The sequence below is a fragment of the Gadus macrocephalus genome, chromosome 21 (assembly GCF_031168955.1).
Source record: "Gadus macrocephalus chromosome 21, ASM3116895v1".
Classification (NCBI taxonomy): domain Eukaryota; kingdom Metazoa; phylum Chordata; class Actinopteri; order Gadiformes; family Gadidae; genus Gadus; species Gadus macrocephalus.
Window position 1 is genome coordinate 18162109 of NC_082402.1, and position 60948 is coordinate 18223056.

General features: G+C 44.6%; 3 protein-coding genes across 5 annotated transcripts in view; 2 read left to right on the plus strand and 1 right to left on the minus strand.

Moving 5' to 3' along the window:
* znf512 (zinc finger protein 512) overlaps nucleotides 1–13746 on the plus strand; it is a 20283-nt gene extending 6537 nt beyond the window's left edge. For both annotated transcript variants that reach the window (XM_060042098.1, XM_060042099.1), the window contains 12 exons: nucleotides 1104–1684; nucleotides 2262–2351; nucleotides 2693–2815; nucleotides 4424–4548; nucleotides 4772–4858; nucleotides 4970–5068; nucleotides 5599–5766; nucleotides 8881–9081; nucleotides 9355–9456; nucleotides 9569–9631; nucleotides 10206–10304; nucleotides 10411–13746. In XM_060042098.1, the coding sequence (XP_059898081.1) occupies nucleotides 1104–1684; nucleotides 2262–2351; nucleotides 2693–2815; nucleotides 4424–4548; nucleotides 4772–4858; nucleotides 4970–5068; nucleotides 5599–5766; nucleotides 8881–9081; nucleotides 9355–9456; nucleotides 9569–9631; nucleotides 10206–10304; nucleotides 10411–11247 (2575 nt within the window). In that variant the 3' untranslated portion in view covers nucleotides 11248–13746. The remainder of the gene's footprint in view (nucleotides 1–1103; nucleotides 1685–2261; nucleotides 2352–2692; nucleotides 2816–4423; nucleotides 4549–4771; nucleotides 4859–4969; nucleotides 5069–5598; nucleotides 5767–8880; nucleotides 9082–9354; nucleotides 9457–9568; nucleotides 9632–10205; nucleotides 10305–10410) is intronic.
* Nucleotides 13747–17122: 3376 nt separating this feature from the next.
* On the plus strand, nucleotides 17123–38565 carry gtf3c2 (general transcription factor IIIC, polypeptide 2, beta). 2 transcript variants are annotated; one of them, XM_060042096.1, is made up of 22 exons: nucleotides 17123–17281; nucleotides 17597–17651; nucleotides 17903–17987; nucleotides 18142–18241; nucleotides 22903–23566; nucleotides 24659–24777; nucleotides 25202–25386; nucleotides 26552–26646; nucleotides 26767–26844; nucleotides 27056–27154; nucleotides 27603–27830; nucleotides 30524–30638; nucleotides 30848–30956; nucleotides 32619–32650; nucleotides 33126–33255; nucleotides 33928–34072; nucleotides 34680–34841; nucleotides 35077–35164; nucleotides 35807–35935; nucleotides 36601–36843; nucleotides 37279–37386; nucleotides 37496–38565. In XM_060042096.1, exons 3-22 carry the CDS (start codon nucleotides 17982–17984, stop codon nucleotides 37658–37660), a joined length of 3000 nt encoding a protein of 999 aa, XP_059898079.1. In that variant the 5' UTR covers nucleotides 17123–17281; nucleotides 17597–17651; nucleotides 17903–17981; the 3' UTR covers nucleotides 37661–38565. The 2 variants fall into 2 exon arrangements, with proteins under 2 accessions (XP_059898079.1, XP_059898080.1); XM_060042097.1 differs by lacking the exon at nucleotides 17903–17987.
* Nucleotides 38566–38756: 191 nt separating this feature from the next.
* slc30a2 (solute carrier family 30 member 2) lies at nucleotides 38757–60020 on the minus strand. The gene is made up of 8 exons (XM_060042112.1): nucleotides 59667–60020; nucleotides 54806–55011; nucleotides 45186–45332; nucleotides 44712–44865; nucleotides 43109–43328; nucleotides 41431–41536; nucleotides 40999–41133; nucleotides 38757–40359 (listed from the first exon to the last, which is right to left on the minus strand). The coding sequence occupies exons 1-8, from the start codon at nucleotides 59747–59749 to the stop codon at nucleotides 40214–40216; spliced, it is 1197 nt and encodes a 398-aa protein (XP_059898095.1). The 5' UTR covers nucleotides 59750–60020; the 3' UTR covers nucleotides 38757–40213.
* Nucleotides 60021–60948: the final 928 nt, after the last annotated feature.

Consider the following 60948-nt stretch of genomic DNA (forward strand, 5'->3'; position numbering starts at 1 on the left):
AATAAATAAAAAATTAATAAATAAAAATTAATTATTAAAATATAATTATCGCCTTTTTATCGGCTACTTGAGACGATCGACGATGGAATCCATCTATCGTCGATAGTCGATAGAATCGACTATCGGCCCATCCCAAATGTTCATGTGTACCCGTGTGTATGATGTGGCTCTTTGCAGTAACACAGTAAAAAATGTGGCTCTTAGTCTCTGACTGGTTGGCCACCCCTGGTCTAGTGTTAGTGTCTTAGCGTGGGTCTAGCGGTGTTAACAGCTGGACCGGGGAACACCTCTTCAACTGCATTAATTGGGCTTTTGGGTTTCCGTTAACACCATTAAACTTTTACTCAGTTTGACAAGATCAATAAGCATTTGGAACAATCCAGTTCTTGGGCCTCATTTATCAACCGTACTTTTTACAGATTTGTGCGTAAGGAGTGCTTACGAACACTGCCACACAAAGTATGGAATTGACCTAAATGTACTTATGCATAGGTATTTAAAATATAAGCACAGCTCTATAAGCACAGCACTGCCGATATTACAAGCAAAAAGTAAAATATTAAGAGTGCCAACATATGCATTATGCAATCAAAATCCACATATGTCCCGTGTTTCCTTTAAGTAGAAAAAAATATTAAATTACTCCTTAGTCTAATTTTATACAGACAAATTGGTGTCAAACCGTATAAAATAATTGTTTGAAATGTAGTGCAATGGCTTATCTTGCGTTATTGGAAGACTTGGAAACAATGCTCTCTTACCTTAACTCACTAACCCCACTGGAGTGACAGGCAGGCCCTTAACCTTACCTAAACTCACTAACCCCACTTTAATGACCAGTCCTTAACCTTACCTTAACCTTGCTCGCTCACTAACCACACTGTAGTGAAAGGCTGTTACAGATGGCATTACATACGTACATGATGTTAACGGTTGTTACGTTGCTTTTTACATGGATAGTTACAGGCTGTTCTGTAATGTTCTTACATGATGAGTACATTATGTTACAGGCTGTTGCATTACTTATTTCACACTGACTGGAGCTGTTCCAAGGACAGTGTAATGTAAAGGGCCACCCCTCCATGTTTCTCTCCACCGTCCAGGTTTGAGGACCCCCAGGGCGTCCCGGGGGGCCCACTGGAGTACCCCACCACCAGCTGCTCTGTGATGTCTTCAGGCCCCCTGGCCAACGGCTCGGACATGGGCTCTGTAGCCCAGCCCGCTGCCAGGCTGCCACCAAGGCTGGTAGCCAAGGACGCCTGGCCTACGGCCCTGGAGCCGGGCAGGATGAGGCCCCAGCCTCAGGCCCAGCCCTGGAACCCCAGTCGGGAGAGGCTCTCTGAGGCCCAGAGCTGGGCTGCGGGTCGAGAGCGGCCCCAGGAGCAGCTCTGGAGTTCCAGCAGAGACCGATCGGGACACCCGGGGCAAGACCAGAGCTGGATCCCAGGAAGAGAGCGAGGCCACACCGAACAGGCATGGGCCAGCGGGCGGGAGAGGGGCCCCGAACAGGCCTGGAGCTCTGGGAGGGACCGAGCCCAGGATCAGGCTTGGAACCCGGGGCGTGAGCCTGGACGGGACAGACCCCTCTCTGGGAACGGGCAGGCCTGGGGTGCTGGGCGCAGCCAGGACCAGGCCTGGGGCTCAGCCGCCAGGGACCGAGGAGAAGCACAAGTCTGGAGACCTGGTAGGCACACACATTGTCTATTAGAAATTGAATAAATATAGACGTGTGTGTGTGTGTGTGTGTGTGTGTGTGTGTGTGTGTGTGTGTGTGTGTGTGTGTGTGTGTGTGTGTGTGTGTGTGTGTGTGTGTGTGTGTGTGTGTGTGTGTGTGTGTGTGTGTGCTGTGTTTCCACTAATTTACACTTATTGAAAGTCAGCTTTAACCAGTATTTTATTCAGTTCATGTGTTACACCCACATCTCTGCTGGAAACAGTTTATTTTCCTTTCTTATTTTACTGTTGTAGAGCTAATGTGATACGCTTCTAAACACAGATTTTAATGTTAGTTCATGTTACAGCCTCTCAACAATGCATGACTGCGTAAATGAGAAGGCTTTTGACAATTTAACGATATATCCTGCTCCAAAGCTTTGCCGACATCAACATAAAGTATTTTTAAGACGTTGTTAAGATTACTTCAAAAGTGATTTTCGACTGTTAATGATTTGCTTGACTAGTGCTTGTATACACAAGTACACGTGTGCAGTGTGCGCTCAGAAAAAATACAATTAATCAACCATTTTGTGTACTTTTTCAAGACTTGCCTTTAAAGAAGAGCCAGAGAGTCGAAGTTGAGAGGAATCAGCCGGTAATCACCTATCAACAGGCCCCAGAAAACAAAACCTCTGGTAAGTAAGACTTTATATAGTATAAAAACACTTCTAGCAAGTTCCTTAAAAATATGCAAAGTTCTCTTGCATTGAAGGAAGCAGCTGAATCAATAAATTCATACACAAGTACACAAAGTATCGCAGTTTGCAGCATGCATCCACATGGAGCGCATTGAGTTTTACATATCTTCTAAAATTAACCAAAGTACCGCTGGTCCCCTTACCAACGTATCGACTGCATCCTTCTTCACTAGCAGGACCCGAATAGCTCAGTGTAGTGCAGGTCTGGGTATTAGTAAAAACAGGAACACTAATCTACTATGAGTCAACCTTTTGTCTCCCTGTGTGACGTGCTGTAGGTTCAGACTCGGTGGACGTAAGAGACCTCCAGAGCAACGCAGAGCACAACGCGGCCCGGCCCAGCGAGGAGCCCAGACCGCTGCTCCCCCCCTCCAGGAAGGAGCTCCCTTCCTACCCTCCAGGTGAAAGACACTGTGGCTCAGGAGGTAGAGCAAAGGTCATGGTAACCGCTAGGTTGTTAGTTCGATCCCCGGTGTCATGGTGTCTCTGAGTAAGACACCTCACCCTAACTGGCTGTCGCCTAATATTGTTGACTTCACTTCCGTCGTTGTGTGAATGTTAGGCATATTGTAAAGCGCTTTGAGTGGACACTGGTTAGAAAAGCGCTGTGTAAATGCTGTCCATTTACACAGGCCAGGGGAGGAGGACATGCTGCTGTTGATGGGACCTAGCTAAAACCTCATGGATTGCTTATGATGCACTGCCTCTCATAGCTACAGAATTATATCATACCAATCGTTTGGCACCCCTGTGTTCCAAACCAAAGACTGTAGAGGTAGGTTTTCAGCTTTGCTTTGAATAGCTCGACAGTCAGCTTCCCTGATAAAGGCTTCCCTGACTGAAGCTTTTCAAAAACAGTCCTCTCACTGCCATGCATTCACTGACAGACCTACACCGTGGTATGAATGGACCCGTTTCAATTGTTTAATACACATAATGAGAAATATTTATTAGATTGGTTACGAAGGATCTAAATATTTGTTTCGCAACTCACCATACGTTTCAATGGCACCAGGGTAAGACACCAATAAGTTATCTGATACCAATTTCGAATTAATCATGTTTAATTAATGATCTGACTGCAAATATAAAGTTTACTATCTAAGAAAGCACAAACTTAATTATTGGGACATCAGATTACTACATACCATGTAAAATGTTTTCATGGTAAAACCCATGTGTTTACAACCCATTACATGGGTTGTAAACAGCTGCCTCAAATTCAGTGTTGTGCCTGCTGCCAATAAAACTGCTGCAGTTACACCCATTATCAAAGAAAATTGTTCTGACCCCACATCTCTACTAAACTATCGCCCTATCTCCAACCTCCCCTTCATGGCCAAGATACTGGAAAGAGCGGTGGCCTCACAACTGTACACCTTTCACAACCACCACGATCTGCATGAGCCCTTTCAATCTGGCTTCTGCTCCTGTCACAGCACAGAGACTGCCCTTCTATGTGTAGTTAACAACCTCCTAATGTCTGCTGACTCTGGTTCACTTAACATTCTCATTCTTCTTGACCTTAGTGATACCATCAACTAAAATGTCTTAATCTCCATCTGTCTGCTATTGGTATTTCTGGAACAGCCCTCAAATATGGAAGAAAATTGGAAAACTAAGGAAATGGTGAATTCAGTGAGAATACTGCTGTTGGTAGCAAAAGCGTCCCTAATGCTGGGAGTAGACAACCATTGACAGTGATTATGTTTCATTCAATTTCTCAGATCAAACTGCTGTAATTTGCTACATTTTAGCCCAGCCCATTACAGCCAACTGTCCCAGAGGTAGCTGTTCTGTCTGTGTTCAGGGACTGTGCCTTCAGTGCTGGGAGTAGTTGACCATCGCTTGGTGCTGGGCGGACTCTCCCACTTGCGATGTCACCAAGTCTAAGGATAGGGCAGATTTGAAACGTGCTGCAATGACTGATCCCACTCACACCTGGTGGTAGAATAAGGGCCCTTAACAGTATCCCAGTTACTGAATCCTATTGTCTGTTGGATGGACAGGCAGCCAAGAGGAGCGCTGGCAACTGCATATCGTGGCCAAAGGAAGAGTGACCTGTCCCAAGTGCAAGAGTGTCAGCAGGAAGACCGTAGAGGGCTTGAAGAAACACATGGAGAACTGCCGCCTGGTGGGTATTGGTCAAAGCACCAATATATTGTCCATAGAATGTAAGCTTGTATACCACCAAGGGAGGGTCCCTTGGAGGTATAATGACTCTGGGAGTTTAGGTTAGCCTAACTGCTCATTCTACTAGTTAAGTATGAGCATATCAGCGGGTTATGGGATTTTCAGCAACTGGGTGTAAAGACAATTTAGTTGTAAAGAAGTAAACTCTTGTGTGACGTTTGCAGCAACCGTTCAGCTGTCCACACTGTGGGAAACAACTCAAGTCTTCAACTGGGATGAAGTACCACGTCATGGCCGACCATAGCAACTTGGTAAGAATATTCACACATGTTTCACCAACTTGTAAGACTATTCATTTGTGTTTAATTTCGTCAAGTCAGTTATTTGTTGCAAAATTTGGGCTGCATTTTCTCCCTCTCTAGCCCTCTCTGGACGATTCCCAAGGCTTGGACGAACGTGCTGTCAAAGAAAAACTGCGCAAAATTCTGAAGAGACTTGGAAAGTTAAAGTGTTCCCGCGAGGTAAGGCTGTGACAGTGCATCAAGCAAGTTTGCCATTTGATTTTTGAAAAATATGAAGTCATGCCGCATTAAGTTTAACTGGTATTGCAGGTAACTCACACACACCACCAGTTAAATAGGCTGGGAAAGGGCTGTTCAAAATCAACGCAACCAAGACATGCAATGGCATACAACTTTTTTAACCATATTCAACCAAGATGTTCATATATTTCACAATTCTTATCATAATTGAACTTTTAAGTGTTGTGGTTAATACGTTAAGGATGCAGACATTCATTCAGAGTTAACTTCAACAAAAAAGCATTTCTGTGTATTTCAACTTGTCTATGAGATCACATTTGTATAAATCTAAATATTAAGATAAAAAAAGATATGGCAATCTAAGATAATTTCCAACTGTAACTTCAGACTGTGACTAAGGTCAAGATAAGCGCGTGTGACATTTGTTTTGTTGAGTCCTTGTTATCACTCTTCAGTTCCATTTTTTGAGTATAATGGTGTCTGGTATCTTTTCCTCTTCTCTTTGATAGGGCTGCACTTCAGGCTTCACTAGCATCATGGGCTATGTGTACCACATGAAGAAGTGTGGTAAGCAGGAGTCTGAGCTGGAGAAGATGCTGCTCAACTGCTCTCACTGCGGGAAGGCCTACAAGTCAAAGGCCGGTCTGGAGTACCACCTCAAGTCAGAGCATGCCCCCGTAAGTCTCACATTGGACGTGTACTAGGGCTGCTTGATAATGGGAAAAATCATAATCATGATTATTTTGGTCAATATTGAAATCACGATTATTCAAACAATTATTTTTGAGTTTGAAAACATGTTGTATTAATTCAGCATGTCTCTCCCAAAAGAAACTTTGGAACAGAGAACTTTGAAATTTCGCCTAACAAAAATGCACAAAATGGTCAAATAGAAAATGTTCCTATCTAAAATAATAGAGATATGTATCCAGCTGTTCTGCCCTTTGTATGAAACATCATAAAAAAATAATAATTAATTATGTTAATTTTGTGATAGTTTTACGCTAAAATCAAAATCGCGATCAAAATTCGATTAATCACCCAGCCCTAACATGTACCAGTCTTATGTTTTACAAGTCTTATGTTAGACCAGTCTAATGTTGGACATGTACCAGTCTTATTTTGGTCATATATCTGTCTTATGTTGGACATGTACTAGTCTGATGTTTGACGACCAGTCTTTTGTTGTATCAGTCTTACGTTGGACATTTACCAGTCTTATGTTGTACCAGTCTTATGATGGACACAAAACAGTCTTATGATGGAAATATACCAGTCTTATGTTGGGCATGTACCAGTCTTATGTTGTACCAGTCTTATGTTGTACTAGCCTTAGTTTGGACATGTACAAGTCTTACGTTGGACCAGTCTTATGATGGACATGTTCCCGTCTTATGTTGGACATTTATTACTCTTGTGTTAGATATACACTAGTCTTATGTTGGACATGTGCTTTTTGAAAGGACCTGTCACCTTACGCAGTGCACTGTTACGTCATTTTTTAACAACAGATATTTAATAGTTAAAGGAAAGTGGAGAAAATGATTAACTAAAGAGAATACTAACGATATACTTGATCAAAGATTTACCTTGTGACAAAGACATATTTTTTTATGTTTCCCTATCACATTGTAATTTGTCCTCTCGCTTAAAGGGACACTGTGTAGGAATTACTCCCATCTAGTCGTCAAATTATATATTGCATTCAAACAAATAGTGCTCGCTTTTACAAATGGAAGTCGCAACCTGGTTGCAACTACGGTAGGCAGTATATGCCAAGAAGCTTTGACAACATGGCATCCAATACTACCTCATCAAGTTTTCTTTCGGTGATGAGGTACGTTATTTCAAACAAACTTCAAACTCTATTGAATCATTAGTGTGAGCATGTAATGAGTAATTATTACTCCTTGAGCAAGATAGTGAATTGTGTTGCCATGTTTATATTGTCTTTATTGGTAACTTTACTATGTCGTAGTCTAACCTATAGCATCAGTTAACAACTTGACACACAACAAACACACATTTTTTACTAGTGCTTAGATTGCTCTTCAACGCATGAACTATGTGTAATAATTAATTAATTAATAGTAATTAATTAGTAGTCAAACATTCATTGTCAGAGATCATCACCATTAGGGGATTCAATGGTAGGGTGAGGAAGAGGACAGAGAGGCAGTGGATTGGTTGGAGGTAGTAGCTAGTAGGCATGAAATGCAACCCTTATTCAATCAAACATAGCCTATGCTGCTATCCACCAATGAGACTGTTTAGGCTTTAACTTGTTCTAACATGTTATACCGTTATGCTGCCTGTATAATGAATTACACAACCAAGCAATGAGAAATGCATGTAATTCAGACAGTATCATTGATTTACTTGTCGCGAGAACTTCAGCGTCCCTTTGAAAAACGTAATAGTTCATTAGCTCTTTAAACCTTTGTAACTTTTCCGGTCTTTTGGCGACGAGGATTCCTTCTCCTGTGGCGTGGCATCAGTATGATCTTGCATTATGAATGAAAGTGCAGCGCAGGCTTTCAAGTTCGCCGTGGCAGTGACAAGTGTGTCTCGCTGAGCTCCTTCTACGTTCGGTTTCAGTCACACTTGCTTTGAGCGAAAATGCGTTTAGCCTGTTAGTACCACCTAGTGCTTTATGTCCCTCTCGACCTTTATAGTTTTTCATAGTCCGGAATAACATGGATGCCTCCTTAGGACTTATCCGTTCAAGTCCGATTATTGGCAGAGGTGATTTTACAGCAATGAGGACATATTTATGAATGAAGACCTTGATTTTAGCTAATGCATTACTTAAAATGCTACAGTGTCCCTTTTAAGCATCATAATTTTTCAATCGAAGACAGTGATTCTGCCCATATTTTATTATTAAGGTCAAACTGATCCAGTGGTTCATTCCCCCAAGAGGATGAAATGCATGTCCGTCCACAGTGCCACACTCTTAAAGGTCACTGTCTGTGGGGACCCCAAACTGTTTTTAGGTGGCCTGCTTCAACAGTTTGATATTTGATACCCGTGTGAGCACCGCCCCCCCCTCCAATAGATGCCCCCAATAGATAGACTCATGTTTACACACATCCCTGCTTCTCGTGATGATATTGTCCTTCTCATTAATGTGTCGCCCTCCATTTTCACATTAGTTATTTAATTTGAAATAACGTCTAATGTTATTATACCCCCATCTCGACACGGTCCCGATGATCAGCCATTGAATGATCCAGCTCTTCTGTAATCCAGCTCAAAGCTATGGGCACAACGATCCCATGATCAATAACAATTCTGGATAAATATTGATCATACAGGGTTGGCTAGCTATTAGTTATATGACACTTAACAACCATCAAAATGTTATAGTCTGCAGGTACGTCAGGCGCTGATATGCATCCCCAAGTTCACTCAACTGCATGGGTCTACAAAAATATCAAGACAATGCAATTGCTTATTGAAAAATAAAGGGCGACACGTTGATTAGAACAACAATATCAGTCATGTGTGTGTCATACAGATTAAATATCTAAATACTGCAGGTGCACCTAGAAATTTGGTTAGGTGTGGAAAATCTGCTCAGAAGTGTTAAAAAATTATATTCCCCTTTAGATCTCAAACAGAACTAGTATAAATACGTCTGTCCCCCTCCCTGGACTAGGTCTCTAAGCAGTATGAATACGGTCTGTCCTCCACCCTGGACCAGGTCTCTCAGCAGTATGAATACGGTCTGTCCTCCACCCTGGACCAGGTCTCTCAGCAGTATGAATACGGTCTGTCCTCCTCCCTAGGTGCCCCAGCAGCAGGAGGAGGAAGAGGAGGCCCTTAAAGCCCAGAGCGAGGCCGACCCAGAGCTCACGGCCAGCGGCCGGGTGCAGCGGGCCTCGGCCCAGGTGGCCAACTTCCACCTGGCCGAGATCGCCCACAACGACCTGCCCAAAGACTGGCCCAAGAGGAAGTTCCAGTCGGACCTCGTGCCAGACGACAAAAAGGCAAGAGATGTTGTTGTTCTGTACATTTTCTTCAGTGTAGGTGAAGCATAGCTTTTCTTCATGGTCTGTAACAGAGACTTGGTCATAGAGAACAAACAAGGACAAGAACCAACCCTATAACACTTAGTGAGTTGATGACATTATTGATCATAGATCATTGAGAAAGAGAGAGATTCCCTCTCACTATCAGTTTTTCTTCTTTCTACAAGTAGACCTAAAAGATGAACACTTCTTGATGACATAATCTCTAAATTATGTCTCTCCTCTGACTAGCTGAAGTACGCCCGTCCAGGTCTGCCTGCCTTCAGCCAGGAGGTCCTCAGGAAGTGGAAGAACGAGGTGAAGCTGCAGAGGAAGGTCCAGTGCCCCAACCAGGTCCTCATTATTGATATCACAGTCACATGATGTGGAAATGTTTCAGTTCATGATCAGATGCTCTATGAAGATGATATTGTAAAGGTTGATCTCTTGGATTCTTCCCATGCAGGGCTGTGGCTGCACCTACACCAGTGTCTCTGGCCTGAAGGCCCACCTGGGACTCTGCACTAAGGTAGGAACACATTGATCTCCAACACAAGAGCCCACACAAAACTGGGCACAAACTCTCTCTGCTCAGCATATATAGAATATACACAACTATAATATGTTTTAAAATCCATGGTTAGATGTTCCCTCTCACATGTATTTAAGCTGGCAAGTTATAACAGCCCTTAATAAAGGCAAGCTGTGGTTTTGTAGAGAGACTACTGTGTTTGTACTGAGTCCCTACTCTGGTGACGATCAAGTCTCTACTCTGTTGACGACTGAGTCTCTACTCTGGTGACGACTGAGTCTCTACTGAGTCTACTCAGTAGGGGGCAACTATTGTGTCTACTGGTGACTACTGAGTTTCTACTCTGGGGGCGACTGAGTTGTTCTCTTCTCTGGGGGAGACTGAGTCTCTACACTGGGGTGACAGAGTCTCTACTCTAGTGGCTACTAGGTTTCTACTCTGGGGCTACTGAGTCTACTCTGGTGGCGACTGACAGAGTCTCTACTCTGAAACAACTGAGTCTCTTCTCTGGGGGCAACTGAGTCTCTACTCAAGTGGCTGCTGAGTGGTTCCTCTTCTGCTCTTCCTACAGGGTGACTTTGAGGCGGGGAAATACCGTTGTTTGATCTGCGGCAAGGAGTTCAATTCCGAGAGTGGAGTCAAGTATCACATCAACTCTGTTCATTCACAGGTAAAGACGGCAGTCCTCTTATTCTTCTCTAGATGTAACATGCACACACGGTTAGGTCTTAACTGCGTTGGTCTGACTGGTCACTCCCCTGCTGTTGCTTGAACAGGAATGGTTTGTGACGAACAAGAAAGCATCAAAGAAGTTTGAAAAGTACCTTCGGAGTCGGCCCAAGGAGATGGTGCATGGAGTGGACCAGCACATCATCGAGCAGTACCACCAGCATCACATGAACCACCACCACCTCCACCACCACCACCTGCAGCACCACCAGCAGCAGCAGCACCATCAACACCACCAGCACGATCAGCAGCTCCAGCAGATCCAGCACCAACCCTTACAGCAGCCTCTGCAGCCCCTGCATCACCTGCAGCACCAGGCCCACCTCCTGCACGCGTTGGAGCACCAGCAGCACCACCACCACAGCCACAGTGTTCCCCAGATGGAGCCGCAGCTCAGCCAGGAGGTGCAGCAGCAGCAGCAGCAGCCACCGCCACCACTCCTCCACTACACCCCGCTGGAGCCGCCCGCGGGCTCCATGTGGGTGGAGGTGGAGCGGAGGGAGGTGGTGGCCGGGGGCGGGCCGGGGGCAGAGCTGACCCAGGTGGAGATGGTGAGTGTAGACAAACCCCGGCCGATGGACGGAGGAGCGGGGAGCGGGGGCTCAGAGTGCAAGCGGAGAGAGAAGGCGGAGCGGGGCAAGGCGGAGAGCAGGAGGAAGGATTGCTTCGCTTACGGAGGAGGAGGAGGAGGGGGGGGGGGGGGAGTGGCTGTGGGCGGGAGCAGCAGCAGTAGTAGCAGCAGCAGCAGCAATACGGGCAGCTCGTCCAGCGAATCAGAGCTGGAGCAGCAGGAGAGGCAGAGACAGATCGACCAGTGGAACCTGAAGAGGCCTGGGAACATGGAGGTCCACCACGAGGCTGCTAAACGCCAGAGGAACACCTAAAGAACTGTACCTTATTGTACAACAAGAGGTCAAATAATGGTCTTACTTATATGTGAAATGTCTTGCCATTGTCTTATTTCAACTGTAACTCTGATCAAGCTATTTCATATATGACCTGTTTCTCATCTTGGAATTTTGTTGTTTTTTAATTTGAAAACAACAGGAGACATACACAAGAGGGTAGCTTGCCATGAGACCGGGCTTTGGACACCGCAAAGTATCTACAGGAAGTACCGTAGCTTACGGTTAAACCTAATTGAATGTCGCCGTGTGTGTATTGCACCAGTTGGCATGAACCAAAAATTCCGTTATCATGGCCTCGTGCACAGGGCATTCAGAGATGGGCCATTCGTCGCGCACCACCGGAAATTTTGTAGGTCGAAAAAGCAGACTGCGCCAACTGCCTTCCTGTTGTGGTGATACGGTGACCAATAATGCCACGGTCATGCATGTATGATCCGAGCACTTCACCAACAGCTATATATTTAGCTTTCGTTTGAAACTAAACAACTTGGACTTTTTACTTTTTTACTCATACCAGATCATAATTTAACCCTGAGATACTCTAGTATCACAATGAGTAAAACATATCGATAGTCCTCCTCTATAGCTAATCCCCTCCTTCTTACTCCTCTCATGTTGTCATCACTTCTTACTCCTCATGTTGTCATCACTTCTTACTCCTCATGTTGTCATCACTTCTTACTCCTCATGTTGTCATCACTTCTTACTCCTCATGTTGTCATCACTTCTTACTCCTCATGTTGTCATCACTTCTTACTCCTCATGTTGTCATCACTTCTTACTCCTCATGTTGTCATCACTTTTTACTCCTCATGTTGTCATCACTTCTTACTCCTCATGTTGTCATCACTTATTACTCCTCATGTTATCATCACTTCTTACTCCTCATGTTTTCATCACTTCTTACTCCTCATGTTGTCATCACTTTTTACTCCTCATGTTGTCATCACTTCTTACTCCTCATGTTATCATCACTTCTTACTCCTCATGTTGTCATCACTTCTTACTCCTCATGTTGTCATCACTTCTTACTCCTCATGTTGTCATTGCTCCAGTGGTGACCTGAGGAGGAGTTAAAGGGTTCCATGCATGGCAGCATGCAGCACCTTCACTCTATTCTGCCCACACAAAGATTTGAAGAGGTCTCCTACCCTGGCACTGAGGTTGATCCTCAAGAAAGAATGAGTGACATGCCAACACGCATTAAAGAAGGAGCAGTTGAGAAAGGGACTCCTGTCTATATGTGCCGTCCTGACAGGAGGACTCCCTTGGACTAAACTCCACGTGTATTTAACCAATAGCATGTCATGTTTTATGTACTCTGCATTTTCTATATTTGATATAGTGGCGTACGCTCCTGGATGGTTGTCTGCTGTATGTTTGTGCCGCTTTATTTTCAAAATGTGTTCTATGTACAGTTCGGATGGACGAAGAAGCAATTATCCTTTGTTAAATTTGTTACCATGTTTGTTCAGTTCATTTATTGATGTTTTGTTCTTTATCTCGTGTTGATATAATCCCTGTTAGTGCTCTTCCATGTAATCATCTTTAGACTAAATATTAGAGACATTTATATACTTTTTGAGTTGTATGTTAATTAGCCCATTGATCAAATGATGATCCCTGTAAATCAGTTCTAATGATATATATGTTGAGAATAGGTACTAATCTGTGTTCAAGTGCATTTCAAAGTCCTTCCCTCAGATGGCGTATGTGGCATCTGTATCAAGTTCAGCTTGGACTACTGTCCAGTTACCATACATAGAACCACTGACTGAAAAGATAACATTTCTGTTGAGGCCAAGACCAAAAGTGATAACATCATAAATGCACTTCCAACTGAGTGGCACAAAGAAAAGCCCTTGCTTCTTGACTAAAAGAGATCTCAAGACGCATCTTTGAGGCAAACTTCAAAATCAGATTTTTTTTCTATTTCCAGTGCAAGGCAAAAATGACAAATATTTAAGGCATTTGTTGGAATCTAATATTCTGGGAAGGATAATTAAATATATATTGGCGATATGAAAATTATTTTAGGTGTGTCCTATATTTTACTTACTGTAATTCTGATATCTCGTATCTCTTTTACTCCCTTATCTAAAGGGTGCTACGTGTTGAAATATTAAGGTCTCAAAAGTACTGTAGTACCATTCCAACTCATAGCACACACTAATAGAGCCGTACCTCTGATTTCTAAGGTCTAAAAAAAGATTAGACTTCAAGTACATGTTAAGTCTAGGCCAGGTAAAGTGAATAGCTACATTTGTAAAGTTAACATTTTTAGTATCACCACGTTCTCTATTTTGTTGGGCATAGTTTGTATTCCATGGAAAAAGGCGTTGTCTCTCAGCCTGCGTTAATAGCCTATATATTGAACGCATTACTTGTTAGGCCTTCTTGTTTTTCTAGAAGTAATGTGCTGCTATTTCTTAGTACCAGCTAATACTAAATAAAGCATTACCATTCATGGTCAAATTGCGGTCAGTGTCTATTTATTTAATTGAATAGGTTTTTCATTTACTGTCCTCAATGTTTTTAGCATAAGTCAATTCATGAGTTGAACGGTTGCTTATGAGGGTGACAAAAAGGCATCATTGCAGTGATGAGGAATGTTATAGCTAAATGGCCATTTTTTTTATTTTATATAAATGGCATAACACTTTCATCATGGATGATCTCATTAGCTGGTCGATCCTGGGTTTGCCTTAAGATCAAATCATACACAATGCTTGCCTGGAGACCATCCTAATCACATCATCAGTCTGACCGCTAGCTCCACATCAGTCTGACCTCTAGCTGAGCATCAGTCTGACCTCTAGCTGAGCATCAGTCTGACCTCTAGCTCCACATCAGTCTGACCGCTAGCTCCACATCAGTCTGACCTCTAGCTGAGTATCAGTCTGACCTCTAGCTGAGTATCAGTCTGACCTCTAGCTGAGCATCAGTCTGACCGCTAGCTCCACATCAGTCTGGCCGCTAGCTCCACATCAGTCTGACCTCTAGCTGAGTATCAGTCTGACCGCTAGCTGAGCATCAGTCTGACCTCTAGCTGAGCATCAGTCTGACCTCTAGCTGAGCATCAGTCTGACCTCTAGCTGAGCATCAGTCTGACCTCTAGCTCCACATCAGTCTGACCTCTAGCTGAGCATCAGTCTGACCTCTAACTGAGCATCAGTCTGACCTCTAGCTGAGCATCAGTCTGACCGCTAGCTCCACATCAGTCTGGCCGCTAGCTCCACATCAGTCTGACCTCTAGCTGAGTATCAGTCTGACCTCTAGCTGAGCATCAGTCTGACCGCTAGCTCCACATCAGTCAGGCCGCTAGCTTCACATCAGTCTGACCTCTAGCTGAGCATCAGTCTGACCGCTAGCTGACCAATTGCGAACTACTGCGGCTGCTCTAAGTTAAACCCCAATCTATTCGGAATAAGTGTATACATGGCGATTAAAACGGACTACACCACCTCTTCTATTCGGCATAGAATCTATGCCGAACAGATAATTGTATTCCGAATGAGGCGTATATATGATCATTTTCTGTTCCGCATAGAAATCTATGCGGAACAAATGTGTCCATGTAAACACGGCTACTGCTGTCGAAGTGTCCGGCTCCACCCCCACAACGTCACTGGCCTTCAGCTTGTTGAGTCTGTTGGTATCTGCTACTCTCAGTCTGCTGCCCCAGCACACAACAGCAAACAGAATAGCACTGGCCACCACAGACTCATAAAACATCCTCAGCATAGTCCGGCAGATGTTAAAAGAGCGGAGCCTCTTTAGAAAATAGAGAATTTTTTTTATATGAAAATATGTTTTCCCTTTTTTCCACGCCACAAAGGGACAAGAAAAAGTCTTTGAATATACCCCTCCATAGCGTAATGTAGTCCCTTTCGATTGATCCTTGAAGAAATTAAATCCTTTTTCGCACAAATTTTCTCCAAAACCAGCTTTGATGGACTGCATTTTTTTATGTTTTTGTTAGCAAGGCTGGTTTGTTTGTCCGAGTTCGTCATGGTAACGACGGGGGGCGTGACTTAGCGACAGGTAAACGTTTCCATGGTAACAGCGAGCTCCACCAATCAAAGACATCTTTAGGATTGTGGGTAGTGTACCTCTAATGACATCGCGAATAAAACGGGTTTTTCTAAAAACGTGTAACTTTTGGCTTCTACAGCAGCATATAGCCTACCGTCGTTTCACAGTATCTTGGCTTGTGTTAAGAATACCGCGTGGATGGTTACGAGATAATGGCTTTTAATCAAAACCTCTATGCAAATTGTAGCGTTCTCTTTCCAAATTTCTTCACAACACTCAGTTGCCGTGTTCTTTAGAAAAGGTAATCGAATCAGGATCGCTTTTAACTCACTTTATTTGGTGAAGGTTTAGTCTAGTCTCTATGAAGCAAAATGAGAGGAATTGTATTATGCACGCGTGGAGATACACTACGTTTACATGATGACCACCATGTCTGAGCGCATGCGTGTAATCTTCCTTCTTCTCTTATCCGCGCCGCGAAAACCAAAAAGATCCTTCTCTGTTCAGTAATAATATCTGTACATATCCTGTACATTTCGTGGAAAGACTCCCGTAAGTTTAATAGAGCTGACAGAGCAGCTTGACGGTCCGACGCATGGAAATATCCAACATGTTTGTTTGTTTCCCTGTACTGGCGCTTTATGTAACGTAAACGCGCAGATTTTTGCGTTTTCAAGCCCCAAAAACGCCGTCACCGTCTAAACGAAAGGCACTTCTGATCAAATATTTGGTCATTTTTACCCGCAAGCGTCCTCGTGCAAACGGGGCCGCATCTTATGGATGGGTTACCTGGAGCGTTCTGCCCCATGGTTCTGCCCCTTCGGCTATGTAGTGCTGGGCAGGCGTGGACTCAGTTATGTGCTCTGATTGGCTAAGCATGGTGCTGAACTCCCGCCTCCTGGATAGTGTTGGCATTGCAACTTGCTTTGTGGCTTGGTGCTGACCCCTTGTGGATATGTGCGAGAATTACACTTGTTTTTGTGGCCTTGAGCGTCTGAGTTTCTCGAATACTTGGGCCGCTCGAATTGGCACATGATGAATGGCTTTCTGTATGAGCTGGACGCCTTGATCTTTTACTTAAAAAGGGAACAATACCAACAACGTCATGAAATCGAAATAAGGGTAAAAGCTGCTACCTACTAGGCTTCTAGATAATTTTCCCCGTGCATGATTTCTGTACTTCGGACGTCATTGCTCTACCGAAGCCTCATCGGTCCATGATAATCTTCCATTTTAATATTAATCATATGCAATAAAAATAATTGCATCTAAATATGCAAACTAGAAATGTACTAAATATGTCTCTTATGAATATGAATGAGAATTTCAATTCCGTAGCCACAATGTTGCTCTCAATCCACATGTGTGCATTGCTCCCCTCTGCCGATAGGGGCAGTCTGCGACCTGATTCCCTTCGTTGTAATGTAGAACACTCGCGGTGTGTAGCAGCCTTGTCGAGTGTTTTTAAACAGTACATTATAGGAAAACACAATTCGGGAAGATGTGAATATTGTAATGGAGAATAAACTTTAGAACATGTTATGCTTTATTGTTAAAAATATGATGCTGAGAGAAGGGAACTGATATTGAATCTTAAAGAAATTAAGTTGAATTATGATTTACGGGATCTTTTACAAAGAAGTTCTGAGGAGAAATGTTATCCTTTTTTGGTTTAGTATTTTAGGAGAACACGCTTAATAGGGAGAATCTAATTTTTTTGGATTGTTTATTTATTAATAAAATTCAGGAATGTGTAAAAGTCCCGACAGACACTCCATACCAGTAGGTGGCGGTAATGCACAAAAAAGTGGGTTGACAACCGCCATCAAACATTAAGAAGAAGAAGACGCAGAAGGCGAAGAAGAAGTGTCGAGGTGTGTCAAGTTTAGTTGGTTATAATTAACCACTTTATCATAATGATGAACACACACGTCAACGGATCTTTGTGGAAATTGCAATTTGTCATGTTACTTGAGTAAGTCCAGTTTACCATATGCATTTTATGGGAATAGATGTTAAATTGCAGGATGCTGTCTTTGATTGAGCAAAAGTAACTTTACTTAGTGTAACAACAGTAATATGTCGGCATGTGCGGCATGTATGAATTAATTATTAATCTGTACTAACTACTGGATGTTGTGTGTGGCTACCAGCGGATAATCGTCACTGTTTGTCCGAGTCTGTGGTGCTGGATGTGTCGATAATGTTATGCATTACAATCATACTGGCCTGTCTATCTGTCTGCCTCACTGTCTGACAGTCTGCCTGTCTCTCTGTCTGTCGCCAACAGGATGCTATGATAGCTGATCAAATGGCGTGGGAATGAGGCAGCAGACTTCAGCTTGGTGAGTGCTCTACATCCATCCATTAGAAACATGAACTAGTATCTTCTGCAGCCAGCCACAAGGCTTGGACATTGTACATTAGCATAGCATCAGAAGGTATACATAGTTAATGCCTGCAATATATTTGTTCAAATCCCAACTCAACAGTCTGTTGATGATATATATAGTCTCTCTCCCTTTTCTCTGGCCTCATCTGGCCTGTTGAGGTCCGCTGGTTGTGAGTTATGGGACACATGTCTGTATTGTTGCAGCACTGTTTTCATTAGACACACTTGTACTGCTGGCTGACAACCCACCCGACAGAGTACCCACTCAGCAGACAGGGCAGAGATGGAGGTATTGGAATGGTTTTATTGGTAAAGCAACAAGGAAATAGCATTATTTAATTTGGAAACGTATGGTAAATTACAAATATTAAGTTTGTAAAAATAAAAATTATGAAGTATCCAACTGCTGTGGTGTTTTTTGTTTTCCTGGTCTTGTGCAACAGTTACCTCTGTTGGAAAAGGACGGCGCTCTGGGACATGAAGAAGCTTGTGAAAGCCTTGACGCAAAACTAGGAGAAGAGGCCTTGGTCGCAGCCATGTCAGGTACAATGTAGTTAATTATGTGTGCCCCTGCTCCTATTATTGTGATTGGTCATAGTTGTAATCGCCCTGTTCATGTATCAAGAGGTGTTATTTATACATATGATGAATGGGAGAATGGGTTAAAGAAAAGAGGTGGCATGTAGCTTAGGAACCAGGTTGGGAAAGGACCATGAGTCACTACAACAAGTATTCCCTGCATGGTGAGTGCCCTGGGGCGCTGGGCCTCTGAGCTGCTCCCACTGGCCCAAGGGGTTTGAAAAAGACAGAGACAATCAGGTTAGTTGTTGAATAGGGCTTTTGCCCAAAAATCATATTCGAAGTTTGTTTGTTTATTAATATTAATATTCGAATATATTCAAATATTTATTAATAATGTTTTGACCATTAAATGCCTTCAGTAAGACCTGGGGTGTGTTCGAAACCGCGTACTTGCTTACTACTCCTACTAACTATGACGTCAAATTGAGTAAGCGAGAACTTAGGGTGTGTTCGAAACCGCCTACTTGCTTACTGCTTACTACCTACTAAATATTTGGCTTACTTCTCGAATCCTTAAATAATGATTGAGTAATCCATTTGAGTAATCGACGTTCAGAAGACCGTCCTTACTTAACCACCTCAGATGACGTGAATCAAATGACGTGTCAATAACCTACCGACCGGGCGCCGTTAATAAACATTATCAATAAATATATAAACGTCACATTTAACGTCACAGTACACCTTCAACCTAAGGATTTGCGGTGATATGTTAAAACAATTGTTAAAAAATTATTAAAAGCACTGCTGCTGCGGCTCCCCGTTTAGCGCCATTGCTTCCACTGTTCTTTTGAATAGACGCAGTGCATTCTGGGGCAGTTTAGTACGTCTAGTAAGCTAGCGATGCTTAAGGTACGGCCACACCAAACGCGTTACCTGCGTACCACGTGTATAAAATCGGCAATTTTTCCATAGGGAAGCATTGGTTTACGCGCGTATGAGGTGCGTACACGCGTATCATGCGTACCAAGCAACATTTTACTCGCTGTAGGGGCGTATGAGGCGCGCACATATACGCGCGCACATATACGCGCGCACATATACGCGCGCACATATACGCGCGCACATATACGCGCGTACATGTACGCGCGTACATGTACGCGAGGAGTTAAAAAAATTGAACTTTTTACGCTCATACGCGCCGCAATAGCCAATCAGCGTTGAGCTTGACCCGACGTCACTGGCAGAGAGTAGTGAGCTTGGACAGAAGCATACGGCCGACATCTTTCTTTATTCTGTGTGGAAATAGTAACATAGTTACGCCATTAAATTCTTTTATGGAAACATTTTTAGCGAGAAATGTGCATTTTACTTTCATAATGTTCGCTCTGTGAATGTGACGGATGTTTGGTTTGATAGTTATGACGAAGAGGGAACGCTCCATTCACTTGCATGGACAGAGTCTCTTGTTACTAAGCAACCTCAACGTCTTGGTGGACTATATATCTGCTGATCAACACTACGAATGCTGGAAACACACCAGACAGACCATGTGAAGTTATTTAACCCGATTTTTGTTATTTATATCCGAGATTATTTAATCTAACCCGATCTAAACTCTATCACCCAAACACGGCGACGTTTGGGTTTCCTACCTCGGACTCCAGAGCAGCCATGTCCATGGCAGCCACGGCCGGCAACTTTCTTTATTCTGAGTGGAAATAGTAACATAGTTACGCCATTAAATGCGTTTATGGAAACATTTCTAGCGAGAAATGTGCATTTTACTCTCATAATGTTCGCTCGGTGAATGTGAAGGATGTTTGGTTTGATAGTTATGACGAAGAGTGAACGCTCCGTTCACTTGCATGGACAGAGTCTCTGATTGCTAAGCAACCTCAACGTCTTGGCGGACTATTTCTCTGCTGATCAACACTACGAATGCTGGAAACACACCAGACACACCATGTGAAGTTATTTAACCCGATTATTGTTATTTATATCCGAGATTATTTAATCTAACCCGATCCAAGCTCTATCATCCATCCAAACACGGCGGCGTTTGGGTTTCCTTCCTCGGACTCCTAAATCCAGCGCAGCCACAGGCTGGGGGGGGGGGGGGAGTTTTGGGCGGTCTCATCTACGCGCGTATGCGTACGCGCGTATCTGACCATTTTTGACACAAAATGGTCAAGCAACATTTTCGCTGCGTTAAGGTGCGAACACACCAAGCGCGTACCTCGCGTACCATGTGCGTGCGTAACGCAGCGAAAATGTTGCTTGACCATTTTGTGTCAAAAAATGTCAGATACGCGCGTACGCATACGCGTGTAGATGAGACCGCCCAAAACTCCCCCCCCCCCCCAGCCTGTGGCTGCGCTGGATTAAGGAGTCCGAGGAAGGAAACCCAAACGCCGCCGTGTTTGGATGGATGATAGAGCTTGGATCGGGTTAGATTAAATAATCTCGGATATAAATAACAATAATCGGGTTAAATAACTTCACATGGTGTGTCTGGTGTGTTTCCAGCATTCGTAGTGTTGATCAGCAGAGAAATAGTCCGCCAAGACGTTGAGGTTGCTTAGCAATCAGAGACTCTGTCCATGCAAGTGAACGGAGCGTTCACTCTTCAGGTACGGCCACACCAAACGCGTCACCTGCGTACCACGCGTATAAAATCGGCAATTTTTCCATAGGGAAGCATTGGTTTACGCGCGTATGAGGTGCGTACACGCGTATCATGCGTACCAAGCAACATTTTACTCGCTGTAGGGGCGTATGAGGCGCGTACATATACGCGCGTATATATACGCGCGCACATATACGCGCGCACATATACGCGCGTACATGTACGCGAGGAGTTCAAAAAATTGAACTTTTTACGCTCATACGCGCCGCAATAGCCAATCAGCGTTGAGCTTGACCCGACGTCACTGGCAGAGAGTAGTGAGCTTGGACAGAAGCATACGGCCGACATCTTTCTTTATTCTGTGTGGAAATAGTAACATAGTTACGCCATTAAATGCTTTTATGGAAACATTTTTAGCGAGAAATGTGCATTTTACTTTCATAATGTTCGCTCGGTGAATGTGAAGGATGTTTGGTTTGATAGTTATGACGAAGAGGGAACGCTCCGTTCACTTGCATGGACAGAGTCTCTGGTTACTAAGCAACCTCAACGTCTTGGCGGACTATATATCTGCTGATCAACACTACGAATGCTGGAAACACACCAGACACACCATGTGAAGTTATTTAACCCGATTATTGTTATTTATATCCGAGAATATTTAATCTAACCCGATCTAAACTCTATCACCCAAACACGGCGACGTTTGGCTTTCCTACCTCGGACTCCAGAGCAGCCATGTCCATGGCAGCCACGGCCGGCAACTTTCTTTATTCTGAGTGGAAATAGTAACATAGTTACGCCATTAAATGCGTTTATGGAAACATTTCTAGCGAGAAATGTGCATTTTACTCTCATAATGTTCGCTCGGTGAATGTGAAGGATGTTTGGTTTGATAGCCAATCAGCTCAACGCTGATTGGCTATTGCGCGCGTATATGTACGCGCCTCATACGCCCCTACAGCGAGTAAAATGTTGCTTGGTACGCATGATACGCGTGTACGCACCTCATACGCGCGTAAACCAATGCTTCCCTATGGAAAAATTGCCGATTTTATATGCGTGGTACGCAGGTAACGCGTTTGGTGTGGCCGTACCTTTACGCACGTACATGGTACGCGAGGTACGCGCTTGGTGTGTTCGCACCTTTACTCAAAATCTTTCCGGAAGTAGAAGACATTCGGATACTACTCGCTTACCTAAACTCGCTTTGGGCTTCGCGAGGTTTGTTTACCGCGTTGCTATGGTTACCGGTATTGCGTGTTCCAACGGTTTATTAGGTTTCTAATAAATCGCTGTCTAATCAATACTTCATTCACTGCCTCTTCCGTGGTCATAACAATATTATGAATAAACTGCGTCGGGTTCTCCGACGTCTCTCCCTCTTGGCCTGCCCATAACAGGTTCGAATATTAAGGGGTGCCTAATATTCGTTCGAATTTTGATTTCTTTTTTGATATTCAAATTATATTCCAATAACGAAGTTCGGATTCAAAGCCCTATTGTTGAATACTGCGTATTGTATGGTACTTATCCTTTACAAGTAGCATAGTATTTCAGAGCTGCATGTGAACAAGTAATCGAGAAATCGATACCAAACCATGGGCTCAACCGTGAAGATAGTGTGAACAGTGTGTTAAACCGAATGTCTTTACAATGAAGTAGGAGTCAAACATTACAGAATCAAGCTTCGATATGGATGATCCTGCATCGTGTTATTTTTCTATTAAATAGAAGAAAAATTATGTTTTTTAGGAAAAACATATATCCCAGTTACAATTGTTTTTAACCTTTTCAGAAAGTTTTTCTTAAAACAATTTTTGATTTGATGGATATTTCAAGACCATGAGTTGTACTGTCTAGTGATTCAAATACATTTCAACATCTGCCCTACTGACATCACAGTTATATTTTGGCCCATAATTGCAAATGAAGAGCTCACCATCACAATGTCTCCACCCTTCAATTGTCTTGTAGATTAAATAACCTTAACCATTTCTGTAATTGAAAATGACTTGGATTGATAATAATATAATTTTTTTGCTCCTCACAGGGCAAGAACAGGAATCCAAAATCCTCTCTGCTTTAAGCCCAATATCAAATAAGCGTGAGAGGAAGAAAAATCCAAGATTTTCGGACTATGAAATGGAAGAGAAACCTGAAAACCCCTGTCCAAAACAAAAGCGAGGAGGAAGGCCTCCCAGAAAGTCCTCTGTGGACGCGGAAACTCCTCAACCAACTCTGCATTGTGGTTCCAAAGCTGCAGAACCAACCGACCAGAGCCCTGAACAACAGAGTCCTCAGAAGAAGCGGCGAGGGCGCCCTCCCAAAGATAAGTCCAATAGTCAGCAAAGAAATGATTGGGATAAGAAAGCTATAGCACCAAGTGATGGAGGGGACCAAGACACCGGGTCCCATACATCATCTAAAGAACTTTCTCTGAAATCTCCTGACATTACCGCCAAAGGTAAACAGAAGACCCCTGCAAAGAAGAAACCTGACAGGAAAATAAAAGACCTCTCAACAGAGGCCGAAAAGGCTTTTTCTGAGCAGCAACCAGTGGAGACGCCAAAGCCAAAGAGGAAGTACCTGAAGAAGAAGAAGGTGCCACCGCAGGAGATGGCCCCCATGTTACAAACTGACATAGAGGAAACCCCCGCTAGGCCAGACCCAGAGACCAATCTGGGTGGCCGTCCAAGAAGAAGTGCAGCTAAAACGTATGTTACATTCAGTCAAACAAGATTTATTTTTTATTTACCCATGTTTACAACATGGTGAACCTCAAGCTGCTGCAGGGGTGATTTTAGAGTTGCTAAGTGAGGGACAAAAAAGAGTCCAAAAGACTAGATTAGCAAAAATAAGTCAAATGCATTTGATGCCAGGCAAGATAGACTCCCCAGACCAATTAGGGCCCTGATTGGCCAGAAATTAAGCGGAAGCAGTCAAAATCAAAATTGTTTCGAATGGAGGATGAATGATGCATTCCTAACAATTTACAAAAACTATTTTGTAAAGGTTCTACGTATATTTACTGCATTATTTGCTTCCATTGTCTATTTATGAACCGATTGTAATTTAACTTAAACAAAAAAGAAGGCCCTCACTGAATCGGCCTAGCGCCCCGACTCGGTGTGGGCCACCTGACTCGGTCTAGCCTAGTCCATGTCTGCCGTCAATCATCAACAAGCAACGTTTTGGCTCCAGACCTACATTTTAAAACTTCCGTTAACAATTTAACACGTATGGAAGGCTATTTCAAAAACGTATATATAAATAACATTATCCCTTGCATGGTGGTTAGTCTATAGGCTTGTTCTGAAAGAGTTGCATTTTTTTAAAACAGCCTAGATAATCTACATAATGATAAGAATGCTTCTGTAGGGACGTAAAGTATATATTTATATTTTTACCTGATTTGTTGATAGGCCGGTCAGAATAATGTGGGGGTTGGGAATTCTTGTGACCTGACGTCATGATCGTTCCAGCACGCGCCCTCAATGTTGTCGGGCAGCAAAATAACGTACCAGTGTGACTCTGCTAAAAAGTATTTCTTTATCTTATTTCCTTTGTTTCAGCGCACATGATTTCTGTTTCATCTCCAGGCTTTTTCCACCTACTCAAGTCTAGACTGTCTTGACAAAAGTTATTCTAAGCTCATGCCATCATCAGAATAAAGTAACTGTTAAGGTGGCACTGACAGACTCATCCATGTCGGCCTACTTGGCCCTCTTAAACAATCCCGTTCCTTTGCGAGCCTTCTGAGGCTTCAGACCCTCCCTTCTTATTGATGTTCCTGCTCTGTGTTGTAGTGCGTTGAAGTACCTCCATTCTCTGGCTCAAGAGAGCCTCAGCGGCCCAGAGGCGTCCGACTCACGCAGCGGGAGCCCAGACTCACTGTCGGACCGACCAGGACCCCGTCAAGGTGCAGGTATGCTACGCACCCTGCTAGGATGTTGTCTTGATGCTCTTTCCTAACACAGGTAGAATCTGGCTGAAATAAATCAGGTGTCAGCTATGAGGGGCTGGGATCAGAGGGAGTTCATCTAACAGGGGCTTCACGGTGGTTTGATGTGGAACAGGGACCTTCCACCATTGTAAGTTAATGGGAATTATGGGATTTAACTCTCATAATTCCATCAAATACATTTCTTCTCGGTCTGGTAAGGATCTCAGTGGCAAGTTGTTGTCCATATTACGGTGACACTGGTATTAATGAGTTTTGGCCATTGGACATTTTCCACTGTTGGTGGCAAGAATCGCAAGCCATTGCAGGGCCTTTAACATCAACTCTCCTGCTTGTAAGACTTGGTTTACAAGCATGATGTATATCTGTAACCCCTTTTGACCTGCAGCGGCGATGAGGTGTAAGAAGAGGAGGCCAGTTGATTGTGACGACTTTGAAGGAGATGAAGATTTCCTCCCCGGCGGTGGGGATGAGGAGATGCTTGACGACATGGAGGACGAGGAGGACGAGGAGGAGACGGAGGGTCTTGAATCGGAACTGGAACCTGCAAATCAATACTTAAATAAAAGCAATGCAAGTACTTTGCTACTTCAGCGGGATGGATGTTTTGAATGTAAAGAGAAAGGGCTGAACACGTGCATGTTGTTGCAGGGTATTGAGGCATATCACTGCAAAAATTGTGAGCAAAAATGCCTTTCACAGGGTCATACAACCAACACAATACTTTTAAAGGGTTTTCCTCCTCGCGCGGATAATCTTTACACAGTCGATCTATGTCTTATTGTTACACCAAATGTCTTTGTTAAAATAGCAACAGGGAGGCAATGCAGTATTTATTACAGTTTTTAAATTTACTTTTACATTTTGCATTTAGGACGCTTTATCCAAAGCGACTTACATTTATCAGAAGAAAGAGAAACAATATTTGTCTGTACAGTAAGGATGTTCATAGAACCAAGTGCCAAGCACAAAGGATCGCAAGGTTAATCCAGTCCCTGTATCCAAAAAAGATAGCTAGGATAAGATGCTACAAAATCCTAAGTACTATTTCTTAGTGCAAGGACGTACAACATACAATAAGTTTGTACATTAAGTACCAGGACGTACAACATACAATACAGAAGGTACACGAGGTGTGTGTGGGGGATGGCTATGCCGATGTCCAGATGAACTCTGAACAAGAAAGTCTCGATTCTGGATGTCTTATTGCTATAAAAAGAGCAAAGACAGCATTTGTGTGCACAGTGGCATCCGTTTCGTGCTGCCTCACTTAATGTGTGCGCTCAATATGAATGTTTTTCTCCTCACATGCTGTATTGTTGCTCTCATGAGCAGGAAATGCTGCCCGCACAAGAATGTGTTTTTTGCACTGATTTTTGCCAGTGATAAGCAGCCATATCAGAGTTTTTATGTTAAAGAATTTTGCAATTAATTATATAGCAAATAAAGACAATTACCACATTTATTGTAAAATGTATTTAAAATCCACTTTCCATTCACTTTGGCTTGTGCTTGTGTCTTGCCAAAAGTTGACCCACATTGAAGTTTGTTATTTGGTGTGCTTCTGGCTCTAAATCTAAGGCTAAAATAATGATTGACTTGCTACACAATTTAGATCCCTACACAATTTGAAAAGCATAATTCATTTTCTATGTCATTGAGTCAATCTGAAATGTTCCCACGAGACGGTGCGGGCGAATTGGATCTTTCCAAATCTTGATTACATTTGTGTCAGCAGATACTCCACAGAAGGGTTTTTGGCGTAGCCACTAACGGGATCTCCAATGCCATGATGAAGCCTGCGTTGGATGCCTACAAGGCCAACAAGAAGTTGTACGTAACCTCTCTTTTTGCTCTGTGTGTGTAATTGTAATATGATAATATGGATTCTGACTAATAAGACAAATGAGTGTGACTAGTAGAATGCTGTTGATGACCTTCCTCATATTGTAGCCGAGAAGAGCACCACAGTGACTCGGTGTTTCCAGAGTGGCTCCCCACGGTCAACGACTGGACCCTTGTTTCCAGCAGGTAGTCATCCCAGTTTAAGCACCAAACAACAGTCCAAATAACCTGTGTTTCACTAGAGCTGGTCTCTGAGGTTAGACTTAATATTCAGCTGGTCTTCACACGCTAAAGAGTGGATTCTGTTCTGTATCAGGTCATTTTGATCAAATGATTCACAAGCTCTTGATTCTACAGGAGCTTACAAACGGGTCTCTTTCCTTGTGTATTCTTTTAGTGAGCTGGAGAAGTACTTACCCCGGGAGTTGCAGTCTGCTGCTTTCAAAGTCTCTAGAGAGGGCCTAGGCAACAAGGAGACACTGCAAAGACTCAACAGGTGGAAATATAGTAAATATTTAGAACACATTAAATTATTCAAACCACTGTTTTCGTTTCCATGAACGCTTAAGACCCTTGATGTCATTGTTGTGGGATGTGCGTTGTCCATTGATCCAAATCTGAGGAATGACTTCAATGGTCAACCTTGTGGGAACGGGGTGATGTTGCGACTATAGAAGGTAGCGGGTGCAGCACTTCTCCTTTCCCACAATGAGCACACATCTGGGAATATATAATATCATGAAGTGTTCAATCCATCTTCATTATCTTCCCCTTAAAAATGAAGTAAAAAGACCATCAATCTATTGGTTTCCAATGCTTATTGCCATTGCCATATGAATGACCCCAGCAGCTCCATGCAATACACATGATCAGAGAATGGGAGCGGTAAGAGGCCGCTGAGGATGGGTTAGGATTGATCATTCCACCGACTGAACCCATGGCAGGTTCCAGGTCAGCGACCCCCACCCCGAGCGCCTGGACTGGACGGTGTTTGTGGGGGGTCCGGTGTGGGCCCTGGAGTGGTGTCCGCTGCCCGACGGGGCCACCGCCCACCAGTACCTTGCCCTGGCCTGCCACCAGGGCATGGACCAGCAGCACGTCTTCAACCAGATGTATGCGGGAGCCGGCCTGGTCCAGCTGTGGGACATGGGAGGGCTGGACTACAGCAGCAGGTAAAGGCCTGCAGGGGGGGTATCTACAGCGTCTCAATGCAACAAGTGGACTCTTTTCCTCCTGAGGTTTTGTCTTTATATCGATTGTATTTCTCACCATAGCACTTGGGTTGGTGGCTCTAGGCGTTGGCTAGAGCTTTATACTGGAGGTCACTCTCTCACTCCTCCCTAAACCACTCCATCCCAGTCATTTTGAAGCCACTAGCGTCTCAATGGCAAAGTTCTAGCAATGATGCAGTATTCATTGGAGCCCGTCTAGGTGTAGGGTTGAGCACCGAAACTCGGTTCCAGTAGGGAACCGGTTCCGACGTAAACGGTTGTAACGAGATCGAATAAGAAGTTCTAAGAACGCACATTTCGGTTCCTCATAACGGTGCCTGGCGTTTTTTAACGCCCCCTGCCCCGCCCCAATGGTGTTGCGGCGTCAACTTGCGTTAGTGCTGGGCGCTATACCGGTTCAGACTGAATAACGGTGTGTATTTTCGTTAGGAAATGCTTTTGTTTTATACCGCCATACCGGTGTATTTGATTACACAACGTTCGGAACGCAGCGCTGCGCGACACTGTTTCAGACGGGACCCTTTTCAATGTTGCGCTAAACACGCATGGTACGACTACGACTTTCTTTATAGGTCCATGACTGCGAGGCGTGGTATTTCAGGCCAACTGGTAATAGAGTGGCGAAGTCACGCCCCTTCCGGTAGGGCTCATGGGACCTATGAGATCGAAAAATATGAATGGGTGTCAATGGAGAGAAAATAATTATTTTCTGGTCCCGGTCTTTATATGCCCTGGATTACACATACGTTGTTTGTGGATTTAAAGGATAATTTTTCATGCAAAGAGTTCGACCGTTTATTGTGCAATTGTTCAGATAAAGGCTGTAGAGAAAACACAACGAGAAAGACTACACGGCTCGTATGTGACGTCACGCTCCCTGCGACTGGCGTGGAGAAGACCGACAATCTTCCCATCGGCATAACTGAAACTCTGCACGTGCCCCGACTTATAATGGTTTTCACCTCTTTCGATGCTTTTATCCTCCCCTTGGAAAAAGCGGTGAAGTGGGGCAGAGAGATCGCCATCTCTGTGCCGAGTTCCAAGGGCGGGTGTGGCGACGTATATCATATGCGTCGAGAGCAGCGAAGAGCTGTAGTTCACAAAGCGGCCTCACATAAAACCTAAAATTATCAAACTTCTTCACGAACATTTTTAGTTTTCTTTGCATGAAAAATTATCATTTAAATCCACAAACAACATATGTGTAATCCAGGGCATATAAAGACTGGGACCAGAAAATAATTATTTTCTCTCCATTGACTCCCATTCATTTTTTTTCGATCTCATAGGTCCCATGAGCCCTACCGGAAGGGGCGTGACTTCGCCACTCTATAGAGTGTGTCTGTGTCACGGCTTTCAAACATATAAACCATAAAGCCTATGCGCTCCTCGAGACTCGGGACGGACTTGTCAACGCGCTGCGCTCGCTTACTTGATGTTGTTTTGATTGAAGATCGGCAGGTTGTTGTGTGTGTGTGTGTGTGTGTGTGTGTGTGTGTGTGTGTGTGTGTGTTAGGGATCGACCGATATATCGGTCGGCCGATATTATCGGCCGATATTCGCGGTTTTTACGTGTATCGGTATCGGCCGATACGCGGCTGATTTTCGCAGATTATTATTTTATTTTTTATTTATTTTTTTTACTTGTTCTACCTCACCTGTTTTTAATATTTGTTAAATATTGTTCATCTACTTGTTCTTACTTGTTCTACTTCACCTGTTTTTACTATTTGTTAAATATTGTTTTTTATATTGAAGTTCAATAAATGTTCCTTTAAAAAAAAATAAAAAATCGTCTCAAGAAAATCGGTATCGGCGTATCGGCTAAGGCTGAGGAAAAAATATCGGTATCGTATCGGCCCTAAAAAATTGGTATCGGTCGATCCCTTGTGTGTGTGTGTGTGTGTGTGTGTGTGTGTGTGTGTGTGTGTGTGTGTGTGTGTGTGTGTGTGTGTGTGTGTGTGTGTGTGTGTGTGTGTGTGTGTGTGTGTGTGTGTGTGTGTGTGTGTGTGTGTGTGTGTGTGTGTTGCGAGCGAATGTAATTTTAAAGAAACAAACAAACTCAAAGCCGATGCATGCATCCAAAACTTTCTGTTGAAAACCAAATAAACAAATCAAAAACAGTCGTTATTCGCTTCAAATACTTTTTCTTTTCAAAACTTGGGAATTAATACAGCGCGGTACCGAGCGGTTGAAAACAATGTTGGCGTCTCCTGTGGCTGCCTTGCGCACCTGAGTTATGTTACTTAATATGACTTTGGCAATAATGTTGCGCCATGATGCGTGCCTGCCTGCTTTCAGCAAGTAATTAATATTATTATTATTATTATTACTCAGAACAAGTCGTGCATGTATGCAAGTGTGTGCAGTTTCGCTTTTTTAAGTACCGGTTCGAGAACCGTTTTAGCACCGGAACCGTTTGAAAAGTACAGAGTAGGCACCGGTATCGGATAAAACCCAAACGATACCCAACCCTATCTAGGTGTGCTGTCCTCTTCATTTGATCACATGCTACAGGTGTGGTTAACCCTCTGGACGCCCGGTCAAACCTGTTTGGTATTATTGTACATTGCCTATTGCTATGGCGACATTAGATGGACCCTTTGTACATGTGTATCGTTGTCCTCCTGAAGGCCTGAGGCAGGCCCGGCGTCTCTAGTCTACGGCTTGGGCCAAGAGAAGGGCTTCGTCTGGCAGCTCAAGTGGTGTCCGGCGGGGGCCTGGGAGCCCCCCAACACCAGCAGAAAGGTAGGCGGACCAGTCCAAGGCTTCAGTGGCGTTACTATCGGTATATCGGTACCTCCATGATTTGTCATCTGACCTCGTGGTCGTGACCCTTGATGCTTTCTACTGTGTCCTAAATAAATGCCCAATATGCACTGATATCAGATGTCATCCCAATATGGCCTTGGAGGTATTGGGGAGAGGTCCTCTACTAAAGCTTGGTTCTCTCTCAGGCTCCCTTCCTGCAGCGCCTGGGTCTGCTGGCCGTGGCCGTCTCCACCGGGGTGGTCAGCATCTACAGCCTGCCTCACCCCCAGGCTCTGTGTTCCCCCTGGTCCTCAGGTACACCCCCTGGCCCCACAGGCGGTGTTTCCTACTCAATTGGTCCCCTCAAAGCAGAACACCAAAACTACAGGGCTTTTCCGATCTAAATAACAGAAGTGTGGTCAAAGGACTCATTCAAAGTCCTCTGACCACAACGGGAGACACCTCTTATAATGGACCCTCTGGAGGAACACGGAGAATGAACAGGCTCTGTAAAGAGCCGGTGAACCCACTGTTTCAGATGCAGTTCTGCTCTGTGATTTAAATGAATACGTTAAGGGCTGAGGGTTTTAGGAAGGAGGAGGGCGGGTTATCCCCATGGTTACTTACCATGGCAACTGTGTGATGCTTATTTAGTTCCGTGGTTGTGTGACTGTCATGTGTTGAGCGATGCTGTGTATGAAATGCGCCACACGCCGTAGCGTTATACTTTAACCGTCACTCGGACGCAGAGATTAAATCTAAACGGGTGCTCAGCCGGAGCTTAGCCATCCAGACACACCAGGGCCTTATGCAATAAGTGCTCAATGTAAACGTTCAGGTGGACACCACAGCTCACCGCTGACCGGACCGAGCTCCACAGGTCCACAAGCCGCTCCGCCGGGGCCCTTGGTCCTGACGTCGGACTACCTCGGGAAGGTGGTCTGACATCAGGACCAAATGGCAGCAGCAGTCCAGCAGGGAGGAACGTTCACATAGTGTCTGGTTAGAATACCAGACTACATCTCATATTCATCCGCTCATTCTGTCACTCTTATTCACTCAAGAGAATTACAAGACCACCTGTTCCTCCTAGTTCCCTCATTTCTGTAAGGTGAACAGATCTTAGTGACACATCCAGACCTACAGTACTTTATATCTGATGGGAAGGACAGACCTTAGTGACACATCCAGACCTACAGTACTTTATATCTGATGAGGAGGACAGACCTTAGTGACACATCCAGACCTACAGTACTTTATATCTGATGAGGAGGACAGACCTTAGTGACACATCCAGACCTACAGTACTTTATATCTGATGGGAAGGACAGACCTTAGTGACACATCCAGACCTACAGTACTTTATATCTGATGAGGAGGACAGACCTTAGTCACACATCCAGACCGTCCATAGACAATACTTTATATCTCATAAGGAGGACAGACCTTAGTGACACATCCAGACCTACAATACTTTATATCTGATAAGGAGGACAGACCTTAGTGACACATCCAGACCTACAACCGAAAAATTATTTCTGGTTCTGATGACCTAGTTCTGATAGTTGATTGAGATTACGATTCGTTTTTACCTCCAGCTGGGACATTATCATGGTGTTGACCGGAGAGAATGGTCTCCTTCCATGTCACTTGAACACGTACACCAGGGGGCAGGAAAGTGTTTCTGAACCCAAAGCAAACCCTGAAAGGGTCCATAGTCCTTTATGGGCCATCTCTGATGCATATGGTTCATTGCAAAGGTTGGTGTTAATTTGCTCAAATGGGTTGTTGTTCGTCCACTCTGTTGGATGCTGTCCCAGTGTTATTGATTTCAGTGTTGGTCTTCAAACTAACAAATGTCAGAATATGTACCTCATACTTTTCTATTCAAGTTATTCATAGCCTGAGTTTGGATTCCTGTGTAATCATGACTGATATGTGGTGAATAGAATGATTAATTGTTGTTTCCCAAAACAGAAGGAGACAGCCACGTTCCACCAGTGTATCAGGTAGGCCCGCTGTCCCCAGCCTTCCATTGGCCCACATTTCACCAAACTGTTGAACATTCTGGCGGAGCTATGCCTTGTTTTCTGTTTCCTTTAAGAGATATTGTTCCCAATAAAACATTTTAATAAATGTATTATACAGTGGCCAGTCTACACAATCTTGATTTAAAACCTTTCCAAACACTTTCTTGCAGTTGACTATTAATGGAAACGTTTATGATCGCCATTTACGCGCTAACAGACGCCCATCTCAAGCCACATGCTAGTCAACCAATATAAGGCAAAAGAAAGTGACAGACCTCTTTCAAATAGACATGAGTCTTTAGATATTAATGTGAGGCTTGGTTTGTGACTTTGACTCAACCAGCTCATTGTATTTTGTGCTACTGCATTTCAGCAGTAAAAGTAGGACCTGTTGTACCTAAACCAGTGCCTTAGTGTTGTTGTACAGAATTTCTTTAGTTTCTCATCTCCCCAGGCCAGAGAGGTGTTGACGCTGAGGCTGGGTGCCTCCAAAGCCCCCCACCATGATAAGAGCGGCCAGGTTCTGTCCATGGACTGGCTGCCTGAGAAGCCTCACAACATCATGGCCATCGGCTTCTATGACGGTACAACCTTATACGTGTGTTAGCTGCTCTGTTCCTTCCTTTTATACATACCAGGCATTGGAGATGGCTGGATCTTCACTGAAAGATTCCTTTAATGATTGCTCTTTAAAAAACATTAAAAACAACATATAACTTTTTAATGTAGGACAACTCATGTGAGTCTGTCCTATGAGTTTAACTAAAAATGTTTAAATGTTTCCCAAGTCTACCAGCCTACAAGTTCAGTTTTATTACGTTCCATTAATAAAGCACAACAAGCTGCAGGAGCTTTACAACCAGTGCAAAGTCATCGTATCAGAAACTATGGGTTGGTCCCATGCCCCGTCCCAGCCCCCAGCGCTCTCACATTAGTCCTGTTGTTCTGTAGCCGTGGCCACCTGTCAGTATGCACAGTGGATGGTTTCTGACCTGCCAATAAACACAAAGTAGAAGAGAGTCACAAGATCCCAAGCCCATATTATTGAGTTGACTTTTGCACCGACTACTGTTATTGACCATGGTGTGCTGTTAAATGGCAGTGCCCCTGTGTGCTTTGGTGTGGTCGTTTTCATCTCTCTCTCTCTCTCTCTCTCTCTCTCTCTCTCTCTCTCTCTCTCTCTCTCTCTCTCTCTCTCTCTCTCTCTCTCTCTCTCTCTCTCTGTCTCTGTCTCTGTCTCTGTCCCCTTCTCTTAGGTACGGTTGGTCTGTGGGACCTCTCCAGCTGCTCCTCTCTGCTACGAGTCTGTGATCCCTCAAACGGCCTGACCCTCCTCCCCTACCGCTGCTTTGTTGCCCATGACAACGCTGTGCGTGCCCTCTGCTTCTGCCCTGCCTCCAGGTACACATGTCAGGGTTGAACCGGTTGCATCTCCTGTAATGACACCAACGTTGGGGTTCCCTTGTAACTCCTGCTGTTACTCATGCTGTAGTTGTTGCTGTGTCCATCCGTTAGGAATGGGTTCATGTTGTCACTCCTGTTGTAACTAAGAGTGGAAGACGACATACTACTACAGACATTGCACAACAAATGTCACTTTATGCAACTTGCAGCATGGTAATGATCTGGATGGAGGCTGTTTAGTGTCTGACTGCAGTAGGAAGCAGCTGTTGTGAGGTGGAGTTCTTCAATTGATGATGAAGTAAGACATGCTGATGGGATATGTTGCTTTGTGTACTCTGGGTGTACCAGTGAGGGCTCATGGCTGTGTTTTCCCCAAAAAAATGGAACCAAAGTGAATGTATTCTTGTCCTCTTCTCTGCTCACCTTTTATTACATCCAGCCATCTACCACATTTCTCCAGGTTCCAATCTTTAGGTACGTCCTATTCCCCTTCATGCTGATGGCCTTAAAGGTGTGTGTGTGTGTGTGTGTGTGTGTGTGTGTGTGTGTGTGTGTGTGTGTGTGTGTGTGTGTGTGTGTGTGTGTGTGTGTGTGTGTGTGTCAGCCAGGTGATGGCGACAGGCGGCAACGACCGCATGGTGAAGCTGTGGGACCTGAAGCGTCTCTACCAGCCAATCAACGTCCAGAAACGCAACCTCACCACGGAGGTGTGCTGGCCCCTGGCCTCACCGGGAACCTTCCACTCCCAGGAGATCAGCTACGCATCGTGAGGAGAACACCTCCTCTCCCTGGCACCCCAAGCCCCTCATCAACAAATCAGACACGCAGAAAGCACAGTAGTAGAGTTAGTGATTCAAAATAGTGAAATGCCATAAATTTGGCTATAAACTATAAACCCAAATAGAGTAGTAATCCAGATGACATATTATACCGTGATCTAGTGGATTTAGTGTATATAAATCAACATGACTAAATGTCCCTAAATGCCCCCTCTCTTCAAGACGTGGCCTGACCGGCGCCTACTACAACGACCTGGGCTACCGCAACGCCCGCTCAGTGTTCATCACCCCAAGGACGGGCACGGTCTGGGTGAGCGCCGCCCGCCAGCCAGCCACACTCAGACCACGGCAGCCTCTGATGGGTTACAACGGTTAAAGGGGCTGTAGGGACGCTTTGGAAAGGTCTGAAGATGTAGAATAGAAAAGGGTGGAACAGAGGATGGATTCCCTGAACCAATCACAGAAAGGATGCCCTGATTGGTCATCAATTGGCCAAATGACGCTCCAATAGCACCGACCTGCAGCTCCTTTAGGTGACACTGGGAGCAATCCCCACAGGGAAGCTCTGGTCTCACATAGCAAAACAGTACGGTGGCAAACCGTTCTTAAAGACAATAGAAGAAGCTATACTAGGTATAACTACTCTTTATCTTTATAGGATTATTTGTTTATCAACAAGGCGGATAAGCACGCAGAATGATGCCTAAAAGAACATTTGTTTGACCGGTTGCCATGGTTATCTCCAAGCGGTTAATTTGCAGTTGCGGTATTAATTACAGATTTTGTCAGCTTACTGTTACATTAAACTGTAATGAGAAAACGCGGTTCAAAATGGTTGTTGTTGTAGAGCGGGGAGTGACGTAGAGTGACGTAGAGTGACAATCCCTCTATAACTACTACCTTATTTCTTCTTCAAGCATTTCAAGATGTTGTGTGTGGCTTTGTGTTGTAGTCGTTGTCGTTCAGCGACTGGTGTAACTCCCTGGTGACTGGGGACGGTCTAGGGGAGGTCATCTTCGCCCTGTTACCCGACTTCAACTGTACCAACCCCAGCCTCCGGCGGACTGTGGAGAGACGCTTCGTAAGGCGCTTTGCTCTTTCTTTCAGTCAGTCTTCCATTCTTTTGGTCGTTCTTTAGTTCTATCATTCCAGCCTTCTTTCTTTCTTTCTTTCTTTCTTTCTTTCTTTCTTTCTTTCTTTCTTTCGTTCTTTCGTTCTTTTGTTCTTTCTGTTGATCCTTCTTTTATTCCTTACGTTCCTTTTTCTGTTCTTATTTTCCGTTCATTCTTTCTATTGTTCCTTCCGTTCTTCATTTAGTTCTTTGAGTCCTCTCTCCTTCCCGTTCCCCTTCGTTCTACCATCTCCCTCTGTATCTGGGCCCTTCTTACAATTGTACGTGGTTTTGTTTGTTTGGACAAAACTTCCCAACGACAGCTGGGAAGTTTAGCCAGTTACTATGGAACATGAAACCTGAGATGTAAAAGATGATGTGGAACTGTGCCGCTCAAAGCCATTAAAAGGTGTGACAGTGTTCTGACACAAAGGTCTGAGTGGGCTGGTCCACCTCTTGGAGCAGTTGAACCACTAGTAACAATCAATGTCTAGTATTCTGAATGATGAAGAACAATTGATCATATTCCATGGAAACCACTAAGGACTTGCTGTGATTCAAGAAGAAAAGGGAATGGTTTAACAAAAGATACGTATGACATTATGTTCTCAGATCCTTTTTTTATGCATTTGCAGCCCATCTACTTCACTGATATGGTGCGCTACGATGCAGAGGAGGAGAGGGGAGGGAAAGGGGGTCGGGGAAAAGGGGAAATGTCTCCTGGGCGGTTGAACAACAACAACCATTCTGAGGAAGACTCTGCCAGCAGCGATGAAGAGGAGAGGAGCCCAGAGGAGAGGCCTGCTGAAGGCCCCAGCACCCAGACATACAGGGAGGCTGTGGAGAACTACTACCTCCACTTCTCAGACAGCAACCTGGTGCGTGTGCGTGCATGTGTGTGTGTGCGCGTCAGGTTACACTCCTGAAAGGCGTGCTTTTCAGGGCCATCTGCTAAAGACGTTAGGTAGCCATCATTAGCTCCAGAGCCAACACTCTTTACCCCCCACTCCTCCATCCCACCTCCGAGTGTTCTGCTGGCTCCGCTGGGCAGCCCACTGAGCTGGAAACACACACACACACACACACACACACACACACACACACACACACACACACACACACACACACACACACACACACACACACACACACACACACACACACACACACACACACACACACACACACACGAGCCCTCATTCAAAGGCAGGTTTATCTGATACCTGTGAGCCCACAGTGACATTACGTGACGTCTTCCTCTGGCAGACTGTTTTAATGGATGTTCATTTAACCCCTCCTTTTGCTTCTTCCAGCGAAGCTTTAAGAATTATAAGAGGCGGGCGCCATGGAAACGCATGAAGCAAACGGAGGTGAAGACTGACCTGGACTTGGACAGGATGCCCCTGGCTGCGCTACACAAGGTACCTAAAGACGAGAGGGAGCTGAAGACTGACCTAGACGTGCTTTGTCCTCCATTGTGTCCGAGGGGCCTCTGCTCAGCCAGCGCTCTGACCTCTGCCGTCTCCCCAGGTCCGCTTCAACCCCAACATGAGCTGCCATGCCTGGGTGGCCTCTGTGGGCCAGGCGGGGCTGCTGCGGGTCCACTGCCTCCACAACATGAGCGGCTCCCACATCAACACACAGCTCAGTGCTTTACCCACGGAGCCCGGGGGCCAGGAGGAAGAGGACCAGTGACCAGATGGCTAGCCTGGAGACTCAGCAGCTCAGAGTGTACCGGGGCCTCTGAGACAGATGGTGGCTGAACCCTAGCCTTGTTCAGAGGGGAGCTAGATGACCTGAAGGCCACCGTGTGGACACTGAGTTATCTTTTTCTAGATTTTGGGATGGGGGAGGGAAGGCAGTTTGCAGCTAAATGACTTCCAACTGAAGTGGCTATATACTACCACCTGCTCCATTGACTCCCACATTGTACTGCTCAGGAAAAGGTTAGAGCCACTCATCCCTTCATAAGAACATCAGTGTTACAGGGCATTGGATAGAGCTCCGTGGTTGTTTTAGATTCTGGTGACGGCTCCACGCTGCAGCCGCAGCTTGGTACGAGTGAGGCGCTGTGCTGCGGCCCAGAGGGGGAATGTCGTTCATTTATACTAAGCAAATGTTTTAAAGCTGATGGTTTTTTATATTTACATAGTGACTTTTGCTGAACTAGATTATTATTTTATTTTTTTCTTGATTGTCCCTCATGAAACAATATTCATTACACTGGTTGTTTAAATTTAAATTAATCTTTTAGTTTTCTAGTACAGTTAAATATGCAAAAGGTAGTTTGCTGCTCTGCCACATAACTTTCATCCGAACTTAAATAGTGTTTCATGATATTTTTATATTCGATACAGTCATAACTTTCTGAAACACCTTTTTTCTTTCAAGAAGTAATTTTGGAAATGTTCGTAATCTTTTAAATTGACAATTATTGAAAGAATGTTCCCCCCCTTGTGTGTTTATTCATAGACCCTGTTTGGATAATAGAAGCACTGAGAATATGCTTGGCTAAAAATTATCCATTCAAAAACAAATCGTTCTTCTAAACATTTTGTATAATAAATCATCAATCTAAATAAAACTATTTTTTTAATAAACCATCATACTAATTTATCCAAACTATCTGTTCTCAGTCGCTCAATAACAGTTGCCACATGTCCTACAGCTAAATGACTTGAGTAATTTAAAGTCGCTACATCATCAGAGATTAAGGAAACACTGGTTATAAATGATATTCAATGACAATATTGTATCTTAATATATCGTAGAAATATAAACTGATTCACTATTTGGTCATCTGCATTCTTTTATTAGTCTTTGAAAAAATCATTTTGAACATGTACACATAAAATATCAAACAGCACATTGTGGACTCAGGAATTAAACGCTTTAACAAACAATACCTCTGAGAATGATTACAATGAAACTAATATTTACAAAAATATTTGCACTAAAGAAATCACAAAGTACATGAAATTTATTTACAAAAGCATCCAATGTTACAGTAATTCACAGACAGTTTGAGTACAAAAGACAACGCATTCTCCAATGATACCAACAGCAAACGTACAGCAACACCAATGGAAAGTATTGCATCTATTGTTTTTACTATACTCACTGATTTTGGAATGATTTTAAATATTTTGTTCCACCAAACTGCAAAAAAATGCTTTCTCTGCTCTGAAACCATGGTCAAATAGTCAAATGGATGCCTTGATCATTATTTCATTTGTATGTTAGCTTTTTTTTTCATACATCAGAAAAACATTTGATATTCACAGTTAAATATATCTCTTTATGACTATGGTCAATATATTATTTTCAACAGGTAACCATGCAAATGTTTGGTTTGGAATGAGTACCCATTAATGATGGTTCAGCTGAATGTTAGTTTCAGTGTATCAGGAGAATTAATTACCAAAGAACACTTTGGACTGGCTGGCTGGCTGTTTGTCGGCTGGATCCTTTAAAAGGGTCATGGTTGTATGTGTCAGGAAAGGTCTCCCAGTTGCTCTCTTGGTCCTAGGGTTTAGATGTGACACTGACATTGTCATACCATTATGATATAATAACTGGCAGACTGGTTCATCCAGCAGTGAGTGTTATGAATCACAGTGGAGTGTTTGAACTAAGTCCTCTTATCCAAGGAGAAAAGTGACAGTTGTGGAAATCAATTCTTTCCTCGACTCGATCGCTCTTCCCATCTCATGTGAAAGGAAGATTATTCTGACGACAGAATTGTACTCCAGAAAGTCCTTGAATTTGATTAGGAACCGGGAACACAGAAACTATATGACACATATTGGTTGTATGGTGATGAAAATAGATGACTAATGAATGAGAAGCTGTGGCAAACAGCTTCTCATTCATTTCGCTTTGAATGAAGTTGATTTGTTACAGATAATGAAATGCACTTTTCTAACCATTACCGGTTTTGTTTCATGAAAAAATTCCCTCTCCCTCTCCAAGTACTGATAGATAAATGAAAAAAGCTGACTTCCGTCCTTTACTAATATGTGGTATAGGTGTGTAAGGGACAATGTTTATTTTAAACACACAAACTTCCAAGACCAGGCGACCGACCCTGTGCCAGTGTAGTGGGGGCTGTAGTTGTGCTGCTTCAGACCACAGATTATTCTGATTATTGTTCAGACCAGGCAGTGTGTGTTCTGTGTGTGTGTGTGTGTGTGTGTGTGCTCAAACCAGGGTGTGTGTGTGTTTAGACCAGGCAGTGTGTGTGTGTGTTCAGGTGGTGGGGTCCTGGCAGTGGGCGCAGTGGTCCATGTCTGTGGAGTAGGGCTCCACCTGGATGGTGACGCTGGTGAAGCCGAACTTGGTCCTCAGCAGCTCTGTGGCCTCCGTCAGCACCAAGTGGGGGTCCGCCCCCTCGCCTGGGGAGGAGGGGCTACTGAGTTAATCTAATCCCTACAAACAGACGTCTCAAACCTATTGTAAAGGCCCCGGTGTGTCCAAACTCATTGACTCATGGCTGGTCTGGGGGTCTACATCACATAGGCGGTCTTTTGGAAAGAGTTTACTTATGGAAAAAAAGTAAACTCTAAAACTAACCCTAACCACTAAATGGGATTATTTTATTTATTTGCGAGGGCCTAAAGTGTAGTGACACATCATGTATGACTTTGCTTACTCAACCGACGTTGATGTCATTCGGTTGGATTTGCACTTTGTTTCAAAGTTTCCAGCTTAGTACGGGTCTGTAAAATAACTATTTCCGATGTTATTCAATTCTCCTTAATAACTTGTTTTGAATGATAGCTCTGAGTCCAAAAGTAATTATAGTGGTGGTCCAAAAATCATCTAAAGGTAGAATGGGATGTGTGTAAACTGGAACGCTTTTCATTACTCTAGTGTATATATACTAGAGTAGTGCCTAGCCCATGTCTAGGGCAGGTGAGTAATGGTCTCTAGTGTGTATCCCATGGCAAGAACATGGTACCAGCAATATAGGTTGCATAAAATTGGAGAATAACATAAACCTCCCTCTACCTTCAGAGCCTCCCTTTACTGACCTACGGCGAGGTGGACAGACACCAGGGAGCGGCCCAGAGTAAGGGCCCACAGATGGAGGCAGTGTGCAGCCTTTACAGCCTCCAGGGACAGCAGCACCTCCTTCACTGAGCTGAACTCAACCCCCTTGGGAGCCCCTAAGACCGAAACACAGAGCATTACCAACACGGCCATTGGATGGCAGCTTTACACACAAGGCCATTGAATGGCAGCTTTACACACAAGGTCATTGGATGGCAGTTACACACGAGGTCATTGGATGGCAGCTTTTTACATGAGGCCTAAGATGTCAGCAAGGCCAGATTGAAAGCAAAACAAAAAGGTTGGTTTGCAGTCCAGTTGTGATTTTGCCAAGCGTTTGGAGCTCTCTCAGGTGGTTCGGACGTGAGTGGGATGAGGAGGACAGTAATCGTGTATCTCTGGTCCAGTCTTACCCTCCATGAGGATCCTGAACACGTCCTTGAGGATGGTGAGGGTGGTCCCGAGGACGAAGACGGAGAACAGGAAGGTGCAGATGGGGTCTGCTATCTTATATTCAGGCTGAGGATATGGAGGAGAGGTGGATCTAGTCATGGTGAAGAGGCGCCGTACCACATACTGCCCTCTGACGCCACAAAACCTTCAACTGCTTTGGCTGTGCAGCGGAGCAGAAAGCCCAGGCACTGATAGGGGGTGTGTGCTCTGATGAGGAGTGTGTGCTCTGATAAGGAGTGTGTGCTCTTATGAGGAGTGTGTGCTCTTATGAGGAGTGTGTGCTCTGATAGGGAGTGTGTGCTCTGATGAGGAGTGTGTGCTCTGATGAGGAGTGTGTGCTCTGATGGGGGGTGTGTGCTCTGATGAGGAGTGTGTGCTCTGATGAGGAGTGTGTGTACGATAAGGAAAGTGTGTTCTGTTAAGGATTGCCTAATTGTCTAAATGTCTAATTTAAGAAGATTCAGTCACCTTACAAAGGACTCAGGAATTCACCATGAAAATGTACTGAACCCTCATACACAAGTTAATAACATGAAACAGTAATAATAGATTTGAATAACAATAACAATTTGCATAGCAACATAGAAAACATAGAAAACAATAATTTCATACATCAGAAAAACCGCCAATTGTCCAAAGAGCAGTGTTTTGGGGGGGCCATATGATGAGCTCTTCAGTGTTTTTGGGGGGCCATATGATGAGCTCTTCAGTGTTTTTGGAGGGGCCATATGATGTGCTCTTCAGGGTTTTTGAGGGGCCATATGATGAGCTCTTCAGTGTTTTTGGGGGGCCATATGATGAGCTCTTCAGGGTTTGGTCGTCATTAAGGTCTCTACCACCTGTCATTCCAGAGCACGCACTTCAATACAGCTCGTCTTATTCCCAAATAATAAACACCGTTTTGAACCAGCCAGTCATAACATAATGTTCTCAGTTGTCAGGATGAAACTAATATCTCACATCATTTAAAACCAAATAATAACAGTTACGGCGAGCAGTAATGAAAGGAAGCCATTCAAAATATTTCATTACATTTAGGCAGGGCTCCCAGCGGAGACCCGAACAACAAAGAAAAGGGAGATGATCAGTATCCTACTACACAGTCTGGTCCGTCCAGTCAACAGGTTCCTAGGTTTGTGTGGTAGGAAATGAAAGAAGCCCTCCTATCATCACGGAACCAGAAAACTGAGGAAACGCTAGAATCATTTAACTTTAAGGGGCAAAACATCGCAGGTGCATTTGTGTTGTAATTACGTGATATTTCACCATTCATGGGAGACTTCTTATACAGGCGTGTGTTCTGAGTGTGTGTTCTGTAGGGAGTGTGTGCTCTGAGTGTGTGTTCTGAGCGTGTGTTCTGAGTGTATGTGTGTTCTGTAGGGAGTGTGTGTTCTGTAGGGAGTGTGTGTTCTAATCGTGTGTTCTGTAGGGAGTGTGTGCTCTGAGTGTGTGTTCTGAGTGTCTGTTCTGAGTGTGTATTCTGAGTGTGTGTTCTGAGTGCGTGCTCTAAGTGTGTGTTCTGTAGGGAGTGTGTGTTCTGAGTGTGTGTTCTGTTGGGGCAGCCTGGGGGGCAGAAAGGGATGTTGTTTACCGCGTTGTAAACAACAGGATGTGTATCGTGACAGAAGGACGACCTACCCGGAAGAAGATGACGAGGGCGGCAACCATGACCCCGACACTCTGCAGCAGATCCCCGACCACATGGATGAATGCTGCGCGCACACTGGTGTTGTCATGACCACCGAGGAGTGTGTGGGAGTGGCCGTGAGCTGTGGAACTCCCACCGCTGTCGTCTAGCTGGTGGTAACCTTCTCCGTGGCCGTGGAAGGTAGTGGAGTGGTGCAGAATATAAGCCATGCTAGAATGACAACAATATGAAAGTCACCATGTCTCATCTCATCTCATCTTCGTCCGCTTATCCGGGGTCGGGTCGCGGGGGGAGCAGCTCAAGCAGGGGGCCCCAGACTTCCCTTTCCCGGGCCACATTGACCAGCTCTAGTCCTGGGTCTTCCCCGAGGTCTCCTCCCCACTGGACGTGCCTGAAACACCTCCCAAGGTAGGCGCCCAGTGGGCATCCTTGCCAGATGCCCGAACTACCTCAGCTGACTCCTTTCTAAGTAAAGGAGCAGCGGCTCTAATCCGAGTTCCTCACGGATGGCTGAGCTTCTCACCCTATCCCTAAGGGAGACGCCAGCCACCCTTCTGAGAAAACTCATCTCGGCCGCTTGTACCTGCGATCTCGTCCTTTCGGTCATCACCCAACCCTCATGACCATAGGTGAGGATAGGAACGAAGATCGACCGGTAGATCGAGAGCTTTGCCTTGCGGCTCAGCTCTCTTTTCGTAACAACGGTGCGGTAAAGCGAACGCAATACCGCCCCCGCTGCTCCGATTCTCCGGCCAATCTCACGCTCCATAGTACCCTGACTCGCGAACAAGACCCCGAGGTACTTGAACTCCTTCACTTGGTCTAAGGACTCATTTCCTACCCGGAATAAGCAATCCACCGGTTTCCTGCTAAGAGTCATGGCCTCAGATTTAGCGGTGCTGATCCTCATCCCAGCCGCTTCACACTCGGCCGCCAGAAGATCCAGTGAGTGCTGAAGGTCACAGGCCGATGATCCAATGAGGACCACATCATCTGCAAAAAGCAGTGACGAGATCCTCAGACTACCGAACTGCAACCCCTCCCCACCACGACTACGCCTCGATATCCTGTCCATGTATATCACAAACAGGATTGGTGACAAGGCGCAGCCCTGGCGGAGACCAGCACCCACTGAGAACGAAACTGACTGGCTGCCGAGGACGCGAACACAGCTCTCGCTTTGGGAGTACAGAGATTGGATGGCCCTGAGGAGAGACCCCCTTACCCCATACTCCCGCAGCACCTCCCACAGTTTCTCCCGGGGGACCCGGTCATACGCCTTCTCCAGATCCACAAAACACATGTAGACCGGATGGGCATACTCCCAGGCCCCCTCCAGGATCCTTGCGAGAGTGAAGAGCTGGTCCGTAGTTCCACGTCCGGGGCGAAAACCGCATTGTTCCTCTTCAATCTGAGGTTAGACGATCGGCCGAACCCTCACAATGTCACAATGTAACAAACATAATTAATAGTTTGGGATACAAGTCATAATGTATTTAATACCTTTATATATTCAGGCAGAATCATACGATTCCAAGTACTGATGTTTAGAACCCCCTAGACCAGCACTAAGAGTACTCCCTGAGGCCTCACAAGATGTTGACGATGACGGCGCCGCCAGAGGTTAGCAGCATCACGTGGCCGTTGATCTCGTAGTCGTTGCGTATGATCCTCTCGATGGCGAGGTACACCAGGACCCCCGTCACGATCCAGATGGACATGACGGACACCAGGGCCCCCAGGATCTCTGACAACAGGATGAAGAAGCAGAACCTCATGTTGTTTAGCAATGGGGAAGAAACTGGTCCATAAACTAACGGAGGAAGATAGACCACAGCTCCTCAGAGTTTGAGACTCTAAGCCTCGTAGGTCACCAAATCACTGATAATAATGAGGGCGGTAGGCCATGTTTGGTCTCTCTTGTGGGGGTCACCTGCTTTTGCTATTCGTAATGAGGCTCAGTTGGATGCGGGGCTCGACCTCGTTGTCTACCGTAGCTCATTTCATTCTTAGTTTCAACGTGTAGGAGTCGATAATACTGAATAAAAAGAAAACTGGTTCCTGAACCTGATCTGTGCCAGCCGAAGCTCATGGTCTTTGTCGGAGGTCTGGACGAGATCCACAGGGAGAACAGGCTGACCATCATGCTCCCCAGGTCCGTCAGCAGGTGGGCGGCGTCTGTCATGATGGCCAGGCTGTGGGCCAGGTAACCTCCTGAAGGACAGGAACACATCAGTACAACAGTCTTAACCTCCTGGAGGAACACATCAGTACAACAGTCTTAACCTCCTGGAGGAACACATCAGTACCACAGTCTTAACCTCCTGGAGGAACACATCAGTACAACAGTCTTAACCTCCTGGAGGAACACATCAGTACAACAGTCTTAACCTCCTGGAGGAACACATCAGTACAACAGTCTTAACCTCCTGGAGGAACACATCAGTACAACAGTCTTAACCTCCTGGAGGAACACATCAGTACAACAGTCTTAACCTCCTGGAGGAACACATCAGTACAACAGTATTAACCTCCTGGAGGAACACATCAGTACAACAGTCTTAACCTTGTGGAGGAACACATCAGTAAAACAGGCTTATACGCCTGGAGGAACACATCAGTACAACAGTCTTAACCTCCCGGAGGAACACATCAGTACAACAGTCTTAACCACCTGGAGGAACACATCAGTACAACAGTCTTAACAGGCCCAATCCCGTTTCTTTGCTCACTGTCTCAACCCTACATCTCAACCCTAACCCTCATTGCTCATGCTCATTGCTACCCCTCATTGCTACCCTAACCGATCCCCTACCAAATGGGACAACCCTACCCTGTGACGTCATCATGGCCTCCCTGTGCCCCCTAGCAGATAACCAGACCCCTGGTAATGTTACAAGAGACAGACTGGCTGCCATTGTCTCGGGCAACGAGCAAGACCCATTGTAAAGATGTTTAACCTGAAATGGTATTTATATTTTGTAATTGGCACGGCCTGGCGAGACTGGCCACACTCACACTGGCAGATTTGAGCACGGTTAGGTGCTAAAACAGCCACGGCCACGGCCAGAAGGCCTAGTGTGAATGCACCCTTAGATAATAATCGGTTAAGAACAAGAACACTTTAGAAGAAACACTTTATTTAAATAAGAAACACTGAACCACACATCTAAAAATACACACAAACGCACACCTAAAAATACACACACACACACACCCTCTCTCAGCTTTTGAGAGAATGGTGGAGAATCACATCTTCTCCACCATTCCGCCAACTTTGCCTCGCTCTCCTCATGCCTCGCCTGCCCCCTGGCACTCTCCTCTTGGAAGGGGGTCTGGGGTGGTGGAAGAGGTGCCTGGGGTGGAGGAGCATGAGGGAGAGGTGGGGGAGGCTGGTGGCAGTGGACTCAACGAAGTCCTGAAAGAAAACGAATAAGAAGGAAATAGGAATTATATGCCAGAACTGGTTGATATGGCCATATGTTATGTACAATATATAATAGCTATGTACACAATATAGTCCTGCCAAAAAATACATTGATTAACCATGTAATATTACAATATAATATAATATATTAGTATATATACTATTACTTAGAGAATATTACTAATATAATATCATATATTAGTATAAAGCTTATTTTTAACCTGGAGTCACTAGAACATGGAAGATCTGGATATCATACGACATGATATCCAGCCCGGCCGTCGCCCGGGCTGCAGAGCCCTAGATCGGGCTCTGCAGCCGGCCGAATACCGGGGTCATGCGGCCCTTGAAAGTCGGCCGCGGACTATCGCGATCTTCCGCGAAAGTCGGCCACAGACTTCCGCGATCTTCCAAGAGTCCGCGGCCGGGCTTCGCAGAGTATGCAGAGTATAATTAATAAAATAATTACTAGTTAATTACAGAGAAAACACTTACATTTGTGTTTTTCCAATCCTGTCGCATCTTTTCGCCCTCCATCTTGTCTAGGATATTTCTTGATTTTCCGTTTTCTCGCAAGGTATTGTGGGAGCAAGTCAGAACTGAAGCGCTTTGAGGGTGCCCATCGAAAATCTCAATTTTGAGGGGATGTTAGCCCTCCCCCTACCCCTTAAGCTACCTTTAAACGGGTATTGGGACATGGCTCCACGGCGAGTGAACGCGCAACAGCGAGGGTTAGGGCTGAGATTTTGAAGCGAGCAAAGGATTGAGATTCAACCTTAACCTCCTGGAGGAACACATCATTACAACAGTCTTAACCTCCTGGAGGAACACATCAGTACAACAGTCCTATTCTTCTTAAATGCTGCATTTGGGTGCACCAATTTAAAAAAATCACACATCAGCAACTGATACCAATATTTATTGTGTTTTGTTTATTGTTGTTTATAGTATTTATAATTGGTAGTTTTTTTAATTGTTTATCTTTAAAATGTGTTAACTGTTGACCACCAAACTTCCCGTATGGGTTTATTGATGTGAGAAGGCCGTCTCCTTTTACAAAAGGAATTTCAATCATCTCAATGCTTTTGTATCTTCTCTTTGAAAGCAACATGGAGGCAAACTGAGACTGCCTTCCTCCTCCTGTGACACTAGGGTTGAGATTCAAAGGGAACATAGAAACCAAACGCTGGCACAAATGGGCCCTCTATGGGTAAAAAAGGTTTTAAAAAGTCAGTTATTGGCCACCGAAAACGTTGGATCCGTCTGGACGGTTGGCCAAAACGCACCAGACTTATGCGTTTTCACAAAAAAAGCGGAGCCTAAGTGTGAGTATTTTAAAACATTGGTTATTCTTCTTACAGGGTCCTGCAGCTGTGTCTACTACTCTTTGGGGGGTGTCTACTACATGTCAAGTTAAAAAGGCTGGTGTCATTTGCTGATGACTGCTTAACAGCATACAGATAAGGATTGACTGAATACTATGATGAGCCCAAAGAGCCCCAGCAGGATCAAGAGCCGCAGGAGCCCACGGAGCCCACGGAGGCCAGCCGCAGGCTTCAGGCTACGGAGGCCAGCCGCAGGCTCCAGGCTACGGAGGTCAGCAGCAGGCTCCAGGCTACGGAGGCCAGCCGCAGGCTCCAGGCTACGGAGGCCAACAGCCGCAGCAGGCTTCAGGCTACGGAGGCCAGCAGCAGGCTCCAGGCTACGGAGGCCAGGAGCAGGCTCCAGGCTACGGAGGCCAGGAGCAGGCTCCAGGCTACGGAGGCCAGGAGCAGGCTCCAGGCTACGGAGGCCAGCAGCAGGCTCCAGGCTACGGAGGCCAGCAGCAGGCTCCAGGCCAGGGCCGACTGTAGCCCTATGGTAGCCCTAGGCGAGATGAGTTTTGCGCCCACCAAAAATACTATGACGGATGCTCAAGAATATGCTTTGTATGTAAAAAATCAAAGGCAAAACATCTTACTTTTGCAACGTTTGGCATTCTGTCATCATTGACTTCGAATAAAATGACCAGAATGGACAACGACGACCAACTAGCGGCCTATCTTCTGTTTTTTTTGCACATTGTTTGAGTCGTATTCAGCTTTCAAGTTTATAGAATCCATACCATACCATAATCAAAACTTCTAGTAGTAGACCAATGGAAAGTAATAGCATGCACAGACAAAAACCAACTATTTGTTCTCTCTTTACCAAGGACATGCATAAAACCGACGTAGAACCATAAGAGGTTCAAGACTAGGTCCGAAGGGTTTTTATGTTTCCACGTTCCCGCAACGCAATGACCACGGAAAGGCTTCGACGCAGTCGTGAACGTTTATGGCTCTGCGTCGGGTTTTAATAAGCGGACCAATCACAGCTCTTGCTGCTGCGTCGCCTCGACGGAAGGTTACGATTTTTGGGAGGCGCAGGCTGGCCCTTGCGGATGTGCTACCGGCCCCAGCAGCATATAGAATTGATAAGTATTCTTAATTGGAAATGCTGTAATTTCTTTAAAGTATAAGGCAAGGCAAGGCAAAGCTACTTTATTTATGTAGCTCTTTTCATACACAAGGCAGACTGAAAGTGCTTCACATATAAACATTGTCATACAACAAAATAAAAGAATATGGAAGTAAAACAAAATATATGAAAACAATTAGTAAATAGAAGTGCAAAAGTAAAAAAAAGCATTTTTAGAAAGTGCAATGTATTTAAGATCAGATCAACAGTCTCTCTGGTACCCACGCCGGGACTCCAACCCGACCTAAAGGAACTTGGTCCTTTCTCTGGGACTCCAACCCGACCTAAAGGAACTTGGTCCTTTCTCTGGGACTCCAACCTGACCTAAAGGAACTTGGTCCTTTCTCTGGGACTCCAACCCGACCAAAAGCAACCAGATTGTGGGACTTCAACCCAGATTCTAGTTCTCTAACCCAGACAGAAAACGGGTCTCAAACCCTTATCCTTACAACAGACTCTCTGGTATCAGATCATGTATCTCTCTGGTAAAAATATAAACTAAAGTTAAAAAAGTATTTTAGCAATAAATTAGAAAATAAAGGCAAAGCTAATGTAATGTATAGGGATTTATAGGTTAGCAGCTTGATTATTAAATCAATTATGTAAGATAATTAATTATTAATTAATTATCGTTAATCGTTATCTTTTGTTCACTTCAACATGCTCTGATGCTATTTTCATCCATAGTAGTAAACTACATTCATAGACCTATAATTATCCCATTCTGTATATTGTTTTATCCCAACCGCTTTGTTTCGGAAACCAACTTCCTGCGAAAGAGTGATAGCCAACTGATAGAATGATAGCCTGCTATTAGAATGAATAGAATATAATATAATAGACTTTATTTGTCATTGTGCATTGGATACACAACGAAATTTGTTTGTGCAACCACTAACAAAAGTGCATGATAGCCTGCTATTAGAATGATAGCCTTCTATTAGTCATCGAAGGTCTCCTAAACGTGGAATGTACACCCACTTATCAAAATTGACATCACTATTTTACACTGATTGAAATCCAACACCATAATAATTTAATCATATCAATCATATGATACTTTGGTGAGGGTTCATTCCATACGTCTTTTTCTCTGCCGTGACTCTTATATTTTCGTTGTAACAGATTTAAATAGTTGAGCAGACAACACAACACAATATAATACAGTGTACAATGGTGGCCAGAAGGGGGAGGGTGGCTATGCAGAGTTGAGGTGGACTCTGACCAGGTGAGTCTTGAGTCTTTTCCGAAAGATAGTGAGCGACTCTGCGGTCCTGAGAACGGCAGGGAGCTCGTTCCTCCACTGAGGTCGCAAAACCGAGAAAAGTTGTGACTTTGCTGAACGGCCTTTGCTAGCTGTTAGCGATGGCGGTACCAGACGTCCAGCTGAGGTAGTTGAGCGGAGGGATCGAGCTAGGGTGGTTGGCTTTAGCAATGCTTGGAGGTAGGCAGGCCATCATCTTAAATTTGATGCAAGCTACTACAGGGAGCCAGTGGAGGTCCCGGAGGAGGGGGGTCACATGGGAGAACTTCGGTAGGTTGAACACGAGGCGCGCTGCCGCATTCTGGATGCGCTGCAAAGGTTTAATCGCAGAGGCAGGAAGTCCAGCCAGGAGTGAGTTGCAGTAGTCGAGGCGGGAGATGACCAGTGATTTGACTAGAAGCTGAGCTGCTTCCCTTGTCAGGAAAGGCCGGATTCTGCGGATGTTGTAAAGTGCAAATCTGCAGGATCGGGCCACCACAGTGATGTTTGTGGTGCAGGATAACTGATTGTCCAATACCACACCGAGGTTTCTGGCAGTTGGAGAAGGAGATACAGTGATGTTCTCAACGGTGACCAGTAAGTCCATGTGTGGGCAATCTTTCCCTGGGATTAGGAGGAGCTCGGTTTTGTTGAGGTTAAGCCTCAGGTGATGGGCAGTTGTCCAGGTGCTGACGTCCGCCAGACATTCCGATATGCGTGTTGCAATCAGGGCTTTATCAGATGAGGGGAAAGAGAGAAATAGCTGAGTGTCGTCAGCATAGCAGGGATAGGAAAGCCGTGTGATGCAATTACAGAGCCCAGAGATCTGGTATAGAGGGAGAACAGAAGAGGCCCCAGTACAGAGCCTTGAGGGACACCAGTTTCAAGCGTGCACGGTTTGGACAAGGAGCCATTCCATGTCACTTGATAGGTGCGGTTCATCAGGTAGGATACGAACCAGGAAAGAGCAGATTCAGCGAATCAGTGCAGAGTGGCAAGGAGGATCTGGTGGATCACCGTGTCAAATGCTGCGGACAGGTTGAGGAGAATGAGAACCGATGAGGGGGACGAGGCTCTGGCAGAACGGAGGAACTCAGTCACTGCGAGGAAAGCCGTCTCAGTGGAGTGTGCCTTCTTAAAGCCTGACTGGTGAGGGTCAAGCAGGTTGTTGGATGAGAGATAGGAGGACAGTTGGTTAGCAACGGCACGTTCCAGTGTTTTAGAGAGGCATGAAAGAAGAGATACCGGTCTGTAGTTCTGGATGTCGGTGGTATTAAGAGTTGGTTTTTTGAGGAGAGGCTTTATTCTGGCAATCTTGAAAGACGCTGGAACAATGCCTGAAGTGAGGGAGGAGTTGATAAGTGAGGTGAGAAATGGCAGGATGTCGCTTGAGACATCCTGGAGGAGAGAGGAGGGGATAGCGTCAAGGGGGCAGGTGGTGGCATGGTTAGATGTTATTATTCTGTTGACCTCGTCAGAGGTGAGTGGGCTAAATTGGGTAAAGACAGAGGAGGGGATGGAAGGAGGGAGGATGGAGGCAGGGATAAAAGAAAAGCTAATGTCCTTCACTTTCTGGGTAAATTAGGTAACAAAGTCATCAGCAGTGAGGCAGGAAGGAGGTGGGGTGAGGGAGGGTTGAGGAGGGACGAGAACAGGGAAAACAGTTTCCTGGGGTTTGAGGCGGAGGAGTTGATTTTGGTCCGGTAGAAGGCAGATTTGGTTGTTGACACGCTAGAGGTGGAATCAGACAGAAGGAAAAGATAGTGAGATAGATCATTAGGACAGTCTGATCTCTTCCATTTCCTCTCAGCTGCCGGAGGAGGGGGGGGTGAGGATCGCGTTGATCTGGAGTGGAAGGGACAGAGGGAATCCAAGGAGTAGGAGAGGGAGGATAGCAGAGTGAAGATTCATCTGTAGATAGTTGAGTGAATCGTTCGATAGAAGGTAGTGAAGACAGAACAGTAGAGGTAAACGTAGAGGGAGAAAGGGATTTGAGGTTACGGCGAGTGGTGACAATGTGGGGACTAGAGAGGAGGGGGGAGAGGACTTCAAGGGGAGAGAAAAATTGTGATGGTCAGACACGGGGAGCGGGGTAACGGAGAGAGCAGAGGTGCCGCAGGACCTGGTGAATATTAGGTCGAGCTGGTTCCCGCCCCTGTGTGTGGGTGGAGAAGGGGATAGTGTTAAGTCAATGGTGGCGAAAAAGTTTGTTAGTTCAGGTGAGTGCAACTTCTCTGGCAGGATGTTGAAGTCGCCGAGGATAACGAGTGGCGTGCCATCCTCAGGAAAGCAGCTGAGGAGGGCATCCATCTCGTCGTAGAAGTCACGGAGGGGACCTGGAGGACGGTAGATCACCACAATGGAGAGCTTGATAGGAATGGTGACAGTGACAGCGTGGAGTTCAAACGCAGATCTGGCCAAGTGTTCTAGTGGAAGGACCTGGTAGGACCACATGGGCGAGATGAGGAGACGGTCCCTCCTCCTCGCCCGGATGGTCTAGGGGTGTGCGAGAATGAGTAGACGGTGGCGAGGGCAGCAGGAGTAGCAGAGTTCTCTGGAGTGATCCAGGTCTCTGTCTGGGCCAGGAAGTGAAGGGTCATGAGGGACGCGTAGGCTGAAATCAAGTCTGCCTTCTTGACCGCCGACTGGCAGTTCCAGAGCCCTCCCATCTCCTCAAGGTCAGTGTAAGCAAGGATAGGTGGATGGCACAGATAAGACGGGTTACTGCGCTAGTACGGGTAGAAATCCTGACAATGATTGAAGTACGACACATAGCTACAATAGGGCAGGTGGCCTCCCAGGGCTTCCTCGAGGGACTCCCTTAGTCTTTGTTTCCCGGGTCTTCGTTTTCTGGATCCTGACGCTACTAATAGCTAGCCCTTAAATGGGCATGGTAGCTCAGGCAGACTTAGCTCCGCCGAGCTATCAAGCCTTTTGTTCACCCCTTAAGTGGCAGAAACTAGCAAAAAGAACTACCTCTTAACTGATAACAACAGCACAGGTCTAAGTCACACTGCAGTAACAGATGGAAAGTTAGAACAGGCAATTGTAATTCTAAACACTAGGAATCTTAGTTACCAAACTCACCTACAGCCAGATATGAGACAACCTACTTGTAAGACAAAATGTATTATACAGTTCAGGGTGTACCCCAGGATATACTTCAGGGTATACCCCAGGATACACTTCAGGGTATACCCCAAGGTATACTTCAGGGTATACCCAGTATATTCTTCTGGGTATACCCTGGGGTATACTTCAGGGTATACCCCAGGATTTACTTCAGGGTATATCCTGGGGTATACTTCAGGGTGTACCCCAGGATATACTTCAGGGTATACCCCAGAGTATACTTCAGGGTATACCCAGTATATTCTTCAGGGTATGCCCTGGGAGTTACCCTGAGGTTTTTCCGCTGTATTTCCAAGGGTAATCCAAGGGTATATCCTGTGTATAAGAGGATACCCTTGGTATACCCTGATACTTCCTGGTTACGTGGGATCTCTTTCTAGGATTACTTCACAGGAGATCCTCATCATGGTACATTGATAAGAATGTAGGAGGGCCAATGATGTTTCTGTTCAAGCCTTTATCGTCACTGCACACATGAAGCGTAATAGGAGATAATGGGGCTTGACGGTTATGGTCTTCTATAAATGACAAAACACGACAATAACAATATATTGGCCACCGTACAACATCACACTTAGGTACCTAAAAAACAATGAATAACAAAGGAGGTGAGGGATAGGCCTACCCCTGCTGGGATTATAGAGAACTGCATAACATAAACAGATTCCTTTACAATAACATAACATAAGAAATTCAGGTAGTAGGGGAGCTCCAGATAACGCTTTATGTGCAGTGTGCACTTACACACAATATTTGATCTGTAGTCCGGCAAATAGACACGCAACACTTATAGCTTTTACCAAGCTATACTGGTAAAGCATTCAATCCCATCCAACATACAAATAACCATTAAAGTACAACATATGAACTCACTTTATCACATGCAACCATAGGTGTGTCTCTGAATCACAGGGAGGGCCTGTCAGTTCTGTCTGCTGCCAGACAGAACAAAGAAACTGGGCAGGATAGATAGAGTCACCCTTTAATGAGGAGCATGTGTGGTGAGAGTGGGTGGGTCCAAACCATGGAGGTGGAGGAGGCTTGCTGAATAGTATGGCTCTATTCAACACTGGGTATATCCTGGGCTATGTCCTAGACGATATTCTTGGGAATATCCTGCAGTAACACTGCAGGATATAAATACTGTTTATATATATATATATATATATATATTGTGGTCATATCAGGGTCAACATGACACATTGATAACAATAAATATCTAAACAATAATTACCCAGAAGACATGAATAAACAGCCCTTTCTGGATATTAAGTACAGCATGGTTACCAGGTCTATCCCTTCCTATACCATCATAAGAGTCATCTGAGAGCATCAGTATTAATCACATTCTGGGTGAAGTATTTTTGCTGTCTGTAAAGCTCTCACCTATGACCTCTCCGATCATGAAGACCAGGCACACAGCGGAGGCTATACAGAGCTTCTTCACGGCCAGTCGCTTGTCCCCCCTCTCCTCAGACTCCATGGCCTTGTTGCCATGGCAATGTAAACCAACTGGTCTCTGGAGCTCGACGGTGCCGGCCATCCCTCCATTCTGGGTACTAGGGTGTACCCCTTTGGAGTCTGGAAACGTGCTACAGGGGACGAAATGAGAATGGATGAGATTAGACGATGTTCAGTCAAAGGCAGGACCAAGCGATGGAGGCCCAGTGGATTGCACTGCTGCCTAACAGCCGTAGTTTGTGGGGTTCAACCCAGCTGACACCAACAACAAAACAAACAATATGGATTTAGAAAAGGTAACCATTAAAGAGGAAATGAATTCTAAACTGTTTTTGGGGGGGTGGGGTTAAATGTGGTTATATGTATTTTATGATCGTCAACACAGTACTTCTTTTCCATTTGTTCAGTGTTGATGAAATACAACCTTCCTTAAGAGAAAGAGAAAAACTGCAAACACATTTTTTTTATATCTGATAGTCTTTGAATGTGTGTTCCCCTTAAGAAGAGAATATGATTCTCACTGCGTCATGCGTATTGTGTAGGCTTGGAGGCTTGTGAGCCCATCCCCTGACACACTGCAGTAGTGCTTAAGCCTGATCAATGTAACCAATGTACTGAGGAGATCGCTGACCGGGAGGTTCTCCCAACGTGCACAGGTGCGTGGACGGTGCACACACAACAGCACGCTGAAACACAACGCACACGGTGCCATACGATAGGGCTCGTGTGCAGTGAGGACGACAATTGGAGATGCGGTTAATGAGGTGGAAAAAGATCATTCATCCCCCCCTCAGAGGAGATAACCACTGCTGAGCACCTACACACACACACACACACCCCACACACACATTCATACGCACACACACACACACACACACACACACACACACACACACACACACACACACACCCACACACAAGCACACATTCATACACACACGTGCATGTACACACACTGACACAAACACAAATCCATGCACAGACATGCACGGACAAACATGCACGGACACACATACACACACACACACATGCACGCAGACACACACACATGCACACTGCCAGACATGCTGTGCATGTGTGTGTGGGTGTGTGAGCATATCTGGCAGTGTGCATGTGTGTACATACATGCAAAGTAGACACAGATAAACTCATCAAGCCAGACCCGCACCCACCCACACATGCTCTCACACAAATACACACCCACACACACACACTGAAGCCAGCATGCGCGCATACACTTCACACAATTGCAAACCCAGACATACATACACAAAGACACACATAAACAAACACACACACACACAGAATACTCAAACCATACTGTTTAAGATGGATTAATTTATTGAGGATGTATTTATGATATATTTGTAATCATGCAATGTCATCCTAAATGTTCAACATTTTTATAGTTTAACATAACAATACTCCCTACTACGCCTTATATGCTTGAATATAATTAGCTTTGTATGATATAATAATGTTGCAGTGTCAGTTTAGTGATGAGAGAGCTTAAAGTCGGTCATTATGTTAAACCAATAACCTGGACAGTGCGTAGAGTCAATGTAAAAGGTCTGCTTCTCAGAGAATGGACTCCAGGATCTCAGTGGACTAACAGCTGTCACCCACTGTACCAACAACCGCGCTGCATGCTCCCAGTATTCCCATTAACCAAACTGTAACTAACAAGGGATGTTCATTAAGAAATTATGTGTTGTATGCTGGGTATTTCAGTTCTCTAAACAGAGAGACATATTGAATGAGACAGCTTTTTGGTTGGTTTACGGATTATATTAATACTCCAATAATTTTTCCATGTGATACAGCCCTACCACAATTAACCATAACCATATATTTATTCAACCTCAGGAAAAGAGTCCAGGAACTACATCGGCAAATAATTTGTACCTTTTTTTTCTATTGTAATGTTTTTATCTAAATATCCCACAAGTACAGCCTGACACTATGCACTGGCCTCTCAGGGACAATGACCTGCAGTATCTCGTCTCTATGGAATGATGGGGTGGGTGTGTGTGTGTGTGTGTGTGTGTGTGTGTGTGTGTGTGTGTGTGTGTGTGTGTGTGTGTGTGTGTGTGTGTGTGTGTGTGTGTGTGTGTGTGTGTGTGTGTGTGTGGGGGGGGGGGGGGGGGGGTATGAATCTGGCCAGCCATCCCTCGCAGGATCTTATCAGACCAGGTCAAGCATGCTATGAGCGTCTCTCTCTGATTGAGTCAATCAAAAGAATGAGAATCATTTAATATCCCGGTATTGTAACAGGCCGAGAGGTTATCTGGAGTACGCATGCAAAATATTGAATATAAAAATATAATAATATAATATAATACTGATGCAATATTACCATCAGTGATATTTTATAGTATAATACTGATGCAGTATTACAATCACTGTGATGTATAATATAATACTGATGTAGTATTACCATCAGTGATGTGTATGATATAATACTGATGTATGTAGTATATATATATATCCCTTTTGTTTGATTGTCTGTAATGTAAAAAACGGATCAATTATTATTATTATTATTATTATTTTTATTATATCCATTAGTGATGTGTATGATATAATACTGAAGTAGTGATATGTATGATATATGTTGTATTACCATGACACTGATGTTGTATAATATAATACTGTTTGACATTCAAATTGATTGGCAATGCAGGGTACTGCTTTGTATCTTCTGATATCATACCAATATTGTCAAAATAGAGAAAAGGCCAATATGTATAACATTAAGCAAGAGGAAAGTCCCTGTACGGTTTTCAGGAAGTTCTAACATTATGTTGAAGAGGATGACCCACTAATATGACACTGAATTCGAGATTCGACAAATTGGAGAAGGCGGGTGAACTATATGTATGCCAATAAATGACAGAAAAGAACAACGAATATGCAAGGCCTGACACGAGGCCGTCACGGGCCTTTGCAGTAGAGACGCTAGACTAACCACACAGTCCTCATATCAGCTACTGCGGTAGAGGCTGCGGAAGTCCCGCCGTCACGGGGACATTGGTACCGAGGTGACGCCGCCAAGCGCGCGCACACACACACACACACACACACACACACACACACGTATATATATATATATATATATATATATATATATATATATATATATATATATATATATATATATATATATATATGTATTTATGTATAGATACATATACATATACATATACATATACATATACATACATATATATATATATATATATACATGCGCAAGGGATTCGGAAAGGGGTCTTTCCTATCTGTTTGGACCTTTCGGGGCCCTCCCATGGGTCCTTTGGGTTGGGAAACTAATCGGGGTTCATTGGTTAGAGTTGATTGACGTTGGGGTGTATTTGTGAATCTTGTGTTCATGTTGCGTTCTTTGCACCATTACTGAAAGTTTTACGGTTGTTGAACGGTTTGCGTGTGTTCTATTGTATACCGGTTGGTGTTCATAAAGGCAGCCAGTAGTCGTGCGGTGTGGGCGCGGAACATGCAGTGAATTGCTGAACTTGGGCTCCCGTCTCGTCCTTCCGATGCTGCTCGTCAATTATATATATATATATATATATATATATATATATATATATATATATATATATATATATATATATATATATATGTGTCTAATATATAGCCTATAAAATTGTTCCTCTTGTTTGTTGAACATACTGCAAAATAAAGATAATGTGTTTTTATTTATATTGAAATATCTATTTTATTTGCTAAGTCAAATATCTATTGACCTAGCAAATAATACATTTTACAGAGTTTCCCTCCACAGGCCTATAAGAGCTAATTAAAAGAGGTGATAAAGGCCGTATAGACCACATGAAACCTGTCTCTTCATCCTGAACGCCTGTCCTCGGGGAAATGGGCTAATGACACATCACGAGCTGCTTCTCCCTGGAGTCCTCCGCTCCATCCGTCCCCCGCGCTCCACAGAGCAGCAGAGCGTGGACCTCATTTGCCGCTTCGCCCTGCACCACAACCCGCCGCCTAGAGGCCGCTCCCCTGGCTGAGGCTCACATAAAGCCACCATTACCTTTACACTTGAACCACTCATGGGATTCGTGCCAGTGTATTTATTTAAATCGTCGTAGGCCTACTTCCACTTTTAATTGTCCTCACATGTCCTCTGAAATCAGAGGGTTTCGGGGGAAATTCTGTATTCAAATGTAATACATGATGGGCCCGCATTCTCTTTAGAGCAGCTGTGGCAGCTTATGTCGTAGGCTACGAGTCCTTCTATTTCTTCCACACATATACATATACATTAAATCGATCAATATGCAACTAAACAACTGTAAATTAAGCACTGTAAATGCACTGTGTCTTTGCACTACTTTTGTGTTTATTGAAGTCTCAGGTGACTTTTCTTGTGCTTCTCTTACAAATTGTAGGCCTATTACTTTTATATTATGCATTGTTGAAGGGTGTCTGATGCTCAAGCATTTCATTAATGTTGCTTTAATTGGTTTTGAATATGACAAATAAACCGTCTTGAGAAACAGCCACATCCTTGTTTAAAAATCATGCATCTTGAAATCAATGCATTGTAATTGACTACCGTTAACAAAAAAGGTTGGGAACCCCTGGTTTAGAGCTATTGCTGATGCACGGAGCAGGCAGATCATGCCAGGTCTTTAAATGCAACACCGAGAGAAATATATTTAATCAAACACCTTCAGAACACGAATACGCATGCAACACAGACTGGAGCTTTATCTTGGTTAACACAATTATGAAACATGCTTTCATATCTCACCCCTTCGATTTCAATGAATCCATTTGAGCATTTTTGTCATGAATGAGTTGCGATTTCTCCGTTTTTGTCCGGTTATTATCCATTCTTCCAGAGGCAGTCCGTTCTCTTTCTAATGAAGGTGGGTTTCTGCAGATTCTTCTTCAATTCGACTGTCCGCTTAGATGTGTTGGACGACGCAGGAGAAGTTATCCTTGGTTTGGACCGTCCTCCCGTACGTGTCTCCCTTAAGGTGCGAGGCTGATGCAGGGGCGGGCTCCAGACCCGGGACGTGTCTCCCCTGAGGTGTGAGGCTGATTGAGGGGCGGACCCGGGACGTGACTCCCCTGAGGTGTGAGGCTGATTGAGGGGCGGGCTTCATACCCGGGACGTGTCTCCCCTGTGTGTGAGGCTGATTGAGGGGTGGGCTCCGGGCTCCAGACCCGCACTTGTGTCCCCTGCTGCTTGAGGCTGACTGAGGGGCAGGTTGGACCATGATACAGAGCACGCTCCACTACAGAAGCAAGGGGTAAAAACTAAGATAACCTTTTCAAACAAATTCATAATTTCTTCCTCTTTGAGCCTGTCCAATTTGCCTTGAACCTTCGCCTTTACGTATGCTGGGCATTATTAAAATGACATGTTGGAATAACAATTTAAATAATAGTTGGTATTTTGTAATTGTTGTTTGTAATTGTAACCCATTTTATCTGTGTGCAAATAACTAAATGTAATTTATATATTTGGCCATTTGTATTAAAAACACTTAGGCCACGTGTCTAACAATTAAATGAGGATATAGGGCATAATAAGTTATATCACGCTTGTATTTACTTTGGTTAGCAGCAGTTTTTCTTTCTAAAGTCTGCAGACGGTGGAATGATCCGTCTCACTTTATTTACTTAGGTAGGCCTACATAATAGGCCTAGTTTAAATCAATCATGCTGTTGGAGGACCCGATGCGTGTGTTGGGCTATTATCATGTGGGCAACTGTAGATATACACTTTTAAATATCCATTTTTGAAAGCTTCATCCACTCGGTCGTACTCAGTCCCTTTCAGGTTCTGGTTTACTGCCAGGCTCTGAGCCAGTCTTCTTCGGTCGTAACTCCGCCCCTATCAGGTTTTTGTTTCCGGCCCGGCTCTGAGGCTCCTCCCCCGGAAGACTTTCCCTAACAGGACGACTGGATCCCAATTACCAAGCTCCCAGGAACAGTGCATACTTCCGCAATCCACCAGTCCTCAGCGGCCAGTATTGGAGTGAAGCTGTTTAAGCGGGCCCCTTGATTCAAGGGGCCCAGAAGTA

What these genes read in the sequence shown, in the direction of transcription:
- gtf3c2 (XM_060042096.1), top strand. An exon ending in CTTGGTCGCAGCCATGTCAG is followed by an intron (nt 18,242 to 22,902) that starts GTACAATGTAGT and finishes TGCTCCTCACAG; the next exon opens with GGCAAGAACAGGAATCCAAA. An exon ending in TGGACCCTTGTTTCCAGCAG is followed by an intron (nt 26,845 to 27,055) that starts GTAGTCATCCCA and finishes GTATTCTTTTAG; the next exon opens with TGAGCTGGAGAAGTACTTAC.
- slc30a2 (XM_060042112.1), bottom strand. Translation starts at nt 59,749, where the DNA reads ATGGATAATAACCGGACAAAAACGGAGAAATCGCAACTCATTCATGAC. An exon ending in GATTCATTGAAATCGAAGGG is followed by an intron (nt 55,012 to 59,666) that starts GTGAGATATGAA and finishes CGTCCCCTGTAG; the next exon opens with CACGTTTCCAGACTCCAAAG. An exon ending in GTCTGTCCACCTCGCCGTAG is followed by an intron (nt 40,360 to 40,998) that starts GTCAGTAAAGGG and finishes CCTCCTCCCCAG; the next exon opens with GCGAGGGGGCGGACCCCCAC.